Here is a 72,089-nt window from a genome sequence, read left to right on the forward strand (position 1 = left end):
CCAGTGACAGAAGAAACTGGTGTCCTGCTGACTGCCACTCCGGTCTCTTCCAGCGAAGAGACCACATATACACCGATTGCTGTACCGCCAGGCGTGACGACAGAAGACGTCACCGTCCTGCCACGTGACAGCATGATCCCAGAGGCTAACCTGGGCGACCTGATGGAGGAGACAGACATGGACACATCGCAGCCCTCTAGAAAGAGGCCTGCAGCGTCGGAGGAGGACGAGTCCTCCGCAATCTCTGATTCTGATTTCAGGCGGAGTCAGAGGAAGAAGATGCCGGAGGCTCCTGCCCCCTCCGAGGCAGAAAAGGGGACTGACGACGGCTTCGTTGTCCCGAAGCGGCGGCACACTGCTCGGGCCAAGCGGCTCGAGACTGTGCAGCCGCTGCCGACGGCGAACGCATTCGTCGACATTCCCGACGAACAGGAGGCCATGGATGCTGCTGAGGCACCCAAGAGGCGGGCACCCGCTCCGCCACCGATCACTGTATCGTGGACGGACACGTACCAGTCCTTCCTCGAGAAGTTCCAGGCGGTGACGTCCTCCGCCAAGATCAAATGTGCTGGTCGGGACTTATACAGAGTCTGGGTCAGCACGATGGAGGAATACCGAGCTGCCATGCGGCTCATAGAGGTGGAGAAGCTTCACTGCTTCACCCACAATGCTGAGCCAGTGAAGCAGCTGAAGGTGGTTTTCCGCCGCCTTCCGCTAAAAATGGAGACCGACCATCTCAAGAGGGAACTAGCTGCGCTGGGCTACATGGCCAGCTCGGTCACTCTCATGAAGTCTCCCAGGACGAAGAGACCCATGCCGCTGTTCCTAGTTGTCCTTCCGGACAACTTCGAAAACCGCAAGATTTTCCAGTTGCAGATGGTGGCCAGGATCGGTGTGGAAGTGGAGCCGCTCAAGGCCAAGGGGAGGCGCGCCCAGTGCTTCTCCTGTCAAGGCCTTGACCACGTGGCGCGCTACTGCACGATGCCGGCCCGCTGCGTCAAGTGCGCCGACTCCCACCAGAGTCGGGACTGCACGAAGAAGAGGGAGGAGGCGCCCAAGTGCTGTAACTGCAGCGAGCCACATGTGGCGAGCTACAGAGGCTGCGCCGCCTTCAAGCGCCGCCCACGCCAGCAAGGACGAGCGGCACCCGCACGAAAGGTGCAACCAGGCACCAGTTTCGCCTCTGCCACCAAGGGGGAGTCTTTGGACGCCCCCAGGGGGCGGCAGGCGGAAGTCCCGGCCACCACGTCGCCTAACCAGGCAGCCGGCACCCGGGAGGTCCAATACCAGGGCGGACGCCAAACCCGTCCCCCCACCACAGCCACGCCGCAAGCCGCAATTGCGGCACCTGCAGCTGCAACACCAGGACTGGAAGCAGCAGACCTGGGAGCAATGCTGAGCTCCCTCTCTGCCTTGCTACAGCAACTGCCGGTGCTCGTCACCGCCGTAACGGGGGCCCTCCAGGCCACTACCGTCGCCGCGAAGCCACACCATGGATAATGCCCTTATCCATGGCCTGACCATCTGTGGCTTCAACGCCAACAGCCTGTTCCCACAACAAGGTGAGTTTCGTCAGTTCATGCAGGACGAGGCAATCGACCTGTGTCTGATCTGCGAAACTCACCTCAAGCCGGGAGTTCGCGTGAAGGTGGCAAACTACGTTTGCTACCGGAACGACAGGCCGACGGCAGGCGGGGGTACCGCCATCTACGTACGCGCCTCACTCCGGCACCACCAGGTGCAGCTCCCAGCCATGGCCACCCTGGAAGCCACCGGGGTGAACGTCACCACGGCTGCGGGGCAAATAACCTTCGTGGCCGCATACAGGCCGCCGCGTGGACACCTCCAGGAGGCGGACATCGACGAGCTGCTGACGTTTGGGGGAAGGACATTCATTGCGGGTGACTTCAACGCGAAGCACCCGGAATGGAACTCCCGCCTCACGAACGTCAGTGGCCGCCGACTTCTTCGCGCTGCCCAGAGGAATGGCGCCCTGGTCCTGGGCCCACGGGAACACACCATCTTCCCGGCCAGGGGGCGGTCAGACGTGCTCGACGTGGCCGTCATCAAAGGAATCGGGCATCACACGACCGCCACCACGCGGTGCGCGATGTCGTCCGACCACCTGCCAGTGGTCTACCAAATCGACATCGCTGGAGCCACGCTCCCGCCACGTCGGCGGACGTACCGGCGCCTGGACTGCGACCGATTCCAGGACAATGTCCTGGCATCATTGGAGAACTCACCTGACCCCGCGGCAGTGGGTGCGGATGCCGCCCTCCAGTTCCTCACCCGCCAGATGCTGCAAGCAGCCGACGCGGCCTCCCCTCCCCCTCCACAGGGTACCAGGGACTTCTCCCGTAACCTACCGCCTCCCATCCGGGACGCAATACGGGAGAAGAACCGCCTCTTCCGGGAGTGGCAGCTCACCCGCCAACCCGCGACGAAACGGCGCCTCAACCGCATGCGGAGAGAAATCAAAGCGGCGGCTGAGGCGCACAGGAACAACGTCTGGGCGGACCTTGTCGCCTCCCTCAACCCTGAGGACGGCAGCGCGTGGCGGACTGTGAAGTCCTTTCTACGCAGAAGGCAGCGCGTGCCGCCTCTGCTCGTCGGACAAGACGTCGTCTGCAGCCCGGACGGCAAAGCAGGCGTCCTGGCGGACCACTTCGAGCTGTCATTCACCCCGGTGGATGACAATGTAGACGAAGAACACCTCCACCGGGTGGAAGAGCAGCTCCCTGTGTTCCTGGAAGCCAGGGACGACGCAGACGAGATCGACCCCATCTCCGACGAGGAGGTGGCCGCGCAGATTACAGCGCTCAACACCAAGAAGGCTGGCGGTGCTGACGGCGTCACCAACCATCTGCTGAGGAGCCTGCCGGCGGGCGCATACCCGTTCCTGGCGGGCATCTTCAATGAGGTCCTTCGCTCTGGGGTCTACCCCACTGTGTGGAAACACGCAGAGGTGGTGGCAATCCCCAAGGCGAACAAGGACCCACGGGACGCCGCCAACTACAGGCCCATCAGCCTGCTGCCGGCGCTCTCGAAGGTGTTTGAGCGCCTGTACGCCAGACGACTGCTCCGCCACGTGACAGCGGAAGGCATCATACCCGATGAGCAGTTCGGCTTTAGGAGGGGCCATTCCACCGTCCACCAGCTGATGCGGCTGGTAGAAGAAGCGATGCGCGCCCTGGAGACTCGGGAATACCTTGGGGCGGTGTTCCTGGACGTATCCAGGGCATTCGACTCTGTGTGGCACGACGGCCTCGTGTACAAACTTTTTGTACACGGGGTCCCGACGTCGCACGGGGTCCTCCTCCGCTCATACCTAGCCGAGCGGTCCTTCCACGTCAGACTGGACGATGGGACATCCACCCATCGACACATCCGTGCTGGAGTGCCGCAGGGGTCCGTCCTTGGGCCCCTATTGTACTCCCTATACACCGCCGACGCTCCGCGCGTGACGCCGGTGAAGTTGGCACTATATGCCGACGACACTGCGCTGTTCGTGCGGAGCATGAACGCGGTCGAGATGCGCCGTCTTCTCCAAAGAGGTTGCGAGGCCCTTGGCGCCTGGTCAACCAAGTGGCGCCTCAAGCAAAACGCGGCGAAGAGCCAGGCGGTGGTCTTCACGAGAAGACAACTGCCGCCTGATCTTCCGCCAGTCACCATCATGGGCAGCCCCGTCCCATGGAGCAAGACTGGCCGCTACCTGGGGGTCACACTGGACCATAAGCTGACGTGGAAGCCGCACATCGAGGACGTCAGGGGCAGAGCGATAGGGCGCCTACCCGTCCTGTACCCTCTGCTCAACCCCTCGTCTGCGCTGCCACCTCACCACGGCATCACGCTGTACCTGGCGCTGGTACGCCCAGTGCTGGAATACGCAGCTGTGGTGTGGGGCAACGCGGCCGAAACACACATCAACAAGCTGCAGAGGGTGCAGAGCAGGGCGCTCAAGCTCGCTCTACGCCTGCCGAGATTATATTCGACCGCTCGGCTACACGAGCAGACTGGAATCCCCCTCCTCCGCGACCGCTTCAAGCAATCGGCGCGGACGTTCTATGAGCGGACCGAACGGTCCGAAAACCGGCTCATCAGGGATCTGGGCCACCCTATACACCACAGGCCAACAACACGTTGGCCTGACCTGCTGCGGGAGTGAAAACTCCCACAACAGAGACAGGACATCCGCATCCAGGAAAAAACTAGAGGCCAATCCACGAAGAGAGGCCGCAGTTCCATACGTAAGGTTCACGCAGGAATAGCAGAAGACTGCTTAGCCTGCCCCTGCACGGGTCAGGGCAGACCCGTAAGGTAGAAGCGAGCGAGCGAGCGAGCGAGCGCGCGGGCCCGTTGTCAAGGCAGCACCGGACGCCGCGCCGCACCTAACCTCCACGCACGCCGCTCCGCTACCGCTACCGCTATGGCCCGCACAAAGCAAACGGCCCGCAAGTCCACCGGCGGAAAGGCGCCGCGCAAACAGCTCGCCACCAAGGCGGCGAGGAAGAGCGCGCCCGCCACCGGAGGCGTCAAGAAGCCCCACCGCTACAGGCCGGGCACCGTCGCCCTGCGAGAAATCAGGCGCTACCAGAAGAGCACAGAGCTGCTCATCCGCAAGCTGCCATTCCAGCGCCTAGTGCGCGAGATCGCCCAGGACTTCAAGACCGACCTGCGCTTCCAGAGCTCCGCAGTCATGGCCCTGCAGGAGGCCAGCGAGGCCTACCTCGTCGGCCTCTTCGAAGACACCAACCTGTGCGCAATCCACGCCAAGCGCGTCACCATCATGCCCAAGGACATCCAGCTCGCTCGCCGCATCCGCGGCGAGCGCGCCTAAACCGCGCCGCGGCACCGCACCGCACAAACAAAAACGGCCCTTTTCAGGGCCACTAACATCTCTCCGTCGCGAGCAAACTTTGTCGGTCGCCTGCCTCTCGCCCCGCAACCCCAAAACAAACAAACAAAAACCACCACTTCCCGTCCGTCCGCCACACCCGCTCACTCTGCCTGCCTGCTAGCAGCGCGCAACAATCACACATCATCCCTCCCCGGCGCTCAAAGCGCACAATACCCAACGGCCGACGTCACACCGCACGGGTGGCTGGCCGGCCGCCGCTTTCGTTTTTCGAAATCAAAAAAACCCGCACTCCACTCCGACGGCCAACGGCCAGGCAGGCGCGCTCGCTCGCTCTACACGCCACCGAAATCCCCCGCCGACTCCTTCCCACATCTCAACGTGCCCCCCGTTGCAAAACATAACACACACACACAAAGGAACAAAACAAAGACCAGACACGACTCGACTCGACAAGACAGACATCCGAGAAGAACGCCAACCAACGTATTCAAACAAAACAACGTGACAGAAAACCAACCGTCGGCCGCCGCCACAAACACGGCGACAATCAACCACGACAACAACAACAACAACAACAACAACAACAACAACACCGCTTACCGCTACCGCCGCCCACACCCGCCACCGACCCCCGCAATCCAACCACCACGGCACGCAAACAGCATCCCCACGGGCATACAGAAACGCCAGACAGACAGACACCCACACCAAACGCAACACGACAATCAAAACCTTCCCCGACGTGCTTTGATGGCCCTGAGAAGGGCCGTTTTGGGCCGCGCGTCTCTTGCGCGCCACTAGACGACGACGGGGGGTGGGGACGACGGAGTCAAGCGCCAAACCCTTCCTTTCCCATCTCTTTCTCCTCTACTCTACTTCTTCTTCTTGGGCGAAGCCTTCGCCTTAGACGGCGTCGTCGCCTTCTTCGGGCGCGGCGCCTTCGGCTTCTTCGTCGGAACCTTGGCGGCCTTCTTCGCCTTCGACGGCGACTTGGCCTTGGCCGGCTTGGCCGCAGCCGCCTTCTTCGCACCCGCGGGAGCGGCCGACGCCGCAGACGCCTTCTTGGCGGCGCCCGCCTTCCGACCGGTCGCCGCCTTCACGCCACCAGCCTTCTTTGCGCCGGCCGCACGGGCGCCCTTCTTCTCCTTGCTGGCCGGAGCGGCGCGCTTCTTCTTGGCACCGCCAGCACGAGCCTTGCCGCCCTCGGCCGCCCCCCCGCCGCCGGCGCCGGCAAGCTTGAACGAGCCGGACGCGCCCTTCCCCTTCGTCTGCACCAGCTCGCCCGCCACGACGGCCGACTTGAGGTACTTCTTGATAAACGGCGCCAGCTTTTCCGCGTCCAGCTTGTAGTGCGCGGCTATGTACTTCTTGATCGCCTGCAGCGACGACCCGCCGCGCTCCTTCAGACTCTTGATGGCGGCCGTCACCATCTCAGAGGTGCGCGGGTGCGCAGGCTTGGCGCGCGGCTTCTTCGCAGACGACGCAGACTTGGCCTTCTTCGTAGTGCCGGTGGCGGCGGGTGCCGCAGCAGTCTCGTTCGTAGCCGCCTGATCTGCCATTTCGACGACGCGCGTAACACACAGCGAGAGCGAGCGGGACGGCAGGCAGGCACGCAAGCACAGCACAGCAGCAGAGAGCAGAGAATCACAAGGCCCAGCCAGTGTCGCGGGCGGGCGCGGACGGCCGAGAGAGCGGCCGCCACTCTGCGCGCCGCCGCGCCGCGCCTCCCGCGCTTGCTACCGCCCAACGTCCGACAGCCTGTGCGGAGCAGCCCCAAACCTGCGCCACAACCGCCCGCGCCTTTCAAACCACCGAGGATGGGGCTACACACAGCCACACCACAGTCGCCAACCAGTCGCCACGGCAGCGCCGCAAACCACGGCCAAACTGCAGCTACCGCGCGCTACAGCCTGGGTCGGCCCGCCGAGAATCGCCGCCCCCGCCCAAATGCCGCCCCCACAGCCCCAGCCGACGACCCGCCACAATGGCCAAACCTTCGGCAAAACTCCCACACCGTCGCCGCGGCAGCCCGGCCAGCGCGGCCGGCGCCACAGCCACACAAGCCGAGGCGTGCGGCGATGACGGCCGTGCAAACGCGCCTCCGCCGCCCCATCGCCTTCCGTCGCCCTCCCGCCGTTTCCCGATCGGCCCGCAGCCGTCGGGCCACATCGCGCGCCGTCCTCCTCCTCTCGCCCGCCAACATTCACAGCCGTTTCTCAACAATTGCCCGCCGCAAACGGACGCCGCCTGCGCAACAGGCGCCGCCGCCCCTCGCCGCTTCCGACCCAACCCCTCGACCGAGGCAAACCGCAATCCGAATCTACAGACCAACCCAATCTGCCGTCAGCACACACGACAGCCGACCTTACACGTTACGCGTTACACATTACGTTTACACGTCTAGGTTAGGTTAGGTTAGGTGGACGTGGGTTAGGTTAAGGGGACTTGGGTTAGGTTAAGCGTCAAACTTAGGTTAAGCATTCAAACACGTCAGGCGTCAGAGGTTAGGTTAGGTTAGGTTAAGGGGTCAGTGCTAGGTTAAGAAGCGTCAAACGTAGGTTAAAAAAGCGTTCAAACGTGAAGCGTGAGCCGGACAGCTTACCTTACGTAGACGTTAGGGGCTCCACAGGCTGAGCTCACCTCGCCACACCACAGGTTAGGTTCGGTTCGCTCGGCTCAGCGTAAAGCGCCGAGGTCAGGGTTACGTTCGTTCACCTTCGGGCGCCACACTTTCGGTTGAAAGGTCGCGACGGGACGACGTCGGCAGGCACGCCGCAAACGAACAAAAACGTACAGACGACGTCGAAAACCGCCGACAGACGGGGGAGCAGCACGACCACGACCACGACCAGATACCGAGCGCGAACGAGACACACGCGAACCACCCCCACCGGCCAAAGGGCACCACACAACAACCCAGAGCACCACGTGTCGACACCAGAGCAACCCGCCGCTCACGCGACATGGCTGGCACCGAAGGGCAACCGCCCGCAACTGCGCTTTCCGCGCCGGCCCGGATGCACGTCGTGCTACAACAACACCACTACCGTACACAGCCGCTGTTCACAACATCACTATCATGCGCGCCCGCGGCTCGCCGCCGTCGCAGTCGCAGCCCCAACGCCAGCACTTTTGCACCACCATTCACACGCACCGCAACACAGCTCGCCGACACAGCCGAACAAAACAAACACCACACAACAACAACAGCAGCAACAACAACGCCGCCGCCGCCGCCGCCGCCTCTACTTGTGCCGGCGACCCACCCCGCCGATGGCGCACCTTTCGCCAGCCGGCAATCGACACACACGCACCCACCCACCCCCCCGGGGCCCAGTGCAAAAAACAAACAAAAAAAAAAAAAAACACACAAAAACAAAAAAACAAAACAACACAAACGACACGGGAAGCGCACACCGCCGCTTCGCGCGCACGCCACCAACCAGTCGTCGTCTCAAAATAACAAAATAAACTAACAACTAGGGCAACACAAAACAAAAACGCCTCGCACGAACCGCCCACAAAAAGGACAAGCACACGCACACGCACAGCCTCTGCTGACGACCACGACGCAGCGGCACGCTGCTCCTGTCCCGCGCCCCGCGCCCCACTCGATTCACAACTCACGCGACACCGTCAACGACGGGCTCGCTTCCCGCAACCTACCACCTTTCCGCCACGACGCACAGCCCCAGCCCCACCCGACGACGCCCGTGGCAACGACTGCACTTTCACCACCGCCTCCCCCTTCCCCCCCCAAAACACACACACACACACACACACACACACACACACAGAGCCAGCCAAAAACGCACATGCACGTGCATCGCCACACGCCAACCAGTCAACGTCGACAACCACACGCAAGGCTCGAAACGAAACCGGCGTCCTTCCACGTTGCCATCAAGCTACGCGACACAAGACACAAGGAACCAACACAACAGCCGGCCCCACTAATTCCCACTCTCACGCCGCAAAAAGCACACCGAAACCGCCAAACGCACGCACATTCCCCTTCGCACTGACACCGACCGGCTCGCTACCACACACCTCTCGGCAGCCGTTTCACGCCAATTCGCCACACCGCCCACACAGTCGACAAGCGCCCGCCCTGTACGGCACACGCAACGACGCAGCGCAGCAAAGGGCGCCCGCAACACATACCTCTCCTCCCTCTCTCTCTCCGCCGCCCGACGCGCCAACCGCCACACCACACCGCCAGCCACTCGCAAATTGTGCACTGCCACCAGCCACACGTCCAACACGCCGCGCCGCCTCCGGCCACCCGCCAGGGGGCGCTCACGTCCGCGACAACAGCGCGGCCCGCCGGGCCGGGCCGAACCGAACCGAGCCGCCGCTGCTCTGCACTCGGCACGGCCACACCCTGCTGCAGACCGGGCTCGTCTCTCTGTACGCGTCTGCCTGCGCATCAACACAACACGACCTTTTATTTTTTTTTTTCCTCTCTACCGCCATCCCTTCTTCTCGCGTATTACTCGTTGTTGCAGCAGCGGCGCACACCTACACATCCACAGCCCCAGCCGAGCCGGCCTCACCTCAGGGCCCGCCGCCAGCGTCTCCTCCTCGGGCACAGGTGCGGTGCTGTGGCCGCCCATCCAACCGCATTGCTGGCCGTCCAGCCGCCAGGCGTTCCCACTGCCGCGAGCCACGCCGCGCACCGACCCTGCTGCAGAAAACGAAGCATAGCCAGAGACCGACCGATACACAAAGCAAGCCGTCGCCTCGCCTCTTGTCCTTCCTGCCTTCCTTCCGCCCCCGCCCTTCTCACACCACCGCCTCTCCACTTTCGCCCCCCCCCCCCTCCTTTTTTTTTTTTTTTTTTTTGTTTTCTTCTTTCTTTCTTTCTTTCTTTCTTTCTTTCTTTCTTTCTTTCTTTCTTTCTTTCTTTGGCCCTCTCTCCTTCCCGCCATGGCGGTTACGGCACCGCCTGCAGCGGCAGATTTTTTGCGCCCACACGCCTACTCCTACCTACCACCATTAACCTTGCCCTGCCCTGCCCATCAACGTCGCAGTCGAACCGACGCTTGCCAACACACTGCCCACGTTCCTTTCTCTTTTCGGCCTACGCCCATTACGCGCCGCCGCCACAGCACCTTCCCTTCCCACAACACACCGACGTCATCACACGCACCCAAAACAGGGGCCACGACCGTGTTCCTCGCCCACTCCCATCCCGCACGGTACGCACATTCCCAACTACTAACCGCGCACCCTCCCTTTCCAATCTGTGTGTCTCTGTGTCTGTGTCCTGTCCGCGCGTGACGCCTCTCAACATCCGCCGTCCCCCGTCCCGTTTTCGCCCCCATGCCGTCGTCGCGCCGCCTCCTCCTCCCCGTCCACCGCCGCCCCTGTCCGCCCCGCACCACACCATACACCGCTGCTTGTCCCGGCCGTTGCCACCAAAGGCGCCGACCGCAAACGCGCCACGCCGCAGCCCCCGTGCGTCTCGCGCTCGCTTGCATCTCCGTGCCGACGCTGCCTCTCTTCCCGCTCGCACTCGACCTCGACAACACAGTCTTTGGCTCCGCCACTGCGTGTTCCGGTGGTACGCACGCTGCAACACGTATGTATTCATTACCAGAGCGATGGCGAGGCATGACAGCATCTCTGTCTGACCAGAGAGTTATTTATCGTTGCTAGTCGGCGCTTGGACCGCGCCAGACGACAGTAGTGGCACGCACCGGGTCGCCAGGAACAGTTGTTATATATATTGTAGCGCGAGTCGGGAGAGGTAGTAGTCGGTCGACAGTAGTAGCGGGTGGACGGTTGTACTGAGCGGGCGTCGGCGGCGTGCTCTGCTCGTCTCGCGACTCTGGTCACGGTTCGGGACGATGTATAGTATATTGTGTTATAATCAAAAGGTAGTGTGAAGCTGCATTGCGCACACCTGATAACGTATGTTCATTGTACTTATTTTGTTCAACAACAAAAGCCCCACTATTACTTTTTTCTAAAGTAACTTTTGTCTTTTAACGAAAAAAACATTCACTTTTTAAAGACTACTTCCTATGGCATTTCCCTCCAAGGAGTGCAATTCATTACCAGCCAGCACTCATTCATTGCACACAGCTGTGTAAGGGGTATCTACAATTGAGGAGCGGATATAAATGCAATTTTTTGTTTTTTTTGTGTGTTGTAACCTCCCCGCAAAATTTAAAATAATGGACAATGTTATTTACGGATGCTAATGGACATTGCGCTAATTGTAACCTCGCCCACAATGAGAGGTATTGAAAATGGCAACAAACATGTGAAATTCGCAGTCTGACTCAAATATAAATTCTTCACAACATTTAAAGTCCGTTCAGTGACAAGGAACTTCAATTAAACCGAAATATCGGTCTTTGGCCCTGTGCAAAACAATCAGAATTAAAGTCTTACCTCGGAATAAATGGATGTCACATTTCTGCTCTTGTTGTTGCGCAGCGCTTGGAGGAACTGCATTGCAAATCGTAATATTCTCTTTTTTTGTGATTTTAGTGAAATTTTTCTTCAAAGAAGTGGAATGAAATGTGAAGTGCAACGAACTCTTTAGTTCAATAAAAAATTAAATGTTTGAAAAATGCTTTTGAAATACAAATTATTATTGGGGAACTTGTTGGAGAATAATTACAATAAATAAACTTTTTCATTATCTAATGATTATATTAATTAACAGTATACCTTATTCACCATCTTGACCAGTGTTGCCGACCGCCTACATCACACAACCGCACTCGGCTGCTACTACTGACCGACCGCTCTGCATGACGACTATTAGCGTACTGCACGCGACGACTACTGACAGAGTACAGCCCTCAACTACACAGAGCTACAGACTCGCAACGACCGACTGACTGACTGACTGACTGACTGACTGACTGAGAACCGCTCGCAACACTCGCGCAGTCCAGCGCAAACTCTCTGGTCACAGATGCTACAATGTCTCGCCATCGCTGCTATGTTTACATACGTGTTTCAGTGTCTTTTTCATTGGGGTAACGATCTTTGGCTCTTTTTATTCTGAATACAGGGCCAAAGGTCAACGCTGCTGCCCTTATACAATTTATCAGGTTTCATTATGTCTGTTGCAATGTTACATACGGTTCATTCTTTCATTCATATTATCGTTGGGTTTGTTTTGTAGGGACGTCAACATTCTGGCACATTTTTATTATCATCGGACTCTCTGCTACTTGTGCAGGGAGGTTATACCTGGGTCCATTTCCATTTCCATTTACATTCTGATATTGATAGACTTTTTGTTTTCTTTTTTGTTTCTTGTTGTTTTTCCTTCTTTTGTTTTGTTTTGTTTTGTTTTTCCCGCTCTCACCACCACCGCCGCATCACGCCTTCCGTTTTCTTGGTTTCTTTTCTGTTCTTCAACTGCTTCAACATCGCCGCGCCCCATTTCCACACCACAGCCATCAGCCTCCAAGACGGGCAGGCGCAGTGTGCCATTTCCGGCGCACAAGCACACCCGTACGGTACTCTCCTCGCCCCCACGCCACCAACAACACAGCGACCACGCGGCTTTCAGGCATGGCACGGCACGGCACGGCACGGCACCGGCGAAATGCGCCGCCCCCGCCCCTCCGCGCATCCGTCCGTCTCGCCACGTTCACTGACAGCCGCGTCTGCGGCTACACCACGACAACCACAACACAACACCGCTCCCCTCCCTGGCAACTCATTGTTTTTCTCCTCCTCTTTTGCACAAACCACAACGCCGAGCACAGGCGCAAGCCACCCACACCGCGCCCCTCCCCGTCCCGTCTCTGGCCGCCGCTCCTCGTTTCCTCGTTTGCCCCCTCCCATCTCCCGAAATGCCATGCCAGCAGCGTTACGCATGCCCCTCCCCTGTCCACACAACACTACCGCCAAACGAACAGCCTTCCGGGCCACATGCAGGGCACGCCCACCTCCAAACACTGCCAATTCACGGACGCATGCACACACACACACACACACACACTCACTTTCTCGACACCTTTCTGTACGGAGGGTGCGTCATCTCGACCGTGACAGAGTGACGGCAACTATCGACGATCCATTTCCCCCCACTGGTAAAACATGTCCACTAACACCTACATACATCATTCAAGTACACAGACAATAGCATACACACAATGGGAGGGCACACGAACATGGACGGCACGGCACTGTCATACACTCTTCCTCAGAACCATATCAACAAACGTTACGTACATCCGGGAAAGCGAAAGCGAAAGCAAAGGCAAAGCCCAATGCAGCCGTCAAAGGTAACGTTCACCACGGCAGACACTTGCAGCCGCGCCGCCGTTAAACGCATTTCAGTGCGGCTCCAATACGCCTCCGACACGGGAACGTTCCGTTGCTCTACGAATGCGTTTCTCCCCTTTTTCCCTTCCTCTCTCTTTTGCCCCCCCTCCTTGCACTCTTGCCTCATTCCTCACGTTCTGCCCAGACATTCGCCCGATCAAAGTCAACCTTTCGTTACCGTTCTCAGCGCGACGGTGTACAACAGTATGACGGGTGTGCCCAAGACTTCGGTTCCGTTGCGTGACGCCGGTCTATCGCGCCGATCGACAGTTACTCAGGGGGCGACGGATCGGACCACGTCACCGACACACAAAACACTTTCAAACAAACAAATACATACATACATACATACCGGATGGACACAGACAAACACGTGTACAGACATTCGCCAAACAAACGACCGCCGCCGCCGCCGCCGCCGTCTAGCGTCGCGCTTACTGTACTGCACTGGACACGCGTGCATCTTGAATGACGACATCGGTGTGCGTGCGTCGTACGCAATCAGTCAGACACGGCTATCAGAAATCAGAGTCGAATGGTACATCATCGTGCGTGTGTGCCGTACACGTACAGTACAATACAACAACAATGCGTCTTAATGGCACGTTCATTTCAACGTCACTCACACACCTCCACGCTGCAGTTACGTCGCACCATTGTCGAACTCAGCGTACAGCAAAGGGAATAGTGGGCGGCAAAAAAAAAAAAAAAAAAAAAAAAAAAAAAAAAAAAAAAAAAAAAAAAACCAAACAAAAACATTTCACATTTCACCCTCGCCATGTATGATGTGCAACAAACAAACCCGCAAACGGCCGTCGTTACGGTGACACACAAGTCGCCGATCGCACTGTCCCCCCTCGCAGACAGGTAACACACACACACACACACACACACACACACACACACACACACACACACCAACACCAATGGGTCAAAAACCACTCCAACGAGGCGTGCCACCATTCCACGCCACGGCGACCAACCTCGTGGCCGTACCCCGCAACACGCTTTGACGCGCCCCCCCCCACCCACAATCAAAATGCACACATACATCACAGCCGTCCACACAAACAACAACAACAACAACAACAACAACAATTCCGCCCTTCCCGCAAAAGGCAAGTTGGTGGCCCTGAAAAGGGCCGTTTTGCCGCTCTCGCAACGGAGGAGCCTTCTCCATCCTTCCTTCCATTCCAGAGCCACCTCCTTACTTGGAGCTCGTGTACTTGGTCACCGCCTTCGTGCCCTCGCTCACGGCGTGCTTGGCCAGCTCGCCAGGCAGCAACAGCCGCACAGCGGTCTGGATCTCGCGGGACGTGATGGTCGAGCGCTTGTTGTAGTGCGCCAGGCGAGAAGCCTCGGCCGCAATGCGCTCGAAAATGTCGTTCACGAAGCTGTTCATGATGCTCATCGCCTTCGACGAGATGCCCGTGTCAGGGTGCACCTGCTTCAGCACCTTGTAGATGTAGATGGCATAGCTCTCCTTCCTCTTGCGCTTCTTCTTCTTGTCGCCCTTCGAAATGTTCTTCTGCGCCTTGCCAGCCTTCTTGGCGGCCTTCCCGCTAGTCTTGGGCGGCATCTCGAACGAACGTACGGCAGCAGCAACACCAGTAGCAAGCGCTCCGCTCTAGTCAGCGTCTCCCCACACAGTGGCACCCGCCGCCAGCCGCCACCGCACCTTTACCAGCTCGCCCTGTTGCGGCCGCCGACCAATGGGGCGCGCGCGCAACCGGCCGCCGCACCCGAGCCCATAAAGCACCCCCACCCCGGCTGCGCCGGCAGCAACAACCGGAGTCAGGCTCTACTGCAGTTTAGTAAGACCTATATTTGAGTATGCCTGCCCAGTGTGGGGATATGCAGCCAAGTCGCACATAGCGAGGCTGCAGAGAACCCAAAATAGGGCACTGCGACGGGCACTACACGTCCCCTCCCGATTCCCCACGGCAGATACGCACGAAGCCGCGGGAATGAAAACACTGATTCAAAGATTTCGAGAACTCGCGGCCGCATTCTATCGAAATGCGCGCAGTTCCGAAAACCAGCTTATAAACAGACTAGGGAACTACCCCAACACCCCTACAAAATTCAGGAGACCCAAAACAATCCTGGACTGAACACAACACTACGTCAAAGCACCACCGCATAAAAAAGTTAGGCCACAACACAAAGTTAGGGGCATATAACACATGCCACAAAAATAGCACATTCAACTAGAAGGAAATGTCACCAGACAACACCCTTCAACACACACATTCTCACATCGGTGAGAAATCACATATGCAAGGAGAGGAGCTGCGCCGGCACGCACGCCGCCGGACGCACGCACTCGTGTTCGAGATGGCGAGCAAGCAAGACGTTTGTGACGCGCGCGCGGTCGCGGCAGCTGCCGCCGCCGCGCCGGAGCTGTCTGATCGCCGTCCGGCGGCGCCTGCGCCGTCGGCGGCCCCATCGGACGCTCCACTTATGACGACCCGGCAACCCCAGGAGGACCAAGAGTATATGACGACTACGCGCGACCAGGACGATGAGATGGACTACTCTACCGACCCTCCCCGTGAGGACTGCGCTGCCGGCGCCCCGCAGAGGGTGCTTCAGCGCAAGCGATCGGCAGTCACGTCCGCCAGTGACGATCCACACACTTCTGGTACGAGTGACGCTGGATTCAAGAAACCGCCACCTAAGAAGAGGGCGGCTCCACGACGGCGCCCGGCCGTTGTCCCTGTGCCTACTGCCAATCAGTACGACGCCCTACAGGATGGCGCCGACTCTGAAGATCCTGACGAGCCTCCACCGGCGGCCGCCGACGATGCTACACATCGCTCCGGCCCTAAGCTGCCGCCGATTGTTATCGACTACCCTGACGATTATCTGACGCTTCGGGACTGGCTCCAGGCCAACCTCAAGAACGCTTTTACCGCCAAACACTGCGGCGAAGACCGTCTGAAGCTGACAGTCGCCACTACTGAAGATTACGTGGCTGTCATGGACATGGTTGGTGCACGTGGGATCCCAAACTACACCTTCCCCACTGTCCGCCCCAAAGTTCTCAAGGTTGCCATGCGAGGCATACCACTGAAGATGAAGGCGGACGCCTTTAAGGACGGCCTCATCACTATGGGTTTCGCGCCCACTGCAGTCACCCGGATGAAGATGCCTGGTACCCAGCGCCCCATCCCTTTGATGGAGATCGTGTTGCCTGATACGTCTGATAACAGGCAAATCTACCAAGTCACCAGGTTTTATGACCTCTCGGTGACCGTCGAGAAGTTACGCGCACGGAAGGGCCTCGTCCAATGCTACAATTGTCAGGAGCCGGGCCACACTTCCCGCCTCTGTCGCATGAGGCCCCGATGTGTCAAGTGTGGTGAGGGTCACCTCAGCCAGCAGTGTACCCGGTCCCGGGACGAACCAGCCACCTGTGCCCTGTGCAAGCGGGCTCATCCTGCGAGCTACCGCGGTTGCGCTGTCCACAAGGCAGCCAGCCGCCGCCAGCGTGGACTACCTCCCTTGCGGCAGACGTCCCGCTCCGATGGTCAACAGCAGCGGCGCCGAGCTGCGCCACCACCTGCTCCATCTGCTACTCCTCCGCGACAACCCGCCCAGCGGCGCCTGCTTGCTGCTCGGGCGGACCTTGGCTACGCCGACGTCCTCCAGGGCCGGACGACGCCTCCTTCTGCCCCTGCTGTCCAGCCTCTGCGACGCTCTGAAGACGGGCCTGCTCCACCTGCTGCAGCTGCTGATTTCATCGCGGTCTTGCAAGAAGTCCAGGCCACCCTCGTGGCTGTCTCTGCCGCTCTGGCCCAGCTGCCGACCGCCATCACTGCTGCAGTCCATGCAGCCCTCCGAAGTTTCCCCACTGCCACGGCGATCGCATCCGCTGGCCATGGCTCACAACCTTAGGCGCCACCAGACCTTCACGGCTGTAACGTGGAACGCGAATGGCCTCTTCCCTGCGCTTCTCGAATTCCGGCAGTTCCTCCAGGATTACAGCGTGGATGTGTGTCTCCTCACCGAGACACACCTCAAACCTGGACTTCGAGCGAACGCCCCGAATTACGTCTGCTATCGCGACGACAGGCTGACGGCTGGCGGTGGGACAGCCATCTATGTCAAGCGGACACTCCGGCACTATCGTGTCCCTCTGCCGAGGTTGGACTCCTGTGAAGCCACGGCCGTTGCAGTGGAGACGTCCCTTGGAACGGTCATCTTCCTCTCCGTGTACCGGCCGCCACGAGGCCACCTCACCGTCCATGATGCCGACACTCTCCTTCGTGCTGGGGTCAAGCTCTTCCTCGCTGGAGACCTGAATGCCAAGCACCAGCTCTGGAATTCTCGGACGCTGAACGTCAGTGGGAGGCGGCTCTATCACGCCGCTGAGAGGGCACGAGCTTCTGTGTATGGACCTGCTGAGCCGACGCACTACCCTTCGAACGGCTCTGCTCCAGACGTTTTGGACATTTGTCTCGTCAAGGGTGTCGACTGGTTCGTCACCCCCGACGTTCTCCACGCCTTGAGCTCCGACCACTTGCCGGTGCTCTTTCGACTACATGTCACTCCGCTTCCACCAGCGGCGAAGCTCGACACCCGGAAGACCGACTGGCCGCGCTTCCGGCAGCTTGTTCTGCAACGCCTCCCGGCTGAGCCACCTCCACTGGACGCGGATGTCAACGCTACTCTTAACACGCTGACTGCGGCTCTCACCACGGCTGTTGCTGACTCCACTACGCCTCCACGGGTTTCTTCAGTGGCAGCTCCAGCACTCCCTGCAGACTTACGGGACCTTATCCGAGAACGAAACCGTCTCAACAGAGTTTGGCATGAAACACGCCAGCCCGTGCTGAAGCGGCGTATCAATCATCTCCGCCGCGTCATCAAGGCTGCCCTTGCTGCTCACCGTATCCGCCGGTGGGAGGAGAAGCTTGCCTCAGTTGATCCTGGGGCCGACACGTGGGAGTTGGTCCGTTCCCTCACACGGCACCGCCCACACATGCCGCCGCTCACAACTACCGATGGACCTGCTTACACGCCCGCCGCTAAAGCCGAGGCCCTGGCGACGACTTTTGAGGCCAACTTCCGGCCCCTTGCGGCGCCGGTCGACAACGAGAACGTCCGCACAGTTGAAACCAGACTTGCTGCCTTCCTCCACGGCGATCACGGTGACGCCACCATTGTCCCAACATCGGAAAGGGAGGTCACTGACCATCTTCGCCGACTTCCCCAGACGAAGGCCCCGGGGCACGACAACGTTGACGGGAGAGTCCTCCGCATGCTGCCCAGGATTGCCATCCTGTATGTGGTCGCTCTCTTCAACGCCATCTTTCACCAACTGCAGTACCCAGAAGCTTGGATGAAGGCTGTCGTTGTGGCGGTCCCGAAGCCGGGCAAAAACAGGACAGTACCGGAGCATTATCGCCCCATCAGTCTCCTCCCGACGCTGAGTAAAGTTTTCGAGAGGATCCTCCTCTCTAGGTTCGGCCGGCTGCTTCACCAGGACAACATCATTCCTCGGGAACAGTTTGGCTTCCGCCAGCACCACTCCACCACTCAACAGTTGCTCCGCGTCGTCGAGGAGGCGACACTGGCGTTCAACAATCGGGAGTTTTGCGGCCTTGTCTTGCTTGATGTGTCCAAGGCCTTTGACACCGTCTGGCACCACGGCCTGCTCTTCAAGTTGTTCCATCTCGGCATCCCTTCGTGCTTCGTCCGCCTACTTGGCAACTACCTTGAGGGCCGTACATTTGTCGTCCGAGTTGGCAGCACGACTTCCTCTGTTCGCCCGGTCCTTGCTGGAGTGCCACAAGGGAGCGTTCTGGGCCCGATATTGTATGCTGTCTACACCTCTGACCTGCCGATTTCCCCGAGGGTTGGTCGTGCCATCTATGCTGATGACACGGCCCTCTTCTCGCGCCATCGCAACATCGACGCCGTCCTCCGACGCCTGCAAGCTGCTCTGCAGGACCTCGAGCGCTGGGCCGCCGACTGGCGGGTCGGCTTCAACGCCACCAAATCTCAGGCGATGCTCCTCACTCGCCGTCTCCCACCTGACGTGCCGCCACTGGTGCTTTGTAATCAGGCCATCACCTGGACCACGACTGCTACCTACCTTGGGGTCATTCTCGATCGCACCCTGACATGGAAGGCTCACGTCACCGCTGTACACCGGAAGACATCTCAGAGGGCTGGGGCATTGTACCCCATGCTCAACGAAACTTCCTCGCTCCCTGTCGCCAACGGACTGCATATCTATCGCACGTGCATTCGTCCGGTCATGGACTATGCCTGTGAAGTCTGGGGCAATGCTGCCCCCTCCCACATTCAGAGGCTCCAGCAACTACAAAACAAGCTCTTGCGCCGAGTTTACCATGTGCCGCGTGATTTCCCTCATCGCCCCCTCCATCAGGCGGCTGAGGAACCCCTCGTCCGGGAGAGATTTCAAGACGCAGCGCGCCGGTTTTATACTGCCACTCGCGCTTCAGACAATCCCCTCGTCCGGAGGTTAGGACGACATAATGACCATCACGACCACTACAGGCGGCCCGTTGCCCTGATCGAATAATCAGGTCAGCCCCGAAGACTCACCACCACTTCTTCCTCTCAGCGATTTCCAGTTATCATACGCGCTGACCACCGCCAACCACACCCTAGAGCCTTGGTAGGAAATGCCTCTCGGTAAACCCTACATTCACGATAGCCTGGGATGTTCCACACCCAGTCCAGATGAAAGGAGGCCGCGCGCGCCGGCACGCACTCCGCTGCTCGACTCGCTGCCGCTCGCACCGGTCGTTTTCGTTTCCGTTTCGTGTGCACCGTCGCTAGCCCATCGCCATGTCCGGACGCGGAAAGGGAGGCAAAGTCAAGGGCAAGTCAAAGTCCCGCTCAAGCAGGGCTGGGCTCCAGTTCCCGGTCGGCAGAATCCACCGCCTCCTGCGCAAGGGAAACTACGCAGAGCGCGTCGGCGCCGGGGCGCCCGTCTACCTCGCCGCCGTCATGGAGTACCTCGCGGCTGAGGTGCTCGAGCTGGCCGGAAACGCGGCCCGCGACAACAAGAAGACGCGCATCATCCCGCGCCACCTGCAGCTTGCCATCTGCAACGACGAGGAGCTCAACAAGCTCCTGTCGGGCGTCACCATCGCACAGGGTGGTGTCCTGCCCAACATCCAGGCCGTCCTGCTGCCAAAGAAGACCGAGAAGAAGGCCTAAAGGAGGCCAGGCAATCGCAGCGCCGCGTGCTCCCCTGCACGCAACGCGCTTTGCCGGCTCGGCCCACAACAATCGGCCCTTTTCAGGGCCACCACACAAACCTACGTCCAAAGCAAAATTTCAGTCGTCCTCGCCGCACCTTGTTTTGTTTTTTAACTTTGCACTTTCAACAGCACAGCCGCCGCCGGCGCACGTCCGCCATCTTGTCGTCCACACAGCCCGTGTGGCCCAACAAACACACACACACACACACATTTTGCACGGTCGCAGTCGCCTTCCAAACGACAACGGCAGCAATAATGACCATTGTTAAAGGGAGGCGTGTCGACACACCGCCCTCCACTCCCGCGCGCAACGGCCGTCGACACGAACGAAACAGCTGATCCGGCCGCCTATGCCCACACGCCTTGCCTCGGAAACCCCAACGCCGCCGCAAACACACAGAGCCAAACCACGCAAGCAAATAATCACCGCCTCTCGCACAACAACACACAGCCCGCCATCTCCGTCGCGATCGATACAAAGACACACAATAACAAACACAAACGAAGCAGCTCCACACACAGCCAGCCACATGACACGTTTCCTTTCCTTCTCCCCTCCCAGTCACATCACGTCGCTCAAACGGAAAGAAAGAAAGAAACAAACAAACAAACAAACACAGCGCACACACGCAGCAACAACACAGACTCTTTCGCACTTTTCAACTTCCGAACAGTGTGGTGGCCCTGAAAAGGGCCGTTTTCTAGTCTCTCCCACCCACAGGCACGGCCGCGGGAAGGCCAGCGCCCGCTGCGACGCAGCCTAACCGCCGAAACCGTACAGGGTGCGCCCCTGCCTCTTCAGGGCGTACACCACGTCCATGGCCGTCACAGTCTTGCGCTTGGCGTGCTCAGTGTACGTCACCGCGTCGCGGATCACGTTCTCCAGGAACACCTTCAGCACCCCGCGGGTCTCCTCGTAGATCAGACCAGAGATGCGCTTCACGCCGCCCCTGCGAGCCAGGCGGCGGATGGCGGGCTTCGTGATGCCCTGGATGTTGTCGCGCAACACCTTGCGGTGCCGCTTGGCGCCACCCTTGCCGAGCCCCTTTCCTCCCTTGCCGCGGCCTGTCATCCTTCCTCGGGCAAAGCAAAACGTGCACAAACAGCAGCTGCAGCGGCTCGCGAGTCGGCTACGGTCTGCGCCCAGCGCGCCCGCCGCCCCCCTATATAGACTCTGGCCCGCCCTCCCCCCACCACGCGCAACCGAGGGCATATAAGCGCAGCACGGAGGCGCGCGGGCCCGTTGTCAAGGCAGCACCGGACGCCGCGCCGCACCTAACCTCCACGCACGCCGCTCCGCTACCGCTACCGCTATGGCCCGCACAAAGCAAACGGCCCGCAAGTCCACCGGCGGAAAGGCGCCGCGCAAACAGCTCGCCACCAAGGCGGCGAGGAAGAGCGCGCCCGCCACCGGAGGCGTCAAGAAGCCCCACCGCTACAGGCCGGGCACCGTCGCCCTGCGAGAAATCAGGCGCTACCAGAAGAGCACAGAGCTGCTCATCCGCAAGCTGCCATTCCAGCGCCTAGTGCGCGAGATCGCCCAGGACTTCAAGACCGACCTGCGCTTCCAGAGCTCCGCAGTCATGGCCCTGCAGGAGGCCAGCGAGGCCTACCTCGTCGGCCTCTTCGAAGACACCAACCTGTGCGCAATCCACGCCAAGCGCGTCACCATCATGCCCAAGGACATCCAGCTCGCTCGCCGCATCCGCGGCGAGCGCGCCTAAACCGCGCCGCGGCACCGCACCGCACAAACAAAAACGGCCCTTTTCAGGGCCACTAACATCTCTCCGTCGCGAGCAAACTTTGTCGGTCGCCTGCCTCTCGCCCCGCAACCCCAAAACAAACAAACAAAAACCACCACTTCCCGTCCGTCCGCCACACCCGCTCACTCTGCCTGCCTGCTAGCAGCGCGCAACAATCACACATCATCCCTCCCCGGCGCTCAAAGCGCACAATACCCAACGGCCGACGTCACACCGCACGGGTGGCTGGCCGGCCGCCGCTTTCGTTTTTCGAAATCAAAAAAACCCGCACTCCACTCCGACGGCCAACGGCCAGGCAGGCGCGCTCGCTCGCTCTACACGCCACCGAAATCCCCCGCCGACTCCTTCCCACATCTCAACGTGCCCCCCGTTGCAAAACATAACACACACACACAAAGGAACAAAACAAAGACCAGACACGACTCGACTCGACAAGACAGACATCCGAGAAGAACGCCAACCAACGTATTCAAACAAAACAACGTGACAGAAAACCAACCGTCGGCCGCCGCCACAAACACGGCGACAATCAACCACGACAACAACAACAACAACAACAACAACAACAACAACACCGCTTACCGCTACCGCCGCCCACACCCGCCACCGACCCCCGCAATCCAACCACCACGGCACGCAAACAGCATCCCCACGGGCATACAGAAACGCCAGACAGACAGACACCCACACCAAACGCAACACGACAATCAAAACCTTCCCCGACGTGCTTTGATGGCCCTGAGAAGGGCCGTTTTGGGCCGCGCGTCTCTTGCGCGCCACTAGACGACGACGGGGGGTGGGGACGACGGAGTCAAGCGCCAAACCCTTCCTTTCCCATCTCTTTCTCCTCTACTCTACTTCTTCTTCTTGGGCGAAGCCTTCGCCTTAGACGGCGTCGTCGCCTTCTTCGGGCGCGGCGCCTTCGGCTTCTTCGTCGGAACCTTGGCGGCCTTCTTCGCCTTCGACGGCGACTTGGCCTTGGCCGGCTTGGCCGCAGCCGCCTTCTTCGCACCCGCGGGAGCGGCCGACGCCGCAGACGCCTTCTTGGCGGCGCCCGCCTTCCGACCGGTCGCCGCCTTCACGCCACCAGCCTTCTTTGCGCCGGCCGCACGGGCGCCCTTCTTCTCCTTGCTGGCCGGAGCGGCGCGCTTCTTCTTGGCACCGCCAGCACGAGCCTTGCCGCCCTCGGCCGCCCCCCCGCCGCCGGCGCCGGCAAGCTTGAACGAGCCGGACGCGCCCTTCCCCTTCGTCTGCACCAGCTCGCCCGCCACGACGGCCGACTTGAGGTACTTCTTGATAAACGGCGCCAGCTTCTCCGCGTCCAGCTTGTAGTGCGCGGCTATGTACTTCTTGATCGCCTGCAGCGACGACCCGCCGCGCTCCTTCAGACTCTTGATGGCGGCCGTCACCATCTCAGAGGTGCGCGGGTGCGCAGGCTTGGCGCGCGGCTTCTTCGCAGACGACGCAGACTTGGCCTTCTTCGTAGTGCCGGTGGCGGCGGGTGCCGCAGCAGTCTCGTTCGTAGCCGCCTGATCTGCCATTTCGACGACGCGCGTAACACACAGCGAGAGCGAGCGGGACGGCAGGCAGGCACGCAAGCACAGCACAGCAGCAGAGAGCAGAGAATGCGTGTGCATAAGTGTGTGTGTGTGACGCATTTCTGCGTTAACACTTGTGAGGAAGTTTTCAGCGTACTTGACGCTCTTTCTTCCATAAATAGGGTGCACCATGTTAGTATAAGTCTTTGTGAGGTTTTAGTCTTGTTCTGCACTGGAACATCACATGAGGAAAGTCTTCACTTCGCGGCACTATTGTTGCAGGCGAAGGAGATCTGGCCAGCGCAGCGTGGCGCGCCAGTGTGGTCGATGGCCGAGATCGCGTACCTTAGGGTTACGCGATACTTCGACCTTCTCGTAGAAGTCTTGGGCAGCGAGTTGGAACCGCTGTCTGAGTAAGGGAACTCCTGCGACGTGGTGTAGTTCCGCGGTGTTGAAGTCCCACGGAAGATGCAGCACCGTTCTGAGGGCCCTGTTTTGGACCATTTGTAGACGGCGGATGTTGGTCTCGGCTGCGTTGCCCCACACCACCGCTGCATAATCAAACAGCGGGCTGATGGTGGCTTTGTACAAGGTGAGACCTAAGTCTGCTGGTAGCGATGATGTGGGGTTGATGACCGGGTACAACATGCGCAGTCTACCCAGAGCCTTCCTCCTCACTTCTTCGATGTGTTGGCGCCACGTTAGACGCTTGTCTAGCGTGACGCCAAGATACTTGGCACTGTTGTTCCACGGTACGGGTCTTCCGCGGACTGTCAGCTGCTCGAGGTCTGCCGGAACATGCCTGAGCGCGATGATGATCGCCTGGCTTTTCTCGGGATTATAAGCCAGACGCCATTTCGTGGCCCATTCTTCTAGCGCCGCGGTTGCCGCTTGCAGACGCCGTTGTAGAGCTCGGGGGCATCTGCTGCGGCCGTAGACGGCGGTGTCGTCCGCGTACAGGGCGTTGTTCACTGCACCTGTACGTGGGAGGTCCGCTGTGTAGACCGAGTAAAGCGTCGGGCCGATGACCGAGCCTTGCGGTACACCCGCGAGTACCCGGCGCTCCGTGGAGATTCCACTGTCTGCCCGAACGTGGAACGTCCTGTCCCGCAGGTAAGTCTGCAGGAGACTCACGTGTGACACGGGTACCCCCAGTACAAGCAACTTGTACAGGAGGCCTTCGTGCCACACCGAGTCAAAGGCGCGTGACACGTCGAGCATAAGAGCACCGAAATACTCGCGTCGGTCAACTGCTCCGAACGCTTCCTCAGTCAGCCGTAGGACTTGGTGTGTGGCAGAGTGTCCTCGCCGGAACCCAAATTGCTCATCAGGCAGAATTTGTTCGTCGGTGATATGACGCAGGAGGCACGTCATGTATAGCCGCTCAAAAAGTTTGGATAGCGCCGGCAGCAAGCTAATCGGACGGTAGTTTTTTGCCATCCGCGCGTCCTTCCCTGGTTTTGGTAGGGCCACTATTTCTGCGTGCTTCCAGATTTGCGGAAACTCTTCTGTACGAAGCACTTCATTGAAGAGTTCTGTAAGTTTGGCCACTGCTTCTTCTGGGAGTTGCCTGAGGAGCGAATTTGTCACCATGTCTGGACCCGCGGCTTTGCGACCTTGAAGGTGACGCAGCAGCAGTTTCACCTCGTCGACGGCTATCGGCGTGATGTGGTCGTCTGGGTCCCTCGCCGCAAGGTAGCGGGGAAGACGATCCCTGACGAGTCGAATGTGCGCTGCGTCGACTGGGTCCTCCATCGGAGTGAAATTAGCGGCGAACGCATCGGCCAGGCAGTTGGCCTTTGCATTCGGCTCGCTGACAAAATCTGCTCCGACCTGGAGTGGAGGAACTTTCATCGTGCGACGGATGAAGCTCTTAACCGTTCTCCACGCCGAACCATCTTCCGTGTTGAGCTGGGAGATCTTGGTCGCCCACTCCTGGTGCCTGTGTTTTTCTGCTGCGACCTTGATTTCCCGGCGCAACCGGTTGAGTGTCGGTTTGATGGCCGGATTTCGGGTGCGTTGCCATTCTCTGGCAACCCGGTTTTTCTCGGAGATTAAGTTCTCCAGGTCTCGTGGCAGACGCTGTGGTTTGCAGCTTCGGTGGTCGGCTGCTGGTCTGGGCGGCGTGGCGTTGGTTGCTGCTTCCACCATGCAGTTTGTGTAGTGTTGTAGAGCCGCGTTTACGCCGTTCGCGGCCGGTTCCGGGAGTTGTTCCAATGCTGCCACCATGGCTTCGCGGTATTGGTCCCAGTTGATTCCGCGTAAGTCGAGCCCTCTTCTTGGAATTGGCGCAAGTTCCGCCTCAACTTCGAACATGACTGGGACATGATCGGAGTTGATCGGCGGCCTTGTGCTCGCTGTCAGGTTCTGTCTGACGCCTTTGTTTATCAGTATGTCGATCACGTCAGGCAACCCTCTAGGAGGAAAGATGGTCGGTTCGTGAGGGGCGACAACTACGGCGTTATGGCGCTCTACGATGCGTTGCAGCTGCCGCCCACTCGTGTTCGTGAGTCTGGAATTCCAGACTAGATTTTTGGAATTGTAGTCGCCTCCCAGTAGAAGTTGTCCTGGAAGTGACAACAATTTGTCCATGTCTTCTCGTTGCAGGCGCCGACTCGGTGACTTGTACACGACACCGACCGTGATTTTTCCATGCGCCGTGTTTACTGCGACCGCGGTCGCCTCGGCTGTCTGCAGCGGCGGCAGGTGAATCTTATAGTGGCTTAGCGTCCGACGTACGTATATTGCCGTTCCCCCTCCGTGGGTTGGCCTGTCGTCGCGGTGACACACATAATTCGGTATCCCGACGCGGACTCCGGGTTTCAGGAACGTCTCCGTCACGAGACATAAATCCACATTTTCCGTGCGAATTAACTCGCGAAATTCTGCGGCCTGTTCTCGTAGGCCGCGGGCATTCCAGAGGCATATTTTAATTTCTCGTGGCGCTGCCATGCTGGGTCGTGGGGTTGTTGATATTTGTTGCCTGCTGCATAGCGGCCGCAATCTTGGCAGGAAGTTCGCTGATGACGTTCACGACGAGGGAAATGAATTTTTCCATCATCGCGAACATTCGCTGCTCCATTGCCATCATCATGCGCTCATAGCTGGCGCTCATGCTGCCGACGGCGTCGTGGCGGTCGGCTTGTGGTGTGTTGTCGAGTGCTGCCTGGCGAGCGGCGGTCTCGCCGCCATTGCCGTTGCCGACAAGATGGCGCGTGGCTGCCTGGCCAGCGGCGGGCTCGCCGCCATTGCTGCTGCCGACAAGATGGCGCGTGGCTGCCTGGGGTCCGCCATGCTGTCGGCGCCCGCGCAGGTCGGGGAAGATGGCCGCATCGTTCAGTGGCGGTGCCTCTGGGCCGCCATTTTGTGCCGCTGGCGCGGTGTTCTCCCAGCGGCGCGCGCTCTGATTGGCGCGCGGGCGCTCGGTGGTGGGAGAGGTGGACGGTGTTACCTGCGTCTTGCGCCGCTCGGGGATTGCTCCGTCCGCGACGATGGCCGCGCTGGGCGGGACTTGCCTGCCATTTTGTGCGCTGGCCGTCTTCGGTTGGGCTGAAGTCTGCTCGGCCTGGGGACGGTGTGAAGTGTCACCTGGGCGGGGTTTGGAGGTCCTTACCCCGCGCCGGCGACCTCGACGACGGCGACCACCTTTTGTTCGTCCTTCCCCCTCGGCTCCACGGTGTCTGGAGTTTCCCGCCAAAACTGTGCCTTTCTTCGGCGTCTCCGCTTTCCGGAGGCGCGCTGCGAAGGCTTTGTGCCGTGGACATCCTCGATAAGATGCCACGTGCTCGCCGTTACAGAGTTTACACTTCGGCTTGAAGTCTTTATACGGCTCCCCCTTCACGTCGCACTCGATCGCAGCATGAGGAGCGGCACAACGCACACAGAACGGTTGCATTCCGCAGTGCTTGTCTACATGTCCTAATTCGAGACAGCGGTAGCACTGGGCGTAGCCACCTGTTTGGCGTAAGTTTTCTGGTGTTACTTCACACGGGCCTATAAATTTCAATTTGAACAGCTCTCTGTTTTTGTCCGTGCTGTCCGCACACACGAGTCTTAGAGGGCCGCGCCTGTTGGTTCTTGGGTCCCTCATTTTTGTTACAGATTGAACTATAAAGCCTAGGTCTTCTAAGTCCTCCTTTACATGTTCATTGGAGTACTTTAACGGTACTCCTTTAAACACGACCTTCAGAGGTCGTTTGCGTGAAGTGGAATACGTATAGTACTCCATGCCTTGTGCTCTTGCGGCGTGTAAGAGTTTATTGTACAGGTCACAGTTATTCACGCGCACTTTGTACACCGTGTCACCCGCTGTACGCACTCGATAATTGTTTTTCCCCAGCAGACCATTTAGCATGATCTGTAGGCTCCGGAAGTCTTTTTCATACGCGATCACAAGTGGCGGGGGAAGACGGCCGCGTGGAGCTGTGTTGTCATGCTCCTCTTCCTCCTCACTATCAGAGAGCGCGTCAAACATATTGCTGGTGTTTGCTGCCAGCGTTTCCGACGACGGAACGGCTCTGGCTGTCTTCTTCGGCTGCACAAAACCGTCCTCGTCGGTACTATTACGTGCGCGGCCGTTACGCCGAGCACGGTGTGTTGACTGCCGTGGTTGGTCAACACTCTTCTTTTTGAGGAAGGAGTGATCCTCATTATCTCCTGTGTTGGCGCGTTTCCTTGTTTTTGACGCACTATTACCTTTATAAGATGTTTCCTGCTCCATTGGCTCCGCTGACGGCGTGGAGCTGTCGGCGGAGGTTGTAGGTGTCGGTAGCAGGTTTATTAGCGTCTGCAGCGCATCTTCAGGGCGCTGCGACGTGCCGACGGCTGCTGCCGTCTCCAAAGACTGTGCCAAGGGCACGGTGGGTACTATCGAGTCACCGGCAAAATCTGTCGCGTTCGCGAGCGCGTCGAGTGAGACACTACTACACACGCGTGCGACGGCGCCGGATGCGTCGTCCAGTTGAGGGGGAGCACTATCAGGAAAACGCGGGCGTACATCTGATGTGCTCGACTCACCTCCGGTAGCGTGCAGGGACGCGGCCCCGTCCGCTCTAACACTGTCTGACATCTTAGGATGCTAAGGCGCGGAGCGCTCGGCGCGTGCGTCCGGCTCGGCCGGCATCCCAGACTCGGGAGAGAGCAGAGAATCACAAGGCCCAGCCAGTGTCGCGGGCGGGCGCGGACGGCCGAGAGAGCGGCCGCCACTCTGCGCGCCGCCGCGCCGCGCCTCCCGCGCTTGCTACCAGTGCCGACTGAGATGTCGCATAGTACGGACGGGGAGTTAACGCGCGCGCGAGAAGCGAGCGACCACGTGCCGGCCGGCCGCGGTCCGATGGGGCTTGCCCCGTCGGCCGCCCCGCCATCAGCCGGCACACCTATGACGACTGGACCCGCGGTGGGGGGAAGTATTAGTACCCTTGCCGCGGAGCTGCCCCTGGATGACGAAATGGATTATTCTACGGACTCCGGCGATGCCTCCGTCGCCGATCCCGCTGAGCAGACATCGCAGCGCAGAAGAACTTGCCGCGATCGCGCTTCTGAACGGCGCCAACATCGACGTGAAGCAACCGCCGACGGCTTCCTGCAGCCGCCGTTAAAGAAGCAAGCACGGCCCCAGCGCGTCGTTGCGAGAGAACTTGATGTGTCAAACCGCTATCAACCTCTCCAGGGGGAGGGAGCGACGCTTAATGAAGCCGCGTCGTCACTAGCGGAACAGCAGCAGCGCCGAGCAGCGGCACAACAACGAGCGGGAGAAGAGGCCCCGCCCCCCATGGACGACCAACAGCCGTCATCGCAGGACCGCTCACAGGCTCCGACATCGGCCCCGCATAGGAGGGTGCCACCTATTGTCCTCCGCTTCAAGGAATCTTACAAGAAGTTGCATACATGGCTGAAGACGCATTGCAAGCAGCCGTTCACGGTAAAGCAGGCAGGCGACGACACACTGAAACTACAATTGTCGTCAACAGAAGACTATACCCTCACGGTCGATGAACTCGGAAGATCAGGCATTGCTATGTATACCTTCCCGGCGGTTCGCCCTCCGATCATCAAGACGCTTGTCAAGGGCATTCCAATGTCCTTGACGCATGAAGACGTCAAGGAAGAGCTGCGCGACCTCGGTTTCGCCGCCTCCCTCGTCGAACATCATCGAATGCCGGGTACGAATCAGCACACAGGACATCGTATCATCATCTTACCTGATATCCCAGCGCATCGAGATATTTTCCAGCTTGACCGGTTTTATGACTTGTCCATCACCGTAGAAAGATTACGGAAGACGCGTGGCCCTGTACAGTGTTACAGGTGCCAAGGATTTCGTCATGTCGCACGCTTGTGTACCATGGACTGGGTCTGCGTAAAATGCGGCGGCCCACATGATAGTCGAACGTGCACCAAGGCCAAGGAACAGCCACCTACATGTGGTCTTTGCGGCGGACCTCATCCCGCCAACTTCCGCTCCTGCCCCAAACACAAGGAGGCGAGTCGACGGCAACGTGGCCTGCCTCCTGTCCCATCGAAGAGGACCATTGCTACGGGACGACGCCGCCAACAGCCACCGCCGCCGCCGCCGCCTGTACAGCCCAGCCGCGCTCAAGCTTGGCCCACACTAATGGACCGCCGTGCGGCCAAGATACGTGACGATCTTACAGTTGCAGACGCTCTCAAGCGGTCGCTACAGCAAGATGTCACTCCAGCAGCACCTGCCCGTCCGGCAGCGCCACAACGCCGGTGTGATCCGGCACCTCCAGCGGTTTCACCGCCTCTCCAGCCAGACCTGCAAGGAGTCTTCGCAATCCTCACACAAATTACTGCCTCTCTTGCTGAAGTCTCCAAAGCCATGTTGCAACTTCCAAACACCGTCGCCGCCGCTGTCGAGGCGACCATCAGCCGCGCCTTCCAGGCCCAAAGAGATGCTGCACCTACTCGACATGAATAGAGCACTTCACCTCGAAGACTTACGCATTGTGGCATACAACGCCAACAATCTTACGCATGATGTGCCGGAATTACACCAATTTCTTGTGGACAACAACGTGGACATCTGTATGCTTTCCGAGACGTTCCTCAAGCCAGGAATTCGCAGTAATATTGCTAATTATTGCTGCTACCGCACTGACCGACTGACGCATGGAGGCGGCACAGCAATATACATACGACGAACCATCCGACATCATGAAATTCAGCCACCTGCTACAAGGACTTTCGAAACGACTGCAGTGGTAGTGGAAACCAGAACCGGACCAGTGACGTTTCTAGCAGCCTACCGCAGCCCACGCCGACTCCTGGATCTCGACGACGCCCGACTCCTGCTACGAACACCCGGCAAACTATTCATCGCGGGCGATCTGAATTGTAAACATGCCGCCTGGAACTCTCAGGTCACCAATATGAGTGGACGTCTTCTTCTCCAGGCTGTGGAAGAAGCGCAGGCCTATGTTTGCGGCCCCGACGAGCCTACATGTTATCCCTCTCGCGGCAGACCTGATGTTATTGACGTGGCCATAACCAAGGGCATCCCGCAATTTATGAATGCGGAAACCCTAAATGCTCTTAATTCCGACCACCTGCCTGTACTGTTTGACTTGCACGTCGCTCCGGACCAATATGCCGGCCGTCTCAATTTGAAACACACAAACTGGGAACATTTTCGTGAGTGTGTTACATTCTCCGTTGACGTCATCAATGCAGATGAAGAGGTCTCTGAGGAGTCCGTGGGGACGCTCACCACCGCTATTACCGATGCCTTGGAGCTGGCTACACCACCACCCAAGCCTCCGCGACTCTCGCCGCCTGGACTACCACAGCACATCTTAGACAGCATCAGGACACGGAACAGGCTCTGCAGGGAGTGGCGCCTAACACGAAATGTCGACCTTAAGAAGCGGATTAATCAGCTACGCCGGGATATTAAGGCTGCAATCATCGCTCACAAGAACCAACAGTGGGCCGCCAAACTTCGATCATTCACGCCCGACCCCGCTAACTGGCAGGCCATCCGTTTCTTCACTAACCGTCGGACGCGCATCCCGCCGCTCGAGACTCCCGATCGAACTGCCTATCGTCCCACAGACAAGGCAAACCTGCTGGCTGATTCATTTGAAGTCAACTTTCGTCCGCTGAATGAGGGAGTGGACCCCCAGCGTGTCAATAACATCGATCAAGAGGCAGAAGCGCTGCTGCAAGAAGATGCAGACGACGACGGCGACGATCCCATTCCACCTGTTACCCCCGCAGAAGTGCAACATGCGATTCGGGCACTCCCATCGAACAAGGCTCCAGGATCTGACGACATAACTGGGCGGGTCCTAAAACAGTTGCCATGGACTGCAATAGTGCGGCTAGCCACTATTTTCAACTGGATACTCACCACTGCGACCTACCCAGCGGCGTGGAAGCACTCTGTTGTGGTACCTGTACCGAAACCCGGCAAAAACCGACGCCTCCCGACGAGTTATCGCCCGATTAGCCTGCTGCCACACGTCAGTAAATTGTTTGAGCGGCTTCTTCTACAACGACTTCAACACATCATCTCTCTCCGCAACATCTTACCCAATGAGCAGTTTGGATTTCGGAAAGGACATTCTACCAGTCACCAAATCATCCGAGTCGTCAACGACATCACAACCGCATTCAACAGGAAGGAGTTTTGTGGAGCAGTTCTCCTGGACATCACGAAAGCATTTGACAGCGTGTGGCATCAAGGGCTCATCTGGAAACTTAACTCGTTCGGCCTTCCACGAGCCTACGTCAAGCTGGTTGCCTCATACCTTCAACATCGCACTTTTGCAGTTCGAGTGGACGACGCACTCTCATCGGAACGGCCGATCTACGCGGGAGTGCCCCAAGGATCGGTACTTGGACCGGTGCTCTACACCCTGTATACGTCTGATCTCCCCACACCGCCGAGGGTCGAGAAAGCTATCTACGCGGATGATACGATGCTGTTCACACGAAGCCGATGGCGCGACGTGATGAGGCCACGTCTTCAGAGTGCCTGCAACTTGTTGGAAGAATGGGCAACGAAATGGCGCATCCGATTCAATCCAGCCAAGACGCAAACGATCGTCTTCACGAAGCGAAGAACCATGCCAACACGACGACTACGACTGTACAATACGGAACTGGAGTGGCAAGACACAGTGCGCTACCTCGGGGTGATCCTCGATAAGAAACTAACATGGAAACCGCATGTGGACGACATCCGGAATAAAGTATCACAGCGCATGGGAGCGCTGTATCCTATAATCAACGAGGGCTCAGATCTTTCTGTCGAAAATGGCCTATTAATTTATCGCATGTACATTCGCCCCCTCATCGACTACGCGTGCGAAGTTTGGGGTAATGCTGCGAGGACTCATCTACAGAGACTCCAATCCCTTCAGAATAAGATACTTCGGCGGGTATTCCACGTACACCCGCAATTTCCGCACAAATACCTGCACGAAGCAGCTGAAGAACCAGAAGTGCTCCAGCGTCACCAAGAGATAGCGAGACGTTTCTACGAGAAAGCAATGATGTCCACTAACCCCCTAATCAGAGGCTTGGGGGAAGAACCTGATCCACACGACAGATACAGACGGCCGATCGCACTGCTCGCGAGATAATGCAGCAGTGCCCTTCAAAGTAAATTAGCTCCCTACCACATCATGCACGCACCCCGTGTCCGCACACACACAAGCCACACTGCAAATAAAGATGAACAAATTTAACACAACCCTCTCAAGATGTAGGAAATGCCGAAAGGTAAAACCTACGCCAGACAGTTAGCAGATAACCTCAAGAAGCGGACGGAGCGCTTGCTACCGCCCAACGTCCGACAGCCTGTGCGGAGCAGCCCCAAACCTGCGCCACAACCGCCCGCGCCTTTCAAACCACCGAGGATGGGGCTACACACAGCCACACCACAGTCGCCAACCAGTCGCCACGGCAGCGCCGCAAACCACGGCCAAACTGCAGCTACCGCGCGCTACAGCCTGGGTCGGCCCGCCGAGAATCGCCGCCCCCGCCCAAATGCCGCCCCCACAGCCCCAGCCGACGACCCGCCACAATGGCCAAACCTTCGGCAAAACTCCCACACCGTCGCCGCGGCAGCCCGGCCAGCGCGGCCGGCGCCACAGCCACACAAGCCGAGGCGTGCGGCGATGACGGCCGTGCAAACGCGCCTCCGCCGCCCCATCGCCTTCCGTCGCCCTCCCGCCGTTTCCCGATCGGCCCGCAGCCGTCGGGCCACATCGCGCGCCGTCCTCCTCCTCTCGCCCGCCAACATTCACAGCCGTTTCTCAACAATTGCCCGCCGCAAACGGACGCCGCCTGCGCAACAGGCGCCGCCGCCCCTCGCCGCTTCCGACCCAACCCCTCGACCGAGGCAAACCGCAATCCGAATCTACAGACCAACCCAATCTGCCGTCAGCACACACGACAGCCGACCTTACACGTTACGCGTTACACATTACGTTTACACGTCTAGGTTAGGTTAGGTTAGGTGGACGTGGGTTAGGTTAAGGGGACTTGGGTTAGGTTAAGCGTCAAACTTAGGTTAAGCATTCAAACACGTCAGGCGTCAGAGGTTAGGTTAGGTTAGGTTAAGGGGTCAGTGCTAGGTTAAGAAGCGTCAAACGTAGGTTAAAAAAGCGTTCAAACGTGAGGCGTGAGCCGGACAGCTTACCTTACGTAGACGTTAGGGGCTCCACAGGCTGAGCTCACCTCGCCACACCACAGGTTAGGTTCGGTTCGCTCGGCTCAGCGTAAAGCGCCGAGGTCAGGGTTACGTTCGTTCACCTTCGGGCGCCACACTTTCGGTTGAAAGGTCGCGACGGGACGACGTCGGCAGGCACGCCGCAAACGAACAAAAACGTACAGACGACGTCGAAAACCGCCGACAGACGGGGGAGCAGCACGACCACGACCACGACCAGATACCGAGCGCGAACGAGACACACGCGAACCACCCCCACCGGCCAAAGGGCACCACACAACAACCCAGAGCACCACGTGTCGACACCAGAGCAACCCGCCGCTCACGCGACATGGCTGGCACCGAAGGGCAACCGCCCGCAACTGCGCTTTCCGCGCCGGCCCGGATGCACGTCGTGCTACAACAACACCACTACCGTACACAGCCGCTGTTCACAACATCACTATCATGCGCGCCCGCGGCTCGCCGCCGTCGCAGTCGCAGCCCCAACGCCAGCACTTTTGCACCACCATTCACACGCACCGCAACACAGCTCGCCGACACAGCCGAACAAAACAAACACCACACAACAACAACAGCAGCAACAACAACGCCGCCGCCGCCGCCGCCGCCTCTACTTGTGCCGGCGACCCACCCCGCCGATGGCGCACCTTTCGCCAGCCGGCAATCGACACACACGCACCCACCCACCCCCCGGGGCCCAGTGCAAAAAACAAACAAAAAAAAAAAAAAAAACACACAAAAACAAAAAAACAAAACAACACAAACGACACGGGAAGCGCACACCGCCGCTTCGCGCGCACGCCACCAACCAGTCGTCGTCTCAAAATAACAAAATAAACTAACAACTAGGGCAACACAAAACAAAAACGCCTCGCACGAACCGCCCACAAAAAGGACAAGCACACGCACACGCACAGCCTCTGCTGACGACCACGACGCAGCGGCACGCTGCTCCTGTCCCGCGCCCCGCGCCCCACTCGATTCACAACTCACGCGACACCGTCAACGACGGGCTCGCTTCCCGCAACCTACCACCTTTCCGCCACGACGCACAGCCCCAGCCCCACCCGACGACGCCCGTGGCAACGACTGCACTTTCACCACCGCCTCCCCCTTCCCCCCCCAAAACACACACACACACACACACACACACACACACACACACACACACACAGAGCCAGCCAAAAACGCACATGCACGTGCATCGCCACACGCCAACCAGTCAACGTCGACAACCACACGCAAGGCTCGAAACGAAACCGGCGTCCTTCCACGTTGCCATCAAGCTACGCGACACAAGACACAAGGAACCAACACAACAGCCGGCCCCACTAATTCCCACTCTCACGCCGCAAAAAGCACACCGAAACCGCCAAACGCACGCACATTCCCCTTCGCACTGACACCGACCGGCTCGCTACCACACACCTCTCGGCAGCCGTTTCACGCCAATTCGCCACACCGCCCACACAGTCGACAAGCGCCCGCCCTGTACGGCACACGCAACGACGCAGCGCAGCAAAGGGCGCCCGCAACACATACCTCTCCTCCCTCTCTCTCTCCGCCGCCCGACGCGCCAACCGCCACACCACACCGCCAGCCACTCGCAAATTGTGCACTGCCACCAGCCACACGTCCAACACGCCGCGCCGCCTCCGGCCACCCGCCAGGCGGCGCTCACGTCCGCGACAACAGCGCGGCCCGCCGGGCCGGGCCGAACCGAACCGAGCCGCCGCTGCTCTGCACTCGGCACGGCCACACCCTGCTGCAGACCGGGCTCGTCTCTCTGTACGCGTCTGCCTGCGCATCAACACAACACGACCTTTTATTTTTTTTTTTCCTCTCTACCGCCATCCCTTCTTCTCGCGTATTACTCGTTGTTGCAGCAGCGGCGCACACCTACACATCCACAGCCCCAGCCGAGCCGGCCTCACCTCAGGGCCCGCCGCCAGCGTCTCCTCCTCGGGCACAGGTGCGGTGCTGTGGCCGCCCATCCAACCGCATTGCTGGCCGTCCAGCCGCCAGGCGTTCCCACTGCCGCGAGCCACGCCGCGCACCGACCCTGCTGCAGAAAACGAAGCATAGCCAGAGACCGACCGATACACAAAGCAAGCCGTCGCCTCGCCTCTTGTCCTTCCTGCCTTCCTTCCGCCCCCGCCCTTCTCACACCACCGCCTCTCCACTTTCGCCCCCCCCCCCCTCCTTTTTTTTTTTTTTTTTTTTTTTTTGTTTTCTTCTTTCTTTCTTTCTTTCTTTCTTTCTTTCTTTCTTTCTTTCTTTCTTTGGCCCTCTCTCCTTCCCGCCATGGCGGTTACGGCACCGCCTTCAGCGGCAGATTTTTTGCGCCCACACGCCTACTCCTACCTACCACCATTAACCTTGCCCTGCCCTGCCCATCAACGTCGCAGTCGAACCGACGCTTGCCAACACACTGCCCACGTTCCTTTCTCTTTTCGGCCTACGCCCATTACGCGCCGCCGCCACAGCACCTTCCCATCCCACAACACACCGACGTCATCACACGCACCCAAAACAGGGGCCACGACCGTGTTCCTCGCCCACTCCCATCCCGCACGGTACGCACATTCCCAACTACTAACCGCGCACCCTCCCTTTCCAATCTGTGTGTCTCTGTGTCTGTGTCCTGTCCGCGCGTGACGCCTCTCAACATCCGCCGTCCCCCGTCCCGTTTTCGCCCCCATGCCGTCGTCGCGCCGCCTCCTCCTCCCCGTCCACCGCCGCCCCTGTCCGCCCCGCACCACACCATACACCGCTGCTTGTCCCGGCCGTTGCCACCAAAGGCGCCGACCGCAAACGCGCCACGCCGCAGCCCCCGTGCGTCTCGCGCTCGCTTGCATCTCCGTGCCGACGCTGCCTCTCTTCCCGCTCGCACTCGACCTCGACAACACAGTCTTTGGCTCCGCCACTGCGTGTTCCGGTGGTACGCACGCTGCAACACGTATGTATTCATTACCAGAGCGATGGCGAGGCATGACAGCATCTCTGTCTGACCAGAGAGTTATTTATCGTTGCTAGTCGGCGCTTGGACCGCGCCAGACGACAGTAGTGGCACGCACCGGGTCGCCAGGAACAGTTGTTATATATATTGTAGCGCGAGTCGGGAGAGGTAGTAGTCGGTCGACAGTAGTAGCGGGTGGACGGTTGTACTGAGCGGGCGTCGGCGGCGTGCTCTGCTCGTCTCGCGACTCTGGTCACGGTTCGGGACGATGTATAGTATATTGTGTTATAATCAAAAGGTAGTGTGAAGCTGCATTGCGCACATCTGATAACGTATGTTCATTGTACTTATTTTGTTCAACAACAAAAGCCCCACTATTACTTTTTTCTAAAGTAACTTTTGTCTTTTAACGAAAAAAACATTCACTTTTTAAAGACTACTTCCTATGGCATTTCCCTCCAAGGAGTGCAATTCATTACCAGCCAGCACTCATTCATTGCACACAGCTGTGTAAGGGGTATCTACAATTGAGGAGCGGATATAAATGCAATTTTTTGTTTTTTTTGTGTGTTGTAACCTCCCCGCAAAATTTAAAATAATGGACAATGTTATTTACGGATGCTAATGGACATTGCGCTAATTGTAACCTCGCCCACAATGAGAGGTATTGAAAATGGCAACAAACATGTGAAATTCGCAATCTGACTCAAATATAAATTCTTCACAACATTTAAAGTCCGTTCAGTGACAAGGAACTTCAATTAAACCGAAATATCGGTCTTTGGCCCTGTGCAAAACAATCAGAATTAAAGTCTTACCTCGGAATAAATGGATGTCACATTTCTGCTCTTGTTGTTGCGCAGCGCTTGGAGGAACTGCATTGCAAATCGTAATATTCTCTTTTTTTGTGATTTTAGTGAAATTTTTCTTCAAAGAAGTGGAATGAAATGTGAAGTGCAACGAACTCTTTAGTTGAATAAAAAATTAAATGTTTGAAAAATGCTTTTGAAATACAAATTATTATTGGGGAACTTGTTGGAGAATAATTACAATAAATAAACTTTTTCATTATCTAATGATTATATTAATTAACAGTATACCTTATTCACCATCTTGACCAGTGTTGCCGACCGCCTACATCACACAACCGCACTCGGCTGCTACTACTGACCGACCGCTCTGCATGACGACTATTAGCGTACTGCACGCGACGACTACTGACAGAGTACAGCCCTCAACTACACAGAGCTACAGACTCGCAACGACCGACTGACTGACTGACTGACTGACTGACTGACTGAGAACCGCTCGCAACACTCGCGCAGTCCAGCGCAAACTCTCTGGTCACAGATGCTACAATGTCTCGCCATCGCTGCTATGTTTACATACGTGTTTCAGTGTCTTTTTCATTGGGGTAACGATCTTTGGCTCTTTTTATTCTGAATACAGGGCCAAAGGTCAACGCTGCTGCCCTTATACAATTTATCAGGTTTCATTATGTCTGTTGCAATGTTACATACGGTTCATTCTTTCATTCATATTATCGTTGGGTTTGTTTTGTAGGGACGTCAACATTCTGGCACATTTTTATTATCATCGGACTCTCTGCTACTTGTGCAGGGAGGTTATACCTGGGTCCATTTCCATTTCCATTTACATTCTGATATTGATAGACTTTTTGTTTTCTTTTTTGTTTCTTGTTGTTTTTCCTTCTTTTGTTTTGTTTTGTTTTGTTTTTCCCGCTCTCACCACCACCGCCGCATCACGCCTTCCGTTTTCTTGGTTTCTTTTCTGTTCTTCAACTGCTTCAACATCGCCGCGCCCCATTTCCACACCACAGCCATCAGCCTCCAAGACGGGCAGGCGCAGTGTGCCATTTCCGGCGCACAAGCACACCCGTACGGTACTCTCCTCGCCCCCACGCCACCAACAACACAGCGACCACGCGGCTTTCAGGCATGGCACGGCACGGCACGGCACGGCACCGGCGAAATGCGCCGCCCCCGCCCCTCCGCGCATCCGTCCGTCTCGCCACGTTCACTGACAGCCGCGTCTGCGGCTACACCACGACAACCACAACACAACACCGCTCCCCTCCCTGGCAACTCATTGTTTTTCTCCTCCTCTTTTGCACAAACCACAACGCCGAGCACAGGCGCAAGCCACCCACACCGCGCCCCTCCCCGTCCCGTCTCTGGCCGCCGCTCCTCGTTTCCTCGTTTGCCCCCTCCCATCTCCCGAAATGCCATGCCAGCAGCGTTACGCATGCCCCTCCCCTGTCCACACAACACTACCGCCAAACGAACAGCCTTCCGGGCCACATGCAGGGCACGCCCACCTCCAAACACTGCCAATTCACGGACGCACGCACACACACACACACACACACACTCACTTTCTCGACACCTTTCTGTACGGAGGGTGCGTCATCTCGACCGTGACAGAGTGACGGCAACTATCGACGATCCATTTCCCCCCACTGGTAAAACATGTCCACTAACACCTACATACATCATTCAAGTACACAGACAATAGCATACACACAATGGGAGGGCACACGAACATGGACGGCACGGCACTGTCATACACTCTTCCTCAGAACCATATCAACAAACGTTACGTACATCCGGGAAAGCGAAAGCGAAAGCAAAGGCAAAGCCCAATGCAGCCGTCAAAGGTAACGTTCACCACGGCAGACACTTGCAGCCGCGCCGCCGTTAAACGCATTTCAGTGCGGCTCCAATACGCCTCCGACACGGGAACGTTCCGTTGCTCTACGAATGCGTTTCTCCCCTTTTTCCCTTCCTCTCTCTTTTGCCCCCCCTCCTTGCACTCTTGCCTCATTCCTCACGTTCTGCCCAGACATTCGCCCGATCAAAGTCAACCTTTCGTTACCGTTCTCAGCGCGACGGTGTACAACAGTATGACGGGTGTGCCCAAGACTTCGGTTCCGTTGCGTGACGCCGGTCTATCGCGCCGATCGACAGTTACTCAGGGGGCGACGGATCGGACCACGTCACCGACACACAAAACACTTTCAAACAAACAAATACATACATACATACATACCGGATGGACACAGACAAACACGTGTACAGACATTCGCCAAACAAACGACCGCCGCCGCCGCCGCCGCCGTCTAGCGTCGCGCTTACTGTACTGCACTGGACACGCGTGCATCTTGAATGACGACATCGGTGTGCGTGCGTCGTACGCAATCAGTCAGACACGGCTATCAGAAATCAGAGTCGAATGGTACATCATCGTGCGTGTGTGCCGTACACGTACAGTACAATACAACAACAATGCGTCTTAATGGCACGTTCATTTCAACGTCACTCACACACCTCCACGCTGCAGTTACGTCGCACCATTGTCGAACTCAGCGTACAGCAAAGGGAATAGTGGGCGGCAAAAAAAAAAAAAAAAAAAAAAAAAAAAAAACCAAACAAAAACATTTCACATTTCACCCTCGCCATGTATGATGTGCAACAAACAAACCCGCAAACGGCCGTCGTTACGGTGACACACAAGTCGCCGATCGCACTGTCCCCCCTCGCAGACAGGTAACACACACACACACACACACACACACACACACACACACACACACACCAACACCAATGGGTCAAAAACCACTCCAACGAGGCGTGCCACCATTCCACGCCACGGCGACCAACCTCGTGGCCGTACCCCGCAACACGCTTTGACGCGCCCCCCCCCCACCCACAATCAAAATGCACACATACATCACAGCCGTCCACACAAACAACAACAACAACAACAACAACAACAATTCCGCCCTTCCCGCAAAAGGCAAGTTGGTGGCCCTGAAAAGGGCCGTTTTGCCGCTCTCGCAACGGAGGAGCCTTCTCCATCCTTCCTTCCATTCCAGAGCCACCTCCTTACTTGGAGCTCGTGTACTTGGTCACCGCCTTCGTGCCCTCGCTCACGGCGTGCTTGGCCAGCTCGCCAGGCAGCAACAGCCGCACAGCGGTCTGGATCTCGCGGGACGTGATGGTCGAGCGCTTGTTGTAGTGCGCCAGGCGAGAAGCCTCGGCCGCAATGCGCTCGAAAATGTCGTTCACGAAGCTGTTCATGATGCTCATCGCCTTCGACGAGATGCCCGTGTCAGGGTGCACCTGCTTCAGCACCTTGTAGATGTAGATGGCATAGCTCTCCTTCCTCTTGCGCTTCTTCTTCTTGTCGCCCTTCGAAATGTTCTTCTGCGCCTTGCCAGCCTTCTTGGCGGCCTTCCCGCTAGTCTTGGGCGGCATCTCGAACGAACGTACGGCAGCAGCAACACCAGTAGCAAGCGCTCCGCTCTAGTCAGCGTCTCCCCACACAGTGGCACCCGCCGCCAGCCGCCGCCGCACCTTTACCAGCTCGCCCTGTTGCGGCCGCCGACCAATGGGGCGCGCGCGCAACCGGCCGCCGCACCCGAGCCCATAAAGCACCCCCACCCCGGCTGCGCCGGCACGCACTCCGCTGCTCGACTCGCTGCCGCTCGCACCGGTCGTTTTCGTTTCCGTTTCGTGTGCACCGTCGCTAGCCCATCGCCATGTCCGGACGCGGAAAGGGAGGCAAAGTCAAGGGCAAGTCAAAGTCCCGCTCAAGCAGGGCTGGGCTCCAGTTCCCGGTCGGCAGAATCCACCGCCTCCTGCGCAAGGGAAACTACGCAGAGCGCGTCGGCGCCGGGGCGCCCGTCTACCTCGCCGCCGTCATGGAGTACCTCGCGGCTGAGGTGCTCGAGCTGGCCGGAAACGCGGCCCGCGACAACAAGAAGACGCGCATCATCCCGCGCCACCTGCAGCTTGCCATCCGCAACGACGAGGAGCTCAACAAGCTCCTGTCGGGCGTCACCATCGCACAGGGTGGTGTCCTGCCCAACATCCAGGCCGTCCTGCTGCCAAAGAAGACCGAGAAGAAGGCCTAAAGGAGGCCAGGCAATCGCAGCGCCGCGTGCTCCCCTGCACGCAACGCGCTTTGCCGGCTCGGCCCACAACAATCGGCCCTTTTCAGGGCCACCACACAAACCTACGTCCAAAGCAAAATTTCAGTCGTCCTCGCCGCACCTTGTTTTGTTTTTTAACTTTGCACTTTCAACAGCACAGCCGCCGCCGGCGCACGTCCGCCATCTTGTCGTCCACACAGCCCGTGTGGCCCTACAAACACACACACACACACACACACACACACACATTTTGCACGGTCGCAGTCGCCTTCCAAACGACAACGGCAGCAATAATGACCATTGTTAAAGGGAGGCGTGTCGACACACCGCCCTCCACTCCCGCGCGCAACGGCCGTCGACACGAACGAAACAGCTGATCCGGCCGCCTATGCCCACACGCCTTGCCTCGGAAACCCCAACGCCGCCGCAAACACACAGAGCCAAACCACGCAAGCAAATAATCACCGCCTCTCGCACAACAACACACAGCCCGCCATCTCCGTCGCGATCGATACAAAGACACACAATAACAAACACAAACGAAGCAGCTCCACACACAGCCAGCCACATGACACGTTTCCTTTCCTTCTCCCCTCCCAGTCACATCACGTCGCTCAAACGGAAAGAAAGAAAGAAACAAACAAACAAACAAACACAGCGCACACACGCAGCAACAACACAGACTCTTTCGCACTTTTCAACTTCCGAACAGTGTGGTGGCCCTGAAAAGGGCCGTTTTCTAGTCTCTCCCACCCACAGGCACGGCCGCGGGAAGGCCAGCGCCCGCTGCGACGCAGCCTAACCGCCGAAACCGTACAGGGTGCGCCCCTGCCTCTTCAGGGCGTACACCACGTCCATGGCCGTCACAGTCTTGCGCTTGGCGTGCTCAGTGTACGTCACCGCGTCGCGGATCACGTTCTCCAGGAACACCTTCAGCACCCCGCGGGTCTCCTCGTAGATCAGACCAGAGATGCGCTTCACGCCGCCCCTGCGAGCCAGGCGGCGGATGGCGGGCTTCGTGATGCCCTGGATGTTGTCGCGCAACACCTTGCGGTGCCGCTTGGCGCCACCCTTGCCGAGCCCCTTTCCTCCCTTGCCGCGGCCTGTCATCCTTCCTCGGGCAAAGCAAAACGTGCACAAACAGCAGCTGCAGCGGCTCGCGAGTCGGCTACGGTCTGCGCCCAGCGCGCCCGCCGCCCCCCTATATAGACTCTGGCCCGCCCTCCCCCCACCACGCGCAACCGAGGGCATATAAGCGCAGCACGGAGGCGCGCGGGCCCGTTGTCAAGGCAGCACCGGACGCCGCGCCGCACCTAACCTCCACGCACGCCGCTCCGCTACCGCTACCGCTATGGCCCGCACAAAGCAAACGGCCCGCAAGTCCACCGGCGGAAAGGCGCCGCGCAAACAGCTCGCCACCAAGGCGGCGAGGAAGAGCGCGCCCGCCACCGGAGGCGTCAAGAAGCCCCACCGCTACAGGCCGGGCACCGTCGCCCTGCGAGAAATCAGGCGCTACCAGAAGAGCACAGAGCTGCTCATCCGCAAGCTGCCATTCCAGCGCCTAGTGCGCGAGATCGCCCAGGACTTCAAGACCGACCTGCGCTTCCAGAGCTCCGCAGTCATGGCCCTGCAGGAGGCCAGCGAGGCCTACCTCGTCGGCCTCTTCGAAGACACCAACCTGTGCGCAATCCACGCCAAGCGCGTCACCATCATGCCCAAGGACATCCAGCTCGCTCGCCGCATCCGCGGCGAGCGCGCCTAAACCGCGCCGCGGCACCGCACCGCACAAACAAAAACGGCCCTTTTCAGGGCCACTAACATCTCTCCGTCGCGAGCAAACTTTGTCGGTCGCCTGCCTCTCGCCCCGCAACCCCAAAACAAACAAACAAAAACCACCACTTCCCGTCCGTCCGCCACACCCGCTCACTCTGCCTGCCTGCTAGCAGCGCGCAACAATCACACATCATCCCTCCCCGGCGCTCAAAGCGCACAATACCCAACGGCCGACGTCACACCGCACGGGTGGCTGGCCGGCCGCCGCTTTCGTTTTTCGAAATCAAAAAAACCCGCACTCCACTCCGACGGCCAACGGCCAGGCAGGCGCGCTCGCTCGCTCTACACGCCACCGAAATCCCCCGCCGACTCCTTCCCACATCTCAACGTGCCCCCCGTTGCAAAACATAACACACACACACAAAGGAACAAAACAAAGACCAGACACGACTCGACTCGACAAGACAGACATCCGAGAAGAACGCCAACCAACGTATTCAAACAAAACAACGTGACAGAAAACCAACCGTCGGCCGCCGCCACAAACACGGCGACAATCAACCACGACAACAACAACAACAACAACAACAACAACAACAACACCGCTTACCGCTACCGCCGCCCACACCCGCCACCGACCCCCGCAATCCAACCACCACGGCACGCAAACAGCATCCCCACGGGCATACAGAAACGCCAGACAGACAGACACCCACACCAAACGCAACACGACAATCAAAACCTTCCCCGACGTGCTTTGATGGCCCTGAGAAGGGCCGTTTTGGGCCGCGCGTCTCTTGCGCGCCACTAGACGACGACGGGGGGTGGGGACGACGGAGTCAAGCGCCAAACCCTTCCTTTCCCATCTCTTTCTCCTCTACTCTACTTCTTCTTCTTGGGCGAAGCCTTCGCCTTAGACGGCGTCGTCGCCTTCTTCGGGCGCGGCGCCTTCGGCTTCTTCGTCGGAACCTTGGCGGCCTTCTTCGCCTTCGACGGCGACTTGGCCTTGGCCGGCTTGGCCGCAGCCGCCTTCTTCGCACCCGCGGGAGCGGCCGACGCCGCAGACGCCTTCTTGGCGGCGCCCGCCTTCCGACCGGTCGCCGCCTTCACGCCACCAGCCTTCTTTGCGCCGGCCGCACGGGCGCCCTTCTTCTCCTTGCTGGCCGGAGCGGCGCGCTTCTTCTTGGCACCGCCAGCACGAGCCTTGCCGCCCTCGGCCGCCCCCCCGCCGCCGGCGCCGGCAAGCTTGAACGAGCCGGACGCGCCCTTCCCCTTCGTCTGCACCAGCTCGCCCGCCACGACGGCCGACTTGAGGTACTTCTTGATAAACGGCGCCAGCTTCTCCGCGTCCAGCTTGTAGTGCGCGGCTATGTACTTCTTGATCGCCTGCAGCGACGACCCGCCGCGCTCCTTCAGACTCTTGATGGCGGCCGTCACCATCTCAGAGGTGCGCGGGTGCGCAGGCTTGGCGCGCGGCTTCTTCGCAGACGACGCAGACTTGGCCTTCTTCGTAGTGCCGGTGGCGGCGGGTGCCGCAGCAGTCTCGTTCGTAGCCGCCTGATCTGCCATTTCGACGACGCGCGTAACACACAGCGAGAGCGAGCGGGACGGCAGGCAGGCACGCAAGCACAGCACAGCAGCAGAGAGCAGAGAATCACAAGGCCCAGCCAGTGTCGCGGGCGGGCGCGGACGGCCGAGAGAGCGGCCGCCACTCTGCGCGCCGCCGCGCCGCGCCTCCCGCGCTTGCTACCGCCCAACGTCCGACAGCCTGTGCGGAGCAGCCCCAAACCTGCGCCACAACCGCCCGCGCCTTTCAAACCACCGAGGATGGGGCTACACACAGCCACACCACAGTCGCCAACCAGTCGCCACGGCAGCGCCGCAAACCACGGCCAAACTGCAGCTACCGCGCGCTACAGCCTGGGTCGGCCCGCCGTGAATCGCCGCCCCCGCCCAAATGCCGCCCCCACAGCCCCAGCCGACGACCCGCCACAATGGCCAAACCTTCGGCAAAACTCCCACACCGTCGCCGCGGCAGCCCGGCCAGCGCGGCCGGCGCCACAGCCACACAAGCCGAGGCGTGCGGCGATGACGGCCGTGCAAACGCGCCTCCGCCGCCCCATCGCCTTCCGTCGCCCTCCCGCCGTTTCCCGATCGGCCCGCAGCCGTCGGGCCACATCGCGCGCCGTCCTCCTCCTCTCGCCCGCCAACATTCACAGCCGTTTCTCAACAATTGCCCGCCGCAAACGGACGCCGCCTGCGCAACAGGCGCCGCCGCCCCTCGCCGCTTCCGACCCAACCCCTCGACCGAGGCAAACCGCAATCCGAATCTACAGACCAACCCAATCTGCCGTCAGCACACACGACAGCCGACCTTACACGTTACGCGTTACACATTACGTTTACACGTCTAGGTTAGGTTAGGTTAGGTGGACGTGGGTTAGGTTAAGGGGACTTGGGTTAGGTTAAGCGTCAAACTTAGGTTAAGCATTCAAACACGTCAGGCGTCAGAGGTTAGGTTAGGTTAGGTTAAGGGGTCAGTGCTAGGTTAAGAAGCGTCAAACGTAGGTTAAAAAAGCGTTCAAACGTGAGGCGTGAGCCGGACAGCTTACCTTACGTAGACGTTAGGGGCTCCACAGGCTGAGCTCACCTCGCCACACCACAGGTTAGGTTCGGTTCGCTCGGCTCAGCGTAAAGCGCCGAGGTCAGGGTTACGTTCGTTCACCTTCGGGCGCCACACTTTCGGTTGAAAGGTCGCGACGGGACGACGTCGGCAGGCACGCCGCAAACGAACAAAAACGTACAGACGACGTCGAAAACCGCCGACAGACGGGGGAGCAGCACGACCACGACCACGACCAGATACCGAGCGCGAACGAGACACACGCGAACCACCCCCACCGGCCAAAGGGCACCACACAACAACCCAGAGCACCACGTGTCGACACCAGAGCAACCCGCCGCTCACGCGACATGGCTGGCACCGAAGGGCAACCGCCCGCAACTGCGCTTTCCGCGCCGGCCCGGATGCACGTCGTGCTACAACAACACCACTACCGTACACAGCCGCTGTTCACAACATCACTATCATGCGCGCCCGCGGCTCGCCGCCGTCGCAGTCGCAGCCCCAACGCCAGCACTTTTGCACCACCATTCACACGCACCGCAACACAGCTCGCCGACACAGCCGAACAAAACAAACACCACACAACAACAACAGCAGCAACAACAACGCCGCCGCCGCCGCCGCCGCCTCTACTTGTGCCGGCGACCCACCCCGCCGATGGCGCACCTTTCGCCAGCCGGCAATCGACACACACGCACCCACCCACCCCCCGGGGCCCAGTGCAAAAAACAAACAAAAAAAAAAAAAAAAACACACAAAAACAAAAAAACAAAACAACACAAACGACACGGGAAGCGCACACCGCCGCTTCGCGCGCACGCCACCAACCAGTCGTCGTCTCAAAATAACAAAATAAACTAACAACTAGGGCAACACAAAACAAAAACGCCTCGCACGAACCGCCCACAAAAAGGACAAGCACACGCACACGCACAGCCTCTGCTGACGACCACGACGCAGCGGCACGCTGCTCCTGTCCCGCGCCCCGCGCCCCACTCGATTCACAACTCACGCGACACCGTCAACGACGGGCTCGCTTCCCGCAACCTACCACCTTTCCGCCACGACGCACAGCCCCAGCCCCACCCGACGACGCCCGTGGCAACGACTGCACTTTCACCACCGCCTCCCCCTTCCCCCCCCAAAACACACACACACACACACACACACACACACACACAGAGCCAGCCAAAAACGCACATGCACGTGCATCGCCACACGCCAACCAGTCAACGTCGACAACCACACGCAAGGCTCGAAACGAAACCGGCGTCCTTCCACGTTGCCATCAAGCTACGCGACACAAGACACAAGGAACCAACACAACAGCCGGCCCCACTAATTCCCACTCTCACGCCGCAAAAAGCACACCGAAACCGCCAAACGCACGCACATTCCCCTTCGCACTGACACCGACCGGCTCGCTACCACACACCTCTCGGCAGCCGTTTCACACCAATTCGCCACACCGCCCACACAGTCGACAAGCGCCCGCCCTGTACGGCACACGCAACGACGCAGCGCAGCAAAGGGCGCCCGCAACACATACCTCTCCTCCCTCTCTCTCTCCGCCGCCCGACGCGCCAACCGCCACACCACACCGCCAGCCACTCGCAAATTGTGCACTGCCACCAGCCACACGTCCAACACGCCGCGCCGCCTCCGGCCACCCGCCAGGGGGCGCTCACGTCCGCGACAACAGCGCGGCCCGCCGGGCCGGGCCGAACCGAACCGAGCCGCCGCTGCTCTGCACTCGGCACGGCCACACCCTGCTGCAGACCGGGCTCGTCTCTCTGTACGCGTCTGCCTGCGCATCAACACAACACGACCTTTTATTTTTTTTTTCCTCTCTACCGCCATCCCTTCTTCTCGCGTATTACTCGTTGTTGCAGCAGCGGCGCACACCTACACATCCACAGCCCCAGCCGAGCCGGCCTCACCTCAGGGCCCGCCGCCAGCGTCTCCTCCTCGGGCACAGGTGCGGTGCTGTGGCCGCCCATCCAACCGCATTGCTGGCCGTCCAGCCGCCAGGCGTTCCCACTGCCGCGAGCCACGCCGCGCACCGACCCTGCTGCAGAAAACGAAGCATAGCCAGAGACCGACCGATACACAAAGCAAGCCGTCGCCTCGCCTCTTGTCCTTCCTGCCTTCCTTCCGCCCCCGCCCTTCTCACACCACCGCCTCTCCACTTTCGCCCCCCCCCCTCCTTTTTTTTTTTTTTTTTTTTTGTTTTCTTCTTTCTTTCTTTCTTTCTTTCTTTCTTTCTTTCTTTCTTTCTTTCTTTCTTTGGCCCTCTCTCCTTCCCGCCATGGCGGTTACGGCACCGCCTGCAGCGGCAGATTTTTTGCGCCCACACGCCTACTCCTACCTACCACCATTAACCTTGCCCTGCCCTGCCCATCAACGTCGCAGTCGAACCGACGCTTGCCAACACACTGCCCACGTTCCTTTCTCTTTTCGGCCTACGCCCATTACGCGCCGCCGCCACAGCACCTTCCCTTCCCACAACACACCGACGTCATCACACGCACCCAAAACAGGGGCCACGACCGTGTTCCTCGCCCACTCCCATCCCGCACGGTACGCACATTCCCAACTACTAACCGCGCACCCTCCCTTTCCAATCTGTGTGTCTCTGTGTCTGTGTCCTGTCCGCGCGTGACGCCTCTCAACATCCGCCGTCCCCCGTCCCGTTTTCGCCCCCATGCCGTCGTCGCGCCGCCTCCTCCTCCCCGTCCACCGCCGCCCCTGTCCGCCCCGCACCACACCATACACCGCTGCTTGTCCCGGCCGTTGCCACCAAAGGCGCCGACCGCAAACGCGCCACGCCGCAGCCCCCGTGCGTCTCGCGCTCGCTTGCATCTCCGTGCCGACGCTGCCTCTCTTCCCGCTCGCACTCGACCTCGACAACACAGTCTTTGGCTCCGCCACTGCGTGTTCCGGTGGTACGCACGCTGCAACACGTATGTATTCATTACCAGAGCGATGGCGAGGCATGACAGCATCTCTGTCTGACCAGAGAGTTATTTATCGTTGCTAGTCGGCGCTTGGACCGCGCCAGACGACAGTAGTGGCACGCACCGGGTCGCCAGGAACAGTTGTTATATATATTGTAGCGCGAGTCGGGAGAGGTAGTAGTCGGTCGACAGTAGTAGCGGGTGGACGGTTGTACTGAGCGGGCGTCGGCGGCGTGCTCTGCTCGTCTCGCGACTCTGGTCACGGTTCGGGACGATGTATAGTATATTGTGTTATAATCAAAAGGTAGTGTGAAGCTGCATTGCGCACATCTGATAACGTATGTTCATTGTACTTATTTTGTTCAACAACAAAAGCCCCACTATTACTTTTTTCTAAAGTAACTTTTGTCTTTTAACGAAAAAAACATTCACTTTTTAAAGACTACTTCCTATGGCATTTCCCTCCAAGGAGTGCAATTCATTACCAGCCAGCACTCATTCATTGCACACAGCTGTGTAAGGGGTATCTACAATTGAGGAGCGGATATAAATGCAATTTTTTGTTTTTTTTGTGTGTTGTAACCTCCCCGCAAAATTTAAAATAATGGACAATGTTATTTACGGATGCTAATGGACATTGCGCTAATTGTAACCTCGCCCACAATGAGAGGTATTGAAAATGGCAACAAACATGTGAAATTCGCAATCTGACTCAAATATAAATTCTTCACAACATTTAAAGTCCGTTCAGTGACAAGGAACTTCAATTAAACCGAAATATCGGTCTTTGGCCCTGTGCAAAACAATCAGAATTAAAGTCTTACCTCGGAATAAATGGATGTCACATTTCTGCTCTTGTTGTTGCGCAGCGCTTGGAGGAACTGCATTGCAAATCGTAATATTCTCTTTTTTTGTGATTTTAGTGAAATTTTTCTTCAAAGAAGTGGAATGAAATGTGAAGTGCAACGAACTCTTTAGTTCAATAAAAAATTAAATGTTTGAAAAATGCTTTTGAAATACAAATTATTATTGGGGAACTTGTTGGAGAATAATTACAATAAATAAACTTTTTCATTATCTAATGATTATATTAATTAACAGTATACCTTATTCACCATCTTGACCAGTGTTGCCGACCGCCTACATCACACAACCGCACTCGGCTGCTACTACTGACCGACCGCTCTGCATGACGACTATTAGCGTACTGCACGCGACGACTACTGACAGAGTACAGCCCTCAACTACACAGAGCTACAGACTCGCAACGACCGACTGACTGACTGACTGACTGACTGACTGACTGAGAACCGCTCGCAACACTCGCGCAGTCCAGCGCAAACTCTCTGGTCACAGATGCTACAATGTCTCGCCATCGCTGCTATGTTTACATACGTGTTTCAGTGTCTTTTTCATTGGGGTAACGATCTTTGGCTCTTTTTATTCTGAATACAGGGCCAAAGGTCAACGCTGCTGCCCTTATACAATTTATCAGGTTTCATTATGTCTGTTGCAATGTTACATACGGTTCATTCTTTCATTCATATTATCGTTGGGTTTGTTTTGTAGGGACGTCAACATTCTGGCACATTTTTATTATCATCGGACTCTCTGCTACTTGTGCAGGGAGGTTATACCTGGGTCCATTTCCATTTCCATTTACATTCTGATATTGATAGACTTTTTGTTTTCTTTTTTGTTTCTTGTTGTTTTTCCTTCTTTTGTTTTGTTTTGTTTTGTTTTTCCCGCTCTCACCACCACCGCCGCATCACGCCTTCCGTTTTCTTGGTTTCTTTTCTGTTCTTCAACTGCTTCAACATCGCCGCGCCCCATTTCCACACCACAGCCATCAGCCTCCAAGACGGGCAGGCGCAGTGTGCCATTTCCGGCGCACAAGCACACCCGTACGGTACTCTCCTCGCCCCCACGCCACCAACAACACAGCGACCACGCGGCTTTCAGGCATGGCACGGCACGGCACGGCACGGCACCGGCGAAATGCGCCGCCCCCGCCCCTCCGCGCATCCGTCCGTCTCGCCACGTTCACTGACAGCCGCGTCTGCGGCTACACCACGACAACCACAACACAACACCGCTCCCCTCCCTGGCAACTCATTGTTTTTCTCCTCCTCTTTTGCACAAACCACAACGCCGAGCACAGGCGCAAGCCACCCACACCGCGCCCCTCCCCGTCCCGTCTCTGGCCGCCGCTCCTCGTTTCCTCGTTTGCCCCCTCCCATCTCCCGAAATGCCATGCCAGCAGCGTTACGCATGCCCCTCCCCTGTCCACACAACACTACCGCCAAACGAACAGCCTTCCGGGCCACATGCAGGGCACGCCCACCTCCAAACACTGCCAATTCACGGACGCACCCACACACACACACACTCACTTTCTCGACACCTTTCTGTACGGAGGGTGCGTCATCTCGACCGTGACAGAGTGACGGCAACTATCGACGATCCATTTCCCCCCACTGGTAAAACATGTCCACTAACACCTACATACATCATTCAAGTACACAGACAATAGCATACACACAATGGGAGGGCACACGAACATGGACGGCACGGCACTGTCATACACTCTTCCTCAGAACCATATCAACAAACGTTACGTACATCCGGGAAAGCGAAAGCGAAAGCAAAGGCAAAGCCCAATGCAGCCGTCAAAGGTAACGTTCACCACGGCAGACACTTGCAGCCGCGCCGCCGTTAAACGCATTTCAGTGCGGCTCCAATACGCCTCCGACACGGGAACGTTCCGTTGCTCTACGAATGCGTTTCTCCCCTTTTTCCCTTCCTCTCTCTTTTGCCCCCCCTCCTTGCACTCTTGCCTCATTCCTCACGTTCTGCCCAGACATTCGCCCGATCAAAGTCAACCTTTCGTTACCGTTCTCAGCGCGACGGTGTACAACAGTATGACGGGTGTGCCCAAGACTTCGGTTCCGTTGCGTGACGCCGGTCTATCGCGCCGATCGACAGTTACTCAGGGGGCGACGGATCGGACCACGTCACCGACACACAAAACACTTTCAAACAAACAAATACATACATACATACATACCGGATGGACACAGACAAACACGTGTACAGACATTCGCCAAACAAACGACCGCCGCCGCCGCCGCCGCCGTCTAGCGTCGCGCTTACTGTACTGCACTGGACACGCGTGCATCTTGAATGACGACATCGGTGTGCGTGCGTCGTACGCAATCAGTCAGACACGGCTATCAGAAATCAGAGTCGAATGGTACATCATCGTGCGTGTGTGCCGTACACGTACAGTACAATACAACAACAATGCGTCTTAATGGCACGTTCATTTCAACGTCACTCACACACCTCCACGCTGCAGTTACGTCGCACCATTGTCGAACTCAGCGTACAGCAAAGGGAATAGTGGGCGGCAAAAAAAAAAAAAAAAAAAAAAAGAAAACCAAACAAAAACATTTCACATTTCACCCTCGCCATGTATGATGTGCAACAAACAAACCCGCAAACGGCCGTCGTTACGGTGACACACAAGTCGCCGATCGCACTGTCCCCCCTCGCAGACAGGTAACACACACACACACACACACACACACACACACACCAACACCAATGGGTCAAAAACCACTCCAACGAGGCGTGCCACCATTCCACGCCACGGCGACCAACCTCGTGGCCGTACCCCGCAACACGCTTTGACGCGCCCCCCCCCACCCACAATCAAAATGCACACATACATCACAGCCGTCCACACAAACAACAACAACAACAACAACAACAATTCCGCCCTTCCCGCAAAAGGCAAGTTGGTGGCCCTGAAAAGGGCCGTTTTGCCGCTCTCGCAACGGAGGAGCCTTCTCCATCCTTCCTTCCATTCCAGAGCCACCTCCTTACTTGGAGCTCGTGTACTTGGTCACCGCCTTCGTGCCCTCGCTCACGGCGTGCTTGGCCAGCTCGCCAGGCAGCAACAGCCGCACAGCGGTCTGGATCTCGCGGGACGTGATGGTCGAGCGCTTGTTGTAGTGCGCCAGGCGAGAAGCCTCGGCCGCAATGCGCTCGAAAATGTCGTTCACGAAGCTGTTCATGATGCTCATCGCCTTCGACGAGATGCCCGTGTCAGGGTGCACCTGCTTCAGCACCTTGTAGATGTAGATGGCATAGCTCTCCTTCCTCTTGCGCTTCTTCTTCTTGTCGCCCTTCGAAATGTTCTTCTGCGCCTTGCCAGCCTTCTTGGCGGCCTTCCCGCTAGTCTTGGGCGGCATCTCGAACGAACGTACGGCAGCAGCAACACCAGTAGCAAGCGCTCCGCTCTAGTCAGCGTCTCCCCACACAGTGGCACCCGCCGCCAGCCGCCGCCGCACCTTTACCAGCTCGCCCTGTTGCGGCCGCCGACCAATGGGGCGCGCGCGCAACCGGCCGCCGCACCCGAGCCCATAAAGCACCCCCACCCCGGCTGCGCCGGCACGCACTCCGCTGCTCGACTCGCTGCCGCTCGCACCGGTCGTTTTCGTTTCCGTTTCGTGTGCACCGTCGCTAGCCCATCGCCATGTCCGGACGCGGAAAGGGAGGCAAAGTCAAGGGCAAGTCAAAGTCCCGCTCAAGCAGGGCTGGGCTCCAGTTCCCGGTCGGCAGAATCCACCGCCTCCTGCGCAAGGGAAACTACGCAGAGCGCGTCGGCGCCGGGGCGCCCGTCTACCTCGCCGCCGTCATGGAGTACCTCGCGGCTGAGGTGCTCGAGCTGGCCGGAAACGCGGCCCGCGACAACAAGAAGACGCGCATCATCCCGCGCCACCTGCAGCTTGCCATCCGCAACGACGAGGAGCTCAACAAGCTCCTGTCGGGCGTCACCATCGCACAGGGTGGTGTCCTGCCCAACATCCAGGCCGTCCTGCTGCCAAAGAAGACCGAGAAGAAGGCCTAAAGGAGGCCAGGCAATCGCAGCGCCGCGTGCTCCCCTGCACGCAACGCGCTTTGCCGGCTCGGCCCACAACAATCGGCCCTTTTCAGGGCCACCACACAAACCTACGTCCAAAGCAAAATTTCAGTCGTCCTCGCCGCACCTTGTTTTGTTTTTTAACTTTGCACTTTCAACAGCACAGCCGCCGCCGGCGCACGTCCGCCATCTTGTCGTCCACACAGCCCGTGTGGCCCTACAAACACACACACACACACACACACACACACACACATTTTGCACGGTCGCAGTCGCCTTCCAAACGACAACGGCAGCAATAATGACCATTGTTAAAGGGAGGCGTGTCGACACACCGCCCTCCACTCCCGCGCGCAACGGCCGTCGACACGAACGAAACAGCTGATCCGGCCGCCTATGCCCACACGCCTTGCCTCGGAAACCCCAACGCCGCCGCAAACACACAGAGCCAAACCACGCAAGCAAATAATCACCGCCTCTCGCACAACAACACACAGCCCGCCATCTCCGTCGCGATCGATACAAAGACACACAATAACAAACACAAACGAAGCAGCTCCACACACAGCCAGCCACATGACACGTTTCCTTTCCTTCTCCCCTCCCAGTCACATCACGTCGCTCAAACGGAAAGAAAGAAAGAAACAAACAAACAAACAAACACAGCGCACACACGCAGCAACAACACAGACTCTTTCGCACTTTTCAACTTCCGAACAGTGTGGTGGCCCTGAAAAGGGCCGTTTTCTAGTCTCTCCCACCCACAGGCACGGCCGCGGGAAGGCCAGCGCCCGCTGCGACGCAGCCTAACCGCCGAAACCGTACAGGGTGCGCCCCTGCCTCTTCAGGGCGTACACCACGTCCATGGCCGTCACAGTCTTGCGCTTGGCGTGCTCAGTGTACGTCACCGCGTCGCGGATCACGTTCTCCAGGAACACCTTCAGCACCCCGCGGGTCTCCTCGTAGATCAGACCAGAGATGCGCTTCACGCCGCCCCTGCGAGCCAGGCGGCGGATGGCGGGCTTCGTGATGCCCTGGATGTTGTCGCGCAACACCTTGCGGTGCCGCTTGGCGCCACCCTTGCCGAGCCCCTTTCCTCCCTTGCCGCGGCCTGTCATCCTTCCTCGGGCAAAGCAAAACGTGCACAAACAGCAGCTGCAGCGGCTCGCGAGTCGGCTACGGTCTGCGCCCAGCGCGCCCGCCGCCCCCCTATATAGACTCTGGCCCGCCCTCCCCCCACCACGCGCAACCGAGGGCATATAAGCGCAGCACGGAGGCGCGCGGGCCCGTTGTCAAGGCAGCACCGGACGCCGCGCCGCACCTAACCTCCACGCACGCCGCTCCGCTACCGCTACCGCTATGGCCCGCACAAAGCAAACGGCCCGCAAGTCCACCGGCGGAAAGGCGCCGCGCAAACAGCTCGCCACCAAGGCGGCGAGGAAGAGCGCGCCCGCCACCGGAGGCGTCAAGAAGCCCCACCGCTACAGGCCGGGCACCGTCGCCCTGCGAGAAATTAGGCGCTACCAGAAGAGCACAGAGCTGCTCATCCGCAAGCTGCCATTCCAGCGCCTAGTGCGCGAGATCGCCCAGGACTTCAAGACCGACCTGCGCTTCCAGAGCTCCGCAGTCATGGCCCTGCAGGAGGCCAGCGAGGCCTACCTCGTCGGCCTCTTCGAAGACACCAACCTGTGCGCAATCCACGCCAAGCGCGTCACCATCATGCCCAAGGACATCCAGCTCGCTCGCCGCATCCGCGGCGAGCGCGCCTAAACCGCGCCGCGGCACCGCACCGCACAAACAAAAACGGCCCTTTTCAGGGCCACTAACATCTCTCCGTCGCGAGCAAACTTTGTCGGTCGCCTGCCTCTCGCCCCGCAACCCCAAAACAAACAAACAAAAACCACCACTTCCCGTCCGTCCGCCACACCCGCTCACTCTGCCTGCCTGCTAGCAGCGCGCAACAATCACACATCATCCCTCCCCGGCGCTCAAAGCGCACAATACCCAACGGCCGACGTCACACCGCACGGGTGGCTGGCCGGCCGCCGCTTTCGTTTTTCGAAATCAAAAAAACCCGCACTCCACTCCGACGGCCAACGGCCAGGCAGGCGCGCTCGCTCGCTCTACACGCCACCGAAATCCCCCGCCGACTCCTTCCCACATCTCAACGTGCCCCCCGTTGCAAAACATAACACACACACACAAAGGAACAAAACAAAGACCAGACACGACTCGACTCGACAAGACAGACATCCGAGAAGAACGCCAACCAACGTATTCAAACAAAACAACGTGACAGAAAACCAACCGTCGGCCGCCGCCACAAACACGGCGACAATCAACCACGACAACAACAACAACAACAACAACAACAACAACAACAACACCGCTTACCGCTACCGCCGCCCACACCCGCCACCGACCCCCGCAATCCAACCACCACGGCACGCAAACAGCATCCCCACGGGCATACAGAAACGCCAGACAGACAGACACCCACACCAAACGCAACACGACAATCAAAACCTTCCCCGACGTGCTTTGATGGCCCTGAGAAGGGCCGTTTTGGGCCGCGCGTCTCTTGCGCGCCACTAGACGACGACGGGGGGTGGGGACGACGGAGTCAAGCGCCAAACCCTTCCTTTCCCATCTCTTTCTCCTCTACTCTACTTCTTCTTCTTGGGCGAAGCCTTCGCCTTAGACGGCGTCGTCGCCTTCTTCGGGCGCGGCGCCTTCGGCTTCTTCGTCGGAACCTTGGCGGCCTTCTTCGCCTTCGACGGCGACTTGGCCTTGGCCGGCTTGGCCGCAGCCGCCTTCTTCGCACCCGCGGGAGCGGCCGACGCCGCAGACGCCTTCTTGGCGGCGCCCGCCTTCCGACCGGTCGCCGCCTTCACGCCACCAGCCTTCTTTGCGCCGGCCGCACGGGCGCCCTTCTTCTCCTTGCTGGCCGGAGCGGCGCGCTTCTTCTTGGCACCGCCAGCACGAGCCTTGCCGCCCTCGGCCGAACCCCCGCCGCCGGCGCCGGCAAGCTTGAACGAGCCGGACGCGCCCTTCCCCTTCGTCTGCACCAGCTCGCCCGCCACGACGGCCGACTTGAGGTACTTCTTGATAAACGGCGCCAGCTTCTCCGCGTCCAGCTTGTAGTGCGCGGCTATGTACTTCTTGATCGCCTGCAGCGACGACCCGCCGCGCTCCTTCAGACTCTTGATGGCGGCCGTCACCATCTCAGAGGTGCGCGGGTGCGCAGGCTTGGCGCGCGGCTTCTTCGCAGACGACGCAGACTTGGCCTTCTTCGTAGTGCCGGTGGCGGCGGGTGCCGCAGCAGTCTCGTAGTTCGTTCGTAGCCGCCTGATCTGCCATTTCGACGACGCGCGTAACACACAGCGAGAGCGAGCGGGACGGCAGGCAGGCACGCAAGCACAGCACAGCAGCAGAGAGCAGAGAATCACAAGGCCCAGCCAGTGTCGCGGGCGGGCGCGGACGGCCGAGAGAGCGGCCGCCACTCTGCGCGCCGCCGCGCCGCGCCTCCCGCGCTTGCTACCGCCCAACGTCCGACAGCCTGTGCGGAGCAGCCCCAAACCTGCGCCACAACCGCCCGCGCCTTTCAAACCACCGAGGATGGGGCTACACACAGCCACACCACAGTCGCCAACCAGTCGCCACGGCAGCGCCGCAAACCACGGCCAAACTGCAGCTACCGCGCGCTACAGCCTGGGTCGGCCCGCCGAGAATCGCCGCCCCCGCCCAAATGCCGCCCCCACAGCCCCAGCCGACGACCCGCCACAATGGCCAAACCTTCGGCAAAACTCCCACACCGTCGCCGCGGCAGCCCGGCCAGCGCGGCCGGCGCCACAGCCACACAAGCCGAGGCGTGCGGCGATGACGGCCGTGCAAACGCGCCTCCGCCGCCCCATCGCCTTCCGTCGCCCTCCCGCCGTTTCCCGATCGGCCCGCAGCCGTCGGGCCACATCGCGCGCCGTCCTCCTCCTCTCGCCCGCCAACATTCACAGCCGTTTCTCAACAATTGCCCGCCGCAAACGGACGCCGCCTGCGCAACAGGCGCCGCCGCCCCTCGCCGCTTCCGACCCAACCCCTCGACCGAGGCAAACCGCAATCCGAATCTACAGACCAACCCAATCTGCCGTCAGCACACACGACAGCCGACCTTACACGTTACGCGTTACACATTACGTTTACACGTCTAGGTTAGGTTAGGTTAGGTGGACGTGGGTTAGGTTAAGGGGACTTGGGTTAGGTTAAGCGTCAAACTTAGGTTAAGCATTCAAACACGTCAGGCGTCAGAGGTTAGGTTAGGTTAGGTTAAGGGGTCAGTGCTAGGTTAAGAAGCGTCAAACGTAGGTTAAAAAAGCGTTCAAACGTGAGGCGTGAGCCGGACAGCTTACCTTACGTAGACGTTAGGGGCTCCACAGGCTGAGCTCACCTCGCCACACCACAGGTTAGGTTCGGTTCGCTCGGCTCAGCGTAAAGCGCCGAGGTCAGGGTTACGTTCGTTCACCTTCGGGCGCCACACTTTCGGTTGAAAGGTCGCGACGGGACGACGTCGGCAGGCACGCCGCAAACGAACAAAAACGTACAGACGACGTCGAAAACCGCCGACAGACGGGGGAGCAGCACGACCACGACCACGACCAGATACCGAGCGCGAACGAGACACACGCGAACCACCCCCACCGGCCAAAGGGCACCACACAACAACCCAGAGCACCACGTGTCGACACCAGAGCAACCCGCCGCTCACGCGACATGGCTGGCACCGAAGGGCAACCGCCCGCAACTGCGCTTTCCGCGCCGGCCCGGATGCACGTCGTGCTACAACAACACCACTACCGTACACAGCCGCTGTTCACAACATCACTATCATGCGCGCCCGCGGCTCGCCGCCGTCGCAGTCGCAGCCCCAACGCCAGCACTTTTGCACCACCATTCACACGCACCGCAACACAGCTCGCCGACACAGCCGAACAAAACAAACACCACACAACAACAACAGCAGCAACAACAACGCCGCCGCCGCCGCCGCCGCCTCTACTTGTGCCGGCGACCCACCCCGCCGATGGCGCACCTTTCGCCAGCCGGCAATCGACACACACGCACCCACCCACCCCCCGGGGCCCAGTGCAAAAAACAAACAAAAAAAAAAAAAAAAACACACAAAAACAAAAAAACAAAACAACACAAACGACACGGGAAGCGCACACCGCCGCTTCGCGCGCACGCCACCAACCAGTCGTCGTCTCAAAATAACAAAATAAACTAACAACTAGGGCAACACAAAACAAAAACGCCTCGCACGAACCGCCCACAAAAAGGACAAGCACACGCACACGCACAGCCTCTGCTGACGACCACGACGCAGCGGCACGCTGCTCCTGTCCCGCGCCCCGCGCCCCACTCGATTCACAACTCACGCGACACCGTCAACGACGGGCTCGCTTCCCGCAACCTACCACCTTTCCGCCACGACGCACAGCCCCAGCCCCACCCGACGACGCCCGTGGCAACGACTGCACTTTCACCACCGCCTCCCCCTTCCCCCCCCAAAACACACACACACACACACACACACACACACACACACACACACACACAGAGCCAGCCAAAAACGCACATGCACGTGCATCGCCACACGCCAACCAGTCAACGTCGACAACCACACGCAAGGCTCGAAACGAAACCGGCGTCCTTCCACGTTGCCATCAAGCTACGCGACACAAGACACAAGGAACCAACACAACAGCCGGCCCCACTAATTCCCACTCTCACGCCGCAAAAAGCACACCGAAACCGCCAAACGCACGCACATTCCCCTTCGCACTGACACCGACCGGCTCGCTACCACACACCTCTCGGCAGCCGTTTCACGCCAATTCGCCACACCGCCCACACAGTCGACAAGCGCCCGCCCTGTACGGCACACGCAACGACGCAGCGCAGCAAAGGGCGCCCGCAACACATACCTCTCCTCCCTCTCTCTCTCCGCCGCCCGACGCGCCAACCGCCACACCACACCGCCAGCCACTCGCAAATTGTGCACTGCCACCAGCCACACGTCCAACACGCCGCGCCGCCTCCGGCCACCCGCCAGGGGGCGCTCACGTCCGCGACAACAGCGCGGCCCGCCGGGCCGGGCCGAACCGAACCGAGCCGCCGCTGCTCTGCACTCGGCACGGCCACACCCTGCTGCAGACCGGGCTCGTCTCTCTGTACGCGTCTGCCTGCGCATCAACACAACACGACCTTTATTTTTTTTTTTCCTCTCTACCGCCATCCCTTCTTCTCGCGTATTACTCGTTGTTGCAGCAGCGGCGCACACCTACACATCCACAGCCCCAGCCGAGCCGGCCTCACCTCAGGGCCCGCCGCCAGCGTCTCCTCCTCGGGCACAGGTGCGGTGCTGTGGCCGCCCATCCAACCGCATTGCTGGCCGTCCAGCCGCCAGGCGTTCCCACTGCCGCGAGCCACGCCGCGCACCGACCCTGCTGCAGAAAACGAAGCATAGCCAGAGACCGACCGATACACAAAGCAAGCCGTCGCCTCGCCTCTTGTCCTTCCTGCCTTCCTTCCGCCCCCGCCCTTCTCACACCACCGCCTCTCCACTTTCGCCCCCCCCCCTCCTTTTTTTTTTTTTTTTTTTTTTTTGTTTTCTTCTTTCTTTCTTTCTTTCTTTCTTTCTTTCTTTCTTTCTTTCTTTCTTTCTTTCTTTCTTTCTTTGGCCCTCTCTCCTTCCCGCCATGGCGGTTACGGCACCGCCTGCAGCGGCAGATTTTTTGCGCCCACACGCCTACTCCTACCTACCACCATTAACCTTGCCCTGCCCTGCCCATCAACGTCGCAGTCGAACCGACGCTTGCCAACACACTGCCCACGTTCCTTTCTCTTTTCGGCCTACGCCCATTACGCGCCGCCGCCACAGCACCTTCCCTTCCCACAACACACCGACGTCATCACACGCACCCAAAACAGGGGCCACGACCGTGTTCCTCGCCCACTCCCATCCCGCACGGTACGCACATTCCCAACTACTAACCGCGCACCCTCCCTTTCCAATCTGTGTGTCTCTGTGTCTGTGTCCTGTCCGCGCGTGACGCCTCTCAACATCCGCCGTCCCCCGTCCCGTTTTCGCCCCCATGCCGTCGTCGCGCCGCCTCCTCCTCCCCGTCCACCGCCGCCCCTGTCCGCCCCGCACCACACCATACACCGCTGCTTGTCCCGGCCGTTGCCACCAAAGGCGCCGACCGCAAACGCGCCACGCCGCAGCCCCCGTGCGTCTCGCGCTCGCTTGCATCTCCGTGCCGACGCTGCCTCTCTTCCCGCTCGCACTCGACCTCGACAACACAGTCTTTGGCTCCGCCACTGCGTGTTCCGGTGGTACGCACGCTGCAACACGTATGTATTCATTACCAGAGCGATGGCGAGGCATGACAGCATCTCTGTCTGACCAGAGAGTTATTTATCGTTGCTAGTCGGCGCTTGGACCGCGCCAGACGACAGTAGTGGCACGCACCGGGTCGCCAGGAACAGTTGTTATATATATTGTAGCGCGAGTCGGGAGAGGTAGTAGTCGGTCGACAGTAGTAGCGGGTGGACGGTTGTACTGAGCGGGCGTCGGCGGCGTGCTCTGCTCGTCTCGCGACTCTGGTCACGGTTCGGGACGATGTATAGTATATTGTGTTATAATCAAAAGGTAGTGTGAAGCTGCATTGCGCACATCTGATAACGTATGTTCATTGTACTTATTTTGTTCAACAACAAAAGCCCCACTATTACTTTTTTCTAAAGTAACTTTTGTCTTTTAACGAAAAAAACATTCACTTTTTAAAGACTACTTCCTATGGCATTTCCCTCCAAGGAGTGCAATTCATTACCAGCCAGCACTCATTCATTGCACACAGCTGTGTAAGGGGTATCTACAATTGAGGAGCGGATATAAATGCAATTTTTTGTTTTTTTTGTGTGTTGTAACCTCCCCGCAAAATTTAAAATAATGGACAATGTTATTTACGGATGCTAATGGACATTGCGCTAATTGTAACCTCGCCCACAATGAGAGGTATTGAAAATGGCAACAAACATGTGAAATTCGCAATCTGACTCAAATATAAATTCTTCACAACATTTAAAGTCCGTTCAGTGACAAGGAACTTCAATTAAACCGAAATATCGGTCTTTGGCCCTGTGCAAAACAATCAGAATTAAAGTCTTACCTCGGAATAAATGGATGTCACATTTCTGCTCTTGTTGTTGCGCAGCGCTTGGAGGAACTGCATTGCAAATCGTAATATTCTCTTTTTTTGTGATTTTAGTGAAATTTTTCTTCAAAGAAGTGGAATGAAATGTGAAGTGCAACGAACTCTTTAGTTCAATAAAAAATTAAATGTTTGAAAAATGCTTTTGAAATACAAATTATTATTGGGGAACTTGTTGGAGAATAATTACAATAAATAAACTTTTTCATTATCTAATGATTATATTAATTAACAGTATACCTTATTCACCATCTTGACCAGTGTTGCCGACCGCCTACATCACACAACCGCACTCGGCTGCTACTACTGACCGACCGCTCTGCATGACGACTATTAGCGTACTGCACGCGACGACTACTGACAGAGTACAGCCCTCAACTACACAGAGCTACAGACTCGCAACGACCGACTGACTGACTGACTGACTGACTGACTGACTGAGAACCGCTCGCAACACTCGCGCAGTCCAGCGCAAACTCTCTGGTCACAGATGCTACAATGTCTCGCCATCGCTGCTATGTTTACATACGTGTTTCAGTGTCTTTTTCATTGGGGTAACGATCTTTGGCTCTTTTTATTCTGAATACAGGGCCAAAGGTCAACGCTGCTGCCCTTATACAATTTATCAGGTTTCATTATGTCTGTTGCAATGTTACATACGGTTCATTCTTTCATTCATATTATCGTTGGGTTTGTTTTGTAGGGACGTCAACATTCTGGCACATTTTTATTATCATCGGACTCTCTGCTACTTGTGCAGGGAGGTTATACCTGGGTCCATTTCCATTTCCATTTACATTCTGATATTGATAGACTTTTTGTTTTCTTTTTTGTTTCTTGTTGTTTTTCCTTCTTTTGTTTTGTTTTGTTTTGTTTTTCCCGCTCTCACCACCACCGCCGCATCACGCCTTCCGTTTTCTTGGTTTCTTTTCTGTTCTTCAACTGCTTCAACATCGCCGCGCCCCATTTCCACACCACAGCCATCAGCCTCCAAGACGGGCAGGCGCAGTGTGCCATTTCCGGCGCACAAGCACACCCGTACGGTACTCTCCTCGCCCCCACGCCACCAACAACACAGCGACCACGCGGCTTTCAGGCATGGCACGGCACGGCACGGCACGGCACCGGCGAAATGCGCCGCCCCCGCCCCTCCGCGCATCCGTCCGTCTCGCCACGTTCACTGACAGCCGCGTCTGCGGCTACACCACGACAACCACAACACAACACCGCTCCCCTCCCTGGCAACTCATTGTTTTTCTCCTCCTCTTTTGCACAAACCACAACGCCGAGCACAGGCGCAAGCCACCCACACCGCGCCCCTCCCCGTCCCGTCTCTGGCCGCCGCTCCTCGTTTCCTCGTTTGCCCCCTCCCATCTCCCGAAATGCCATGCCAGCAGCGTTACGCATGCCCCTCCCCTGTCCACACAACACTACCGCCAAACGAACAGCCTTCCGGGCCACATGCAGGGCACGCCCACCTCCAAACACTGCCAATTCACGGACGCACGCACACACACACACACACACACACTCACTTTCTCGACACCTTTCTGTACGGAGGGTGCGTCATCTCGACCGTGACAGAGTGACGGCAACTATCGACGATCCATTTCCCCCCACTGGTAAAACATGTCCACTAACACCTACATACATCATTCAAGTACACAGACAATAGCATACACACAATGGGAGGGCACACGAACATGGACGGCACGGCACTGTCATACACTCTTCCTCAGAACCATATCAACAAACGTTACGTACATCCGGGAAAGCGAAAGCGAAAGCAAAGGCAAAGCCCAATGCAGCCGTCAAAGGTAACGTTCACCACGGCAGACACTTGCAGCCGCGCCGCCGTTAAACGCATTTCAGTGCGGCTCCAATACGCCTCCGACACGGGAACGTTCCGTTGCTCTACGAATGCGTTTCTCCCCTTTTTCCCTTCCTCTCTCTTTTGCCCCCCCTCCTTGCACTCTTGCCTCATTCCTCACGTTCTGCCCAGACATTCGCCCGATCAAAGTCAACCTTTCGTTACCGTTCTCAGCGCGACGGTGTACAACAGTATGACGGGTGTGCCCAAGACTTCGGTTCCGTTGCGTGACGCCGGTCTATCGCGCCGATCGACAGTTACTCAGGGGGCGACGGATCGGACCACGTCACCGACACACAAAACACTTTCAAACAAACAAATACATACATACATACATACCGGATGGACACAGACAAACACGTGTACAGACATTCGCCAAACAAACGACCGCCGCCGCCGCCGCCGCCGTCTAGCGTCGCGCCTACTGTACTGCACTGGACACGTGTGCATCTTGAATGACGACATCGGTGTGCGCGCGTCGTACGCAATCAGTCAGACACGGCTATCAGAAATCAGAGTCGAATGGTACATCATCGTGCGTGTGTGCCGTACACGTACAGTACAATACAACAACAATGCGTCTTAATGGCACGTTCATTTCAACGTCACTCACACACCTCCACGCTGCAGTTACGTCGCACCATTGTCGAACTCAGCGTACAGCAAAGGGAATAGTGGGCGGCAAAAAAAAAAAAAAAAAAAAAAAAAAAAAACCAAACAAAAACATTTCACATTTCACCCTCGCCATGTATGATGTGCAACAAACAAACCCGCAAACGGCCGTCGTTACGGTGACACACAAGTCGCCGATCGCACTGTCCCCCCTCGCAGACAGGTAACACACACACACACACACACACACACACACACACACACCAACACCAATGGGTCAAAAACCACTCCAACGAGGCGTGCCACCATTCCACGCCACGGCGACCAACCTCGTGGCCGTACCCCGCAACACGCTTTGACGCGCCCCCCCCCACCCACAATCAAAATGCACACATACATCACAGCCGTCCACACAAACAACAACAACAACAACAACAACAATTCCGCCCTTCCCGCAAAAGGCAAGTTGGTGGCCCTGAAAAGGGCCGTTTTGCCGCTCTCGCAACGGAGGAGCCTTCTCCATCCTTCCTTCCATTCCAGAGCCACCTCCTTACTTGGAGCTCGTGTACTTGGTCACCGCCTTCGTGCCCTCGCTCACGGCGTGCTTGGCCAGCTCGCCAGGCAGCAACAGCCGCACAGCGGTCTGGATCTCGCGGGACGTGATGGTCGAGCGCTTGTTGTAGTGCGCCAGGCGAGAAGCCTCGGCCGCAATGCGCTCGAAAATGTCGTTCACGAAGCTGTTCATGATGCTCATCGCCTTCGACGAGATGCCCGTGTCAGGGTGCACCTGCTTCAGCACCTTGTAGATGTAGATGGCATAGCTCTCCTTCCTCTTGCGCTTCTTCTTCTTGTCGCCCTTCGAAATGTTCTTCTGCGCCTTGCCAGCCTTCTTGGCGGCCTTCCCGCTAGTCTTGGGCGGCATCTCGAACGAACGTACGGCAGCAGCAACACCAGTAGCAAGCGCTCCGCTCTAGTCAGCGTCTCCCCACACAGTGGCACCCGCCGCACCACCACCACCGCAAACTTGACGGGACTTTCGTCCACTTATGTGCCGAAGGATCGCCTTAGGCCTGCCTTCAGATTGAGTATTAGGTTCGAAATGGCTTTGTTATATGTCTAGGTCGATAGAGATGATAAAGTTTGACAGATTAAAAAGATCAGTAGATACGCAACTGCAGTGAAACCGTCAGTTGGGACGGTACCGGCGTTGGAGTATCAGCGTCGGATGAGCGTAAGGTGTGTCTCCAACAGCACGACTAAGAACTGTGAGGTGATCATGAGGTGAGTTTTGTAGGAAGGTAAGGGTATTTGAGGCGCGAAGGCGGATTTGATGGACAAGGGGTGGAATGTGGAGAAGACGGCGGATGTCGTAGTTGGAGACATAACGCGGAGCGTTTAATATGATCCTGAGTGATTTGCTTTGCACTATTTGGACCTGGAGTACGTGAGTGTCAGCAGCTAGTCCCCATAGTTCACATCCATATAGCAGGAGTGACAGGACACAGGACGTCCAGATAAGCAACTTGGATTGTATCGAAAGGCCGGGGCTCTTCAGCAGAGGGTAGAGTTTGTGTATCATTCCGTAAGCCTTGTGGCAGGCGCCATCAACGTGGGGTTTCCACGTGAGGCGGCTGTCGAAGGTGAGACCTAGGTAGGTTACTGTCTGTGACCAAGGAATGTGTCGGCCTTCGAGTTCCACCAGGCGAGCTGGCGGAGTTCGTTTGTTTGTAAAGAGGATGGCCTGTGTCTTGTCTGCGTTAATTTTTATTTTCCATATATTGCTCCATTGAGTGATCTGTTCTAGGTGGCGTGTTAGGTTCAGAGCGATAAACTGGAGGTTACGGTGTGAAGTGAAGACGGCAGTATCGTCAGCATAGAGGGCCAGATGGTTGGGGACACGGGAGGGGATATCGTTAGTGTAAATAGCGTACAAAATCGGGGAGAGGAGAGACCCCTGGGGCACACCAGCTTCCACGGCCCGGATTGAGCTTCGACTTCGGCCTTGCATGACATAAAATGTGCGCCCAGTTAAGAAGCGTCGGAGAATGTGAATGATGTGGAGAGGGCAACCATATTCGTCAAGCTTATATAGTAAGCCCTCGTGCCACACTCGGTCAAATGCTTTTTCAATGTCTAGTAAGACCATGCCTGTGCTTTGTCGCTCCAGTTGCGCTCTGCGGATGGTGTCGTGGAGGCGGATGAGTTGGTGGACCGTGCCATGGCCCGCCCGAAACCCAAACTGTTGGGGAATGAGGGTAGAATGAGAATCGAGGAAGGATTGAAGGTGGGAGAGGATGATGCGTTCTAGAATCTTGCCGAGGAAGTTGAGGAGGGAGATGGGACGGTAGTTCTGTGGGAAGAGTGGATCTTTGCGAGGTTTTGGGAGGGCAATGACACGGGCCAGTTTCCATACGGGAGGGAAGTAGTTGTAGGAAAGGCAGCTATTGTAAAGATTAACCAGGTACGAAAGTGCAACTGGAGAGAGGTGATGAAGAAGGGTCGGCCGGATACCGTCAGGACCAGGGGCCTTTCGGGCTGGAATACTACTAATGTAAGTCGCCACCACCGGGAGAGTGACCGGTGGAAAGGTGGTGTCTATACGACGGCGAAGAAGCTGACGGACCCGACGATGAACGCGGGTCTCGTGGGCGTCAGCCTCGTCGTCGTCGACTTCGTTTAGGCGAAATTGCCGCTCAAGGCTGTGTGCGAGGGCCTCCGCCTTGTCCTGAGGCGAGTAAACCAGGCCTTGAGGACCATGGAGGGGCTGAGAAGGAGGGGGAGTGGTTGTAGTCTCCTTGACTATGCGCCACAGTCGGTCAGGACGGTCTGCGGCCTCTCGAAGGCGTTGGTTCCATGCCTGATCATGGACTTCTTGTAAGCGTACCCGAAGCTCTTGAGCCAGTGACTTCCAAATTCGCTTGTCGATTGGGTCGCGGAGGCGTTGCCACCGGCGACGAAATCGACGTTTGGTACGAATTAGTTCCTGGACGTCTGGCGGAAGGTCCAGGCGACGAGGAGGCTGGAGGACTCGTCGGGAAGAGGTGCGGTAGCATTCGGTGAGGATTTTTGCAAAACGGTCCGCCGACGGATCGATGTGGCTGCGGTGGGTAATGGGCGGAAGCTCATGGACATGAAGGTCAACAAGTTGTTGGTAGCGCTCCCAGTCTGTGTTGATAACGTAAGCCGGACGGAGCTGGTCTTGTGGGCGAGCGTCTAGGAATTCGAGGGTCACCGGATTGTGATCGGAATCAAGTTCCGAAATCACAGAGATCCGGTGGACCCACGGAATGTCCCGCGCCAGGAAAATGTCGAGGATGTCAGGACGGTAAAGACCGGATTTGTGATAGTGTGTGGGAGAGTCTGGTGCAATAACACGGATAGCGGCATTCAGTTCTAGGTACTGGAATAGCCGACGTCCATTTGCATTTGTGGAACGGCATCCCCACGTCCCGTGCTTGGAATTGAAGTCCCCTCCCACTAGGACCTTGGGGCCCAGGTGGAAGAGGATATCCAAGTCGGCCGGGAGTATAGCGCGAGCGGGGGAGTTGTAAGCTGCAGCAAGAGTCAACGACTGTCCATATAGCTGTATATCTATAGCTGTGGCCTCCAGGTGTTGTAATTGCGGTATCTGTCGAAGTCTGTGCGTATGGCACTGTTTGACTAGGACAAGAGTACCTCCATGTGGCCGATCCGCGCGGTCGGATCGGTATGCGTAATAATTAGGAACGGAAAACTGTTGATGTGGTTTTAAGTGCGTTTCGCAAATAAGGGCAATGTCGATCCCCCTGTCATCGAGAAAGCCCTCAAGACAATGACGTTGGCGGAGAACACCATCGGCGTTCCAACTGAATATACGAAATGGGCGGTGTAGATTACGGTCCATCGGAGAAGTAAGAGATGAAGGCAGACAGAATTATCATTAATTTACTGAACGGATCAGAAGCTGAATTGAGTTGTTGGATAGTTGAACGGAATGTAGAAATGATTTTGCGGATGTTGAACTGCTGCAGTAAGGCAGCAAGATCTGCAAGATGGTTTGAAAATGGGAAGGAGAAGGTAGGGGGCGGGGGTGTAGAAGGCTCTGGGGATGGGTTTGTTTTTCCCCAAGCAGAGTGGGAAGCTGTCTCTGGGCGTGAAGCTGGACGACGCGGAGGCGTGGGCCCCGGGCCGGCAGCAGAGGAAGAAGGTGAGGGAGGGGCACGACGTGCTCGCAGGTTTGGAAAGTTGGTAGTATCAGCTGGTGGAGCAGCTGGCGTCGAAGGCGCCGAGGCTGCCGGAGTGGAAGAACTGCGAGAGTTCGCTAGTGCTTTTTGATATGCAGAGCATTTACGATAATTAGCTGGGTGAGCCTGACCGCAATTACAGCATTTGGGCGGTTCATTAGTCTTCTTTTGGCAGAGTCGGGTGAGATGGTCTCCGGCACACTTGACGCAACGCGGCAGACGGCCGCAGTTGCGGGAGCCGTGACCAAAACGCTGGCAATTAAAGCATTGTGTCAAGCCAGATTCATTTCGGTAGGATTCTACATCCACTTTCATGTGCAGGAGGAATTTAATTTTGTAGACGTCGTAGACATTCGGTGTACAATGCAGTACAGCGACGAATAGAGGCCATTTGACGTCGGTCAGTTTTCCCTGTGCGTCTGGCACTTGCTGGTGCATGACAGCGACAGATTGCACAGTGAAGCCCAGCTCCTCCAGCGCTTCCTTAACGTCAGCGGGAGGGGTGGTGGGCTCAAGGTGCCTGACGACGACCTTCAAAATTTTGAAAGGGTCGAGATCATATGTGTGGTACTGAATGGCACGAGTCTTGAGATAATCGATCATGTATCGATAATCTGATGGGTGTTCAAACTCGTAACGGATATTACCTCTTTTATATTGGCAGGAAAAGGAACCCTTCAGGTGCCCCTTCAGTTCCCTGACGCGATCGAGGTAGTTGACCGTGTCGTGAACTATAATAGGTGGCACCTTGGGGGCCTTGACAGGAGTAGGAGCCGGCATATTGTCTGGAATGTCTTGGTCAGCTGGTGTGACATCATCTAAACTTTCAAATCTGTTCGACGTTGGAACTGTGACCTCGTAGTCAGTCGCCATGTCGACCAGACTGGAGTCGGTCGCCGCATGGGAAGCGGAGGCGTCCTGAGGCGAAACAGGGTCCTGACGGTCGGTTGATTGCTTCTTCCTGTCAGGCGCCCTGGATTCAGCTGATTCAGAGTCGGTATGCGAAGGGGGATGCGCATGCTTACGTGAAGCATGCGAGTATGGAGCATCCCGCGCCTTCGTGGATTTCGTCGATTTTCGACGCGTCACAGGCGGTGCAGCGTCAGCGGAGCCGGGTGTAGGGGCGGCCAGGACGGCATCGTTGTCACCGTTAGGTATCCCGCCGGAGCCTGGCCCCACGCTACTCGGCCCTGGGCCGGATGAACCCAGCTCAACGCTGTCCTGCTGCATCTGATCGGTCGCCTGATTGACTTGTTCTGACGTAAACTGAATTGTAGGATCCGACAGCCGACGGTGGACTGATCGAGAGATAGGCAGACAAGACTCTGATGAGTACGACAGCAATTCAGCGCATGACATGATATTCTTGCCAGACGAGGGAAACAAACCTCGAGAACCGGCTGAAGAACTGGCCATCGTGGCCTTTGACTCCGCCGCGAACGACGAAATCAACGCGCGCGACGACCAACACCAACGCAGAAAATAACCGCTCCGACTGAAAGACGACGCGGCAAAACGTAGAAAAAGAACGTTCGACTAACGCCGAATACTCAGAATCGCGCGGAAAACACACTAAACTATCGCGACGGCAGCAACACCAGTAGCAAGCGCTCCGCTCTAGTCAGCGTCTCCCCACACAGTGGCACCCGCCGCCAGCCGCCGCCGCACCTTTACCAGCTCGCCCTGTTGCGGCCGCCGACCAATGGGGCGCGCGCGCAACCGGCCGCCGCACCCGAGCCCATAAAGCACCCCCACCCCGGCTGCGCCGGCGCAGACGGCATTATTAATCAAGAGGTCGAGTTCCGAGAACTCATGAAGGAGTTCTCCATCGACATATGCATGATGGGGGAAACCCACCTAAAGCCGGGAGTAAAAGCGACAGTTCCCAACTACATTAGCTACCGTAAAGACAGGCCAACCCAAGGCGGAGGAGTGGCCATATATGTAAAAAGAGGGATCCCCCACCACCAGGTATTCTTACCAGCTACCAACAAAATCGAAGCAGTGGCGGTGGAAGTAACCACTGCCACTGGACCCCTAACAATTGTTGCAGTCTACCGACCCCCACATGACCAGATAGATGAGGGAGACATAGCTGCTCTAGGGCAAATTGAAGGCAAACTCATAATAGGGGGAGACTTCAATGCCAAACATCCCGATTGGAATTCTAGAGTAACCTCCAGAGCAGGCGCCAAACTGCAACAACTAGCGCGCGCCCACCACTTCGAAACATGGGGTCCAGTCGAGCCCACACATTTTCCAAAAAACGGAAGCAGGCCCGATGTGTTAGACATAGCTCTCACCAGGAGGATCGCAGGGTTCGTGGCCGCAAGGACAATCAACAGAATGTCCTCCGACCACAACCCAGTGATTCTGGAGGTCGATGTGGGAGAATGGGTAGCACTCCCACGGTACCAGACGTCGTACAAACGAACAGACTGGGAGCGATACCAAGAAACTGTCGCCTCTGATATCGCTCGCGCTCCGCCACCCACTGCGGAAACAGTGGAAC

The sequence above is a fragment of the Schistocerca americana genome, chromosome 8, assembly GCF_021461395.2.
Source record: "Schistocerca americana isolate TAMUIC-IGC-003095 chromosome 8, iqSchAmer2.1, whole genome shotgun sequence".
Classification (NCBI taxonomy): domain Eukaryota; kingdom Metazoa; phylum Arthropoda; class Insecta; order Orthoptera; family Acrididae; genus Schistocerca; species Schistocerca americana.